We start from the raw sequence: 72,089 nt of genomic DNA, 5'->3' as shown, positions 1-72,089 counted from the left end.
GCTGGCTGTTAAGGGCCCTGGGAGGAAGAGGACCTGCAGCACCGTGATGGCCACTTCGGTGAGAAGTCAGAAAAAACCACAACCCCAAACCCAATCTTAATTCAACAAGTTATGCTTCTCTCATGTCATACGATGTTTCCTAGATGATGTGTTTGGTTTTTTTTTTTAACTTTGCCTGCACCTAGTCAAGATCCTGCTTTCGGAAACGGGCTTTCAATCCGGCTCTGACTTTCAAACCCAGCGTGGTTTATCTAATAAAGCATATCCCCCTCTGCATCCAGCCCGCAGAAAATCCAGCGCTCGTTCGAGTTTAAAATAAATCCCATTTATCCCAGCGCCCTCTGCTGCCCGCTGCTCGCCCGCACGGCAGGCCGGCTTGCTGGCACTTGGAACTGGAAAATTCAGTCTTTTTGGACGTTTGATACCGTTTCTTGTCAGCTACCTTTTTTTAAAATTTTTTTTTCTTTTTTTCCCTGACACTTTTCTTACATATGTTCTCACGTGTATTTCAGAATTCAGGATTTTTTTATTATGAAGCTTCTTTGCATTTTGATTCACAGGCGGAAAAACAAATCATCTAACATCACGGTTATCTCAAAATGTAGCTTAAAATTTGCTAAATAAATAAATAAATAAATTTATTCATGGTTCTACAAAAATCATTGCTTTCCTGTGCATTTTATACCTTTTCTTTCTGGATAGTAGCAAAACTCATTTCTTAAAATAAATCCAGCTTCCTATATTGTGTGCTGGAAAATCTAGTTTCCCTATTACATCTGCAGACATAACCAGGGTTTTTCATAGAATGGTTTGGGTTGGAAAGGACCTTTAAAGGTCACCTAGTCCAACCCCCCTGGCAATGAGCAGGGACATCTTCCAACAGATCTGGTTGCTTAGAGCCCCGTCCAACCTGACCTTGAATGTTCCCAGGGATGGGGCATCTCCCACCTCTCTGGGCAACCTGTGCCAGTTTCACCACCCTCATTATAAGAAGTTTCTTCCTTATATCTAGTCTGAATCTACCTTCTTTCAGTTTAAAACCATTCCCCCTTCTCCTATTGCTATAGGCCCTGTTAAAAAGTCTGTCCCTATCATTTCACATTTTCCCAAAACTACAAGTACTCATTCTTCATAAAGGGATGTCACCAAGCCCTCTCGCTGCTGCCTGCTCTCATAGATGCCAGGAGCAGTTTGTAGCAAGCCAGGAAAGCTCAACCATGTGCTGAGCCCCTATGGACAGGCCCAAACGGTTTGCCACATTTAATAACATTGTGGGGAAGAGTCTGCAGGCTTTCCTATCAGTCGTGACCTCCCTGGGACACCCTTTGCCACAGCCACTTTCAGGCTGTTCCCAAAGCCAGGATCAGGGTGCAGGAGTCACCTCTGGGCATCGGGACCCACTTCCCACTGCCCTGGGGCTGCTGACGTCCCAGCACCATGGCTTGCAGCCAGAGAGGACAGGGCAGAGACAGTAACTCCACCTGAAAAGCCTTCCCTAAGAAGGGCTCTGAAACATCCTAGTAACCATGCGTAGGAGCAAGCAGGCTAGAAAGGGCTGGCATGACCGTTTCAACCATCCGTACCACCCACCCATGAAAAGAAGAGGCAGAAATATCTTCCTGAAGTCAAGTGGAGTCTTCCCGGTGATTCCTGACCATTTCTATGAGAGGAAGAGAGTAAAAAAGCCCTGCAGCAGAGAGCCTCAGCAATGAACCACCAACCCAAGAGTCACCAAACAGAAATCCCACTAGCTGGCTTGTTGCCTCTGTCTCTCTCCCATTTTTAAGAGCATGTTTATAATGACGTCTGTTAAACTCAAGGAATGCTTTAGACGACTTTTTTCTAGGAAGACCTGGGTCCTGTTAGCAAGTAATTCTTAGTATGTTTGAAGATATTTAGGCTGTTTTCTGGAGGGTATTTCTGCTGTCTTTCCAGAAAACCTTTGGGTTTTCTCTTTGTCTTTCCCTTCTGCATCTGGGTCTCTTGGGATGGTGAGGAATTGCAAGGGATGAGTGACAACAAGGAATTTAGGACAATCAGGGACAACCCTATAGAAATTTCAGTCCTTACCACAAGGAGACACTGAAGTCACCCTTGGTAAATATTTCCAGCAGAGAGAGAGGACACTCTGCTGTTTACTTTTGGCCGCAACTGTAAAATCATCAAACGGCTGGAAAATTGCAGAGAGGAGAAAAATTAAAAGAAAAGAGTAGGTGGCTAGAGAAGAAATTTAAAAACAACATCTCAGCAATTTGGTATTTTTTTTTAGGATGAGAGTATTCTCAAATATGAAGAAGCAGATAGCTCCAAATCAAACAGCATGATACAAAACATCAAAGTTTGTTTTGAGTTAGTAATAACAAATATATGCACTCATAGCCAGCTGAGCCACACTGATACAGTCTGAAAGATAGTCATGTTGAGGAGAACCCTGTTCCCTGTTTGGTGAAACAATTAAAGTTTTGGATTTCATAGAATCATAGAATCATTTAGGCTGGAAAAGACCCTTAAGATCATCAAGTCCAACCATAAACCTAACAGTGCCAAGTCCATCACTAAACCATGTCCCTAAGCACCACATTTACACATCTTGTAAATACCTCTAGGGATGGTGAGTCCACCACCTCCCTGGGCAGCCTGTTCCAATGCTTGATAACCCTTTCAGTGAAGAAATATTTTCCTAATATCCAATCTAAACCTCTCCTGGCACAACCTGAGGCCGTTTCCTCTTGTTCTGTTACTTGTTACTTTGGGAAAAAAGACCAACACCCACCTCGCTACCACCTCCTTTCACAATCCCAGTTCCCTCAGCCGCTCCTCATCAGCCTTGTGCTCCAGACCCTTCACCAGCCTCATTGCCCTTCTCTGGACACACTGAAGCACCTCAATGTCTTTCTTGGAGTGAGGGGCCCAAAACTGAACACACTGATTCATCTAATCATGACAAAAAATAAGGTCAGTTGTCACTCATCTAGCTATGGTACTCACTCAGCCACCAGCCTTTGATAGCAGGAGTCCCAATTTATACAGCCCAGGATACGGTTGGCTCTCCAGGTTGTGACTGCACATTGCTGGCTCATGTCCAGTTTTTCCCAGTCTAGTTCTCCCAGACTAAGCCTTGCACAGCCTGTAGGCTATTTGGAAAAGGGGCCCTTGCCAAGTGTTGTCTGTATTATGATACTGAGGAGAACTCTGATATCCAAGTTTAATTATGTACCCTACTCATGTCTCGGAGTTTTATCCCTCTGTATTACCTGTTTTTTCACAAGAAACCTGGGTACACGATGTCAACAAGGACATGGGCCTTGAAATAATGTGGTGGGATGCCTCACCAAACACCTAGATGCAGCTTTGGCATCCCCTCTTCAGAACTGTTCTACATGCTCCAAACTCTTTAGAGCAGGAATGATGATCAGATCTCCAAGGATAGGAATGAAGAGCATTTCAGGCCTTTTTTATCATGCCACTATCTCTTAATTTTTGATTTGGTCTGAGGTAGGTGCTCAACTTAAGACAAGGGCAGTGAACTTTAATTAGGTGCTTGGCTTCCTAAGGCAGAGAGTGCAAAGGCTTGCTCATGTCTTACCATCCCTTCATATGAGCTTGGGTTACTCCACATTCCTGGCTTGTGTCTCCTTGTCTTAGGACCCAAAACTCCCTTTGCTTTTTAAACAGGAATCCTGAGTGCTAACTTCATGCCTTTCCATGATTGACAGGAAAAGCAGGACTTAGGTGATGCAACATTGAAGTCTTTAGGAGCGATCTGCCACTGGGTGATTTATCCTTCGTAACACGAAGGGGAGTCTGGGGAGTCCCGAGAATTTCTGTCACAGCTGCAGGGTTATCCTTCCTCTTCCATCCACCTTTTGAAAGTGAATTAGTGCTTTCTAAACCCACTTCCTCCTAGAAGCCAAACAAAACACACTGAAAGGTTGTTAAACTTGTGTCCTTAAAAATTTCAAACTAAATGTATAAGGATATCTTTCAGTTTCCTCAACTGCAATATTGATGCTTACATTTGGAACCAGCCTGTTCATGTGAATAAAGCATATACTTTTTATTTCTTTATTGTTCCTATTCCCAAACAAACCCCCCTGTATTTAACCAGAGTCACATAATCAAGGACAGGCAAACTGCAGCCGTTAAAGGGAGGTCTCCATTTTATGGAATGCTTAATACGACAGAAGGTTAGGAGATTCCATTTTTATTCATTTAATTTAATTCAGCTGTGTTTATGTGGATACAAATTGTTTGAATGTGATTTGGCTGAAAAATAATCTTTAAGTTGTATTTACACAAGGAAATGCACTCCTCAGGTTTTAAGTCACAGCCTGTAGAGCACATTATCTATGATCAAGATAGAGCATTTAAATTTTGTGGCAGGACAGAGTTAATCAGTTTTAAGGAAAGAGAAGAAGAATTAAAGATCTGGCATGTTATCTGATTTGAGAATATTTTTTTCCCTCCAGTATCACCCTCCCTCCCTTTCTTTTTAATTCCTCCACTCTCTTAATTTGCTTTCTGGCAGTAGGCACTCAGATAATACGACCATAGGCAATGCTTTAGGGAGTTAAAAGAATTCTGGGTGCATGAAAGGAGACACAGCGAATTGAGCAAACTGTATCTACAGGGGAAATGTATTTCAGGCTCCCCAAATTACTCATAACATATGCAGAGTCACACCATTCCCTGGATGCTTCCTTCAGTTTGCTCCTATACTGTGCTGTGGCCATCAGGGACTTCAGCCCAAGTAATAGTGGGGTCCAAAGTTACAATTCTCATTAATTGTGGTTTTAAGGGCTTAAGTCTTTCCCTTCCCTTCCCTTCCCTTCCCTTCCCTTCCCTTCCCTTCCCTTCCCTTCCCTTCCCTTCCCTTCCCTTCCCTTCCCTTCCCTTCCCTTCCCTTCCCTTCCCTTCCCTTCCCTTCCCTTCCCTTCCCTTCCCTTCCCTTCCCTTCCCTTCCCTTCCCTTCCCCCTAGGTTAATAAATAAAACAGTGACAAGGGACATTTCTGGATGCTCAGTTTCCCTATTGATACACAGTTCACAGCATCCTGGCATGGTTTTGGCCCATGTCAGCAAATTTGGGCAGCTTCCAGGCACAGTTTGGGAGCCGGCAAAGACCAGACACTATTCCCAGTAGGCAGACTGGATGTGACCATCCTGGCTTAGAGACGGGATTTAATAATATGGATACAAGCTATTCTGTGCCAGTTAGACTCATGGCACGTAGTTCAGGTACAGTCCAAAAAATTAGGCACAAACTTGTTTGAATTAGGTTAACTGCATCCTCACTGCTTTCCATGCGATGTTCATTCTGAAGACAGAATATTATATTAATATTAATATAAACATGCAATTTAGAGTTGTAAACCTAAGGTAATTGTATATCAATGCTTTCATTATTATAAATGCACAAACACAATAAAAATCAATGTTTCCTTCCTAAAGGGCATGGGAATGAGCAGGTGTAAATGAATCATTTTAATAGCTCTGAAATTAAACATTTTGTCCTCCAACATCAAAATAAGAAAGTTGAAAATTCAAATTTTAGCCTCTCTCCCACCTGGAGTTTTGAAATTAATGTCTAATCATTTGATTTGGCTACCAGAAGGGAACCTATGTTGCAAAAACTTTCAAGTACCCACACTTTGGTAATCAGATTTGTTTCAGAATACCTTCCCAAAAAGGTAATAATAGTGTTCCATAAAAAAAGGCTCACAGAATCACTGCTCCATTTTGCCAACCCTGGTCTTCATTACTGAAGTTCCACATGGTAATTTTCACCTTCAACTATAAAATTAAAAGTTTCCACCTACTTTTGTTTCAGGGGCTGAGTTTTATCACCTGATGAAATCAGAAGAGCAGTTTCACCATTCCCTGAATGACCAACCTTGTTTCAACATGTTTTAAGACATATATATCAATGTATATATTTAAATCTGATAACTAGGGTTGTTTCTAAGTTTATGATGAATCTGTTAGACTTCAATGAAAACATAACCCAGAAATATCCTTTAAAACACATGGGATGTAAAAGAAGGGACCTTAATCCGTGTAGTGGAGAGGTGACTGGAATTCAGAATGGTTCCCTCTCCCAGCCCTCCTTGTATTGCTCCCATGTGCATGACCTTGGGCCAGACCAGATTCTTTACCGCAGCTCTGTTCTGGCTTGCCTTGTTCTCTTTTAATCATCAGCCCTTATCACACAATTAATTAAAAGGAACCGGATCACATCCTAGAGGTGTGAACATCAGGAAGATGGTTGGCTGACAAAAAATAAAAGGATCAATGTTGCAGCAGCAAGAACAGCATTCAGCAAAGTTCCCTGGTGCATCAAAATCCCTCTGTAGGATCTCTTGTGCAGATGAATGGCGACGCCTGTTTGGTCAGCTTCTCTCATTCCCTAGGGGTTTCAATTTGTGCATTTTCTGAATATGGAATTAGTATAAAGTAGAGCAGCCAATCTGTCTTGTGTAAGTCATGAAAATACCCACAGATAGACCAGGAAGTGGGGGACAGTCACAGCTTCATGGAAACAAAAGCTGCAATTGCTCAGTTAATGTAACTAACTGCAGAGCACGGGCCAGAAAATCTCCGTGGATTAACTTGAATGAGCTGGAGTGTACCTTGTAGAAGAATTAATAATACTGCCTTGGTTTTACTTTTTAAAGCCATGGATGTAAAATCTTTGCCTAACTTAACTAATTGTTCCTTTCTTAATCACTATCTCTGATAAAGATACAAATCTGTTTTCCTGTTCTGGGTTTTCTTGAACTTGAATCTTAAACCAGTAAAATCTTCTGGCTGGGTGTATCTGTAAACCCTTTTCAGTTCTCTGCATCACCTTGTCATTAAGATGAATAAATTAAGCTTGTTGTGTCTTTTATTATATGATAGATTATTTTATACTTCAAAGAATCACAGAATCCAGGAATGGTTGAAATTGGAAGGGACTTTTGGAGGTCATCTCCTCATGCAGGGCCACTAAGACCCAGCTGCTCAGGACCATGTCCAGATGACTTCTGAATGTCGTCAGAGAGGGAAACTACACAACCTTCCCGGACAACCTGTGCCAGTGCTTGGCCACCCCCACAGAAAAAAAGTGTTTCCTGACATCCAGAGGGAACCTGCTGTGTGTGCCCATGGCCTCTGGTCCTGACACTGGGCACCACTGAAAAGAGCCTGGATCCATCCTCCTTGCACCCTCCCTTCAGGTATTTATATACATTGATATGATCCCCCTCAGAGACTTCTCTTCTCCAGGCTGAACTGTCACAACCCTTTCAGCATTTCCCCATGGGAGATACTCCAGACTCATCTCAGTGGCCCTTCATTGGACTCTCTCCAGTATGTTCATGTCTGTTTTGGACTGGGGAGCCCAGAACTGGACACAGCACTCCAGGTGTGATCTTACCCATGCTGAGTAGAAGGGAAGGATCATCTCCCACCTGCTTCCAACACTCCTCCTAAGGTGGCCCAGGATACCATTTTGCCACTTTTGTGGGAAGAGCACATTGTTGGCTGACCTCCAACTTGGTGTCTACCAGGAGCCCTAGGTCATTTTCTGCAAAGCTTCAGGCAATGCTTTGGCGTGACATCATTGATGTCACTTTGTCCAGTTTACCAACATCTTTCTTGAAAGGGACAGATCAGAAAGGAGCATGATGTTCCACCTGCCATCACTTCACATCTGTGGCAGATGCCACATGACCTTCATGAATAAGTACATTATATATCCTTTGGTTTATTTAGACACAAGACACTCTTGCCCTTCTACCCTCAAGTTCAAGCTCATACTTAGTGGATTGTCACCTATGACCAACAATTTTCTTTCAGAGTCACCACTTTCCAGAGCAGACTCCACCATCTCATAGGGAAAAGATACGTATTTTCTTCTTAGGTATACAAATTTGTTTTCCCTCTATTAATAAGCTGTTTGCTGACATCCAGCTTCTTGAACAATCCAGGTCATGGTACATTTTTCCTTTTCGATTTTCCCATGATCTTTCAGCCACTTACAGATGTTATCATCAGTGATGTTATACACTCTCATTGATGAGAATATAAACTAATGTCAGGGCAGGAACTGAAACTTGAAACTCTATTAGGCTACGTCCATTTCAGGTTCAAATAGATAACTTTAGATCCATTTAATGCATTTAGCATTTTGCCTAATTGTTGTAATTGTAATCAACATCCCTGTGGTTGCAAGTTAAATGTGTTCTAGAAGTCAATCAAATTTATAATCTCATTAAAAGGAAGAAAAACAAGTTCATTTGACAGCTACTAATCATATCGATTAGTATTAATTATATTATCCTCCTTTAATTTTTTTCATTAATTGAGTCCTCAGTCAGATAATCCATTAGGGGGAACAGAACTGATACCAGACTGTTAAGCATTTATTTATGTGGATTCTGTTAAGCATTTATTTATGTGGATTTTTCAGTTAATATTTTTAAAATTTTAGGACCGAATTAGCTTCTGTGTTTCAACAAATTATAAACAAAGAAAGACTTATTTTTCAGACAGCTGATCATTTCTTTGAAAACTTCTCAAATTGTCATATTCTAATATAATGAGCAACCACAGATGAAGTTATCCTCTTGTTCTTATTTTTAAGAAATTTTGAATGAAATTTTAAGAACTTTAAAATGAAAAATATCACACAACAAACAGGAGGGTTTTTTTCTTATTCTTCAAGTTTTGTGACCCTAAAAGTCAAATGCAAACATGGCTTTCCATGATTTCAAATGGAGTACTGAAAACAGGTGTTAGATGTAAGGAAAAAAAACATACCACCTGGAAGACTGTGGAACATTTCCATTCCTTGGCCCCTCAGCATGGATTTGAAATCAGAATAATCACTTATACTGATCTTACATATTGTCTGCAGAGCAAAAAGTGAAATACAGAAATAAGCCCTCATGAAAACTCTGCGTGGATAACACACATCTGAATGTACAAGTGCTACAAATGGAAATTGGTGGATCAGTAATTATATATGGATGATTGGGAAACACCGTATTCCTCCTGGAAGGAGGCTGAGTGCTGCTCAGTGTTGTGGTCATACAGTGTGGTTGTAGGACAGGTTTTTGGTGAGGTGGGAGATATTGAATCCACATGTGGGTTTCAGGGGCTGAAGAGAATCCAGTTTTGTGGTCATCACTTTTGAGAATGGGAATTTTGGGGAATCATGAAGGGCTATTAAGACAGTAAACAGCTTGAGCACTGCCTTGTAATCTCTTACAATGCCAGAACAGCTCATGGCAAAATTTTGGCTTGGGCTAAATAGAAGTCTCCCAAGCATGGGGGAAAATGGGGTTGCACATGTCAGAGACCTTTCCTATTGTGCAGTCTGGATGCAACCACCTCTTTTTGGAGGGAAAAAGTCAGGCTGTATGAGTCTGCATACTTCACATTTGTGGGGAGTACAAGAAGAAATCCTACAGAATAAGGGGTAAAAATATTGCTAATAAACAGAGGTGTCTGGAATTAATCCTGGCACTATTGAAGTCAACGTGGGTTTTGTTACTGACTCAAGTAAAGGCCGCACAGGGTCACTAAAATAGCCCCAAGGTACTGAGTACCAGAAGTCAAGGATGCAGTGTGATATTGGAAAATAAAAGGAATTATCTCTCTTTTGGTGTATTCTGTATCTAGGTGAAAGGAAGAAACTAGGAGGTTGTCTTTGAACTGGCATTTAAAGGAGGTAAAAGAAAGCCCATTGTCCCCCGTTGTAAATAATAGACACACATTATATTATTATCTTTAAATGTTATTTAGCAAATCAGACTTTTGTTTCTCATCCCTCATCATTAGAAGAAATCTTTTAGCATTTTTGTATATAAACACATTGGCCATAGTCTTCCTGGTATATTACTACTACTGCTGCTATTACTATTTTAATTTTTAGATTAGTCTTTTAACAGATCATCTTGCTTGACGATCATTGTCTCCACTTGAATAATATACACATTTAGTTTCTCTGTGAGGTGGGACCTTGATCTTAGGGTCAGCTCCAGTAGATGTGGCCTTCCACATGAACACCTTGGAGCCTGGGTATGTCTAGCTTATTGAGGTTTTCTCCAATCCTGGCAAGAAACCCTGAAATATGGAGCTGACAGATATGACATAGAACCTACAGGAGATCCATATCATAGTTCTGTAACACTTACTTTAGCATTATAAAATAGAACAGATGTGTAGTTTTCTTCAAAAGCTGATAAGTCATTGGTTTCTTCTGGCTTTGGCTTCATATTTTGCCCTCTTACCATTATCCTGGTTGACAGTGGCAGTAGCATGTTTGTCTGATCTAAATTATGTGCAGATATTTTATGGAAAGTTTTTAATAATCTTCCTCAGAACAGGCTGTCTTTTACTATACTTTGCACAAGGTTTTGAGATTATCTGTGCATCAGAAATAACTGATAGGAACATTTTATATAATGAAACGTAATCATATACTTTATAAAGTAGTAGGTAAGTGGCAAGAAGCTGCTTATGAAAGCTGAGTTCACAGACTTCTGAGAGAGGCTACCCAGTAGTTATTAACAACAGCTGAGACTGGATAGTAAAAAACCTTCTCCTACTGTCCTAAATTAATGAGTACTGAATAGAATCCAGCAAAAATTCTGACAGGCAGTTAATAAGATGATGTCTAAGCTGCAAACACGTACCAATAAATATAGGCTGAAATATATTCACTGCCCCAAATGTTGTTTTTGTTGCTTGAAATAGCTGAAAGAGCATCTAGATCATCTGGTCCTGCTGCCTGTGTGTCTGGCAGGAAACACCATATGGCAGTGAACCCAGCACTTCCTTGGTTACTTGGTGGAAACACCTTTCCAGCACAGGCTAGGGACCATTCGCTGTCTGGTTTGTGGCTAAAGTTGAATTGTACAGGTACGACCATGACAGTTTTCCTCAGAACTGGAGATCAGTCCAAGCAAAAAAACCCAACCAACCAACCAACCAACCAACCAAATGATTCAGAACTTTATCTGTGATTTCTTGGTTTCCCTCTGGTGTAGTTTTGCCAGGGGCTTGTTGGTTGTCATGAGGAACACTCTTCATGTGTAGAATCTTGCATGTGTCTCTGCAATGACCTTTTTTGAGGTGATTTGATTCTTAAGACAACAACCTTGAACCTAGCTAAGCAGGTTAATAACAGCTGAGAACCTGGAGCATAGGCTGTAATGCCAGCTGAGTAACCAATTGAAAATATTGTCCAGTCTGTTGGATGAATTGAACCTGTAAAACCGCAGGACAGGATGGACCACAGCTGTGATTGCTACAACTCTTTCTTCAAGGACACCAATTCAATTCTGAGCTGAACTAATGGTGATGAAAAGTTTCTCTAACTTTAACTGAAGGTGAGTTTAGTATTTTTTTCCTTTTTTTTTCTTCCTTTCTACTTAAAAGTTAGGCATTTAGTCAAACTAGTCTACCTTTACAGTCAATGGAGATGCTCTAAACAACCGGTCTAAATAGGTACCTGACCTCTATGTCTAATTTTAGAGACCTGTGCAAAGTCGTAGTTATGTTTAGGGGCTCAGTGAAAGGCAGATTAAAGGGAACTAAAAACTAATGCTGTGGTATTAATATAAAACAGGCAAAGGTCAGTCACATTTCTCTCCTCATTCTGCTCCAAAATGACAAGGCTGGATCCACAGAACCTTCTTTTGCTATCATGGTATACTGGGCTCATTAAGCAAGCATGGAGGATTTTTTGCTTACTCAAAACACTTGGTACCGCCAGAAACATTATATTCTTCTGATGCAGTTTACAAAAGTGGTTTTGTCATATGGCATTTCTACTTTCAGTTTTCATTGATAGTGGTAAAGGGTGAGAACCTTCATCCTAATCCCTTTCAATCTGAATCAAAATTGTTATTTTGCTTTTTAAGCTGTTTTCCTGATGCATTTTCCCCTAGTTCGTTGTGCAACATTATTTTTGCTGGTAAATAAAGGGTTGTTTGTTTGCCTTTCATTTTTATTTTCACATCACAAGCAACTTTCAAGGGAAATTTTCTCCACTTATTTCCCAGATCCAGATTTTCCAAGTAAGGAGATAGTATCTTGGCATATTTCCAGCAGTTTATTCACAGAGAGTCCAATTCCACTAATATGCTCTCTATTGACCATTTGTAATTTTCTGTGTAGTTTTATTACTGACTTCACACTGTATATCAATTGGCAAAAGCTCAGTGGTTCATTAACATTTGTGTTAAACGCATTAATTAACAACCTCCCCCCCGTGAAAACTAGATAGCTCTAGGTCATAACAGTAACAGGACTCATCCTCTTGCCATTACATGTCCAGTCCAAGGCTTTAGATGCAGAAGTTGAGTTTTATAAGGTGATAAAGTTTTTGTGTATGTGCCACCAATACATTGGCTTGTATTGGCCCAGATACCAAGATGTAACTAGATGCAAGGCAGCTGCTCTTTTCACAGTTTTATGTATTTATGGACTAGAGTATCTAAGGAATCAGAGTGAGACTGGAAAATGTAACACATCATCTCCACACAAGTGCATACAGGCTGGGCAGGATACCTTATTTATCTCAAAAGCTGTTAGGTCATGTGTGTGGTCAACTGGACTGAGCCCAAAGGGTTCACAGAATCACAGACTAGTTAACATTGGAAAGGGTGACTCAAGGTCATTCAGTCCATCTGCCCTACTGTCATCTTCAGCACGTTCCTCAGGGCCATGTCTTGTCAGCCTCTGAGTATCTTCAAGGATGGAGACTCCACAATCCATCTGCCCTACCTAAGAGTGTCATCTTGAGCACGTTCCTCAGGGCCATGTCTTGTCAGCCTCTGAGTATCTTCAAAGATGGAGACTCCACCAACCTCTCTGGGCCACTTAGTCCAGAGTTCAGATAAATTCACAGTAAAAATACTTTTCATATGTTTTGGTGGGGTTTCTTGTGTTCCAATTTGTGCCCATCACCTCTTGTGCTGTCACTGGACATTACTAGAGCAGAGTCTGGCTCTGTCTTGTTTACTTCCCCACCCCGCCTCCCATCAGGTATTTATATACATTGCTAAGATGGATCCACAAGGATCTGTGGGAAGCCCATTCTATTCTGAACTGGCAGATGGATACCAAGCAGAGTGTTCCTGGGCTGCTGAAATGGCAGCAGATGACTACGTGTGTAACTTCACAGATATAGTGAAGTTGTGAGACCTTGATCCTTCTGGAGAAGCAGTGGGAAGCCCGGCAGGATAGACGGGGCTGTCTAACATGTCACTTGATGTTTGTATGTGGGTGATTGATTCATGCCTCTGTTGTGTCTGTCGGTATGAAATGACAGCAAACTATGTCTTGATTGTCTTTGTGTGGGTCTGCCTGGTGTGCTAGATCCTAAATGAGCAGATCTCTGCCTCATGCTGTGGTGTAATCCTAGTAGTCCTTTCTCCAAAAGCTTGACATTTTGAGTTGCTTCGGGAACTCCATTTATAATTCAAATATATTTCCATTAAAAAAACACAACATGAACTTTGCCAAGAGCATAATGCCCTTTCTATTAAAGCTTGACGTTCTCAATAATCTCTTGTTCATGTCTTTTCCACAGGAAGGTGAACCTGAATAGCAGTTAGGAAGCCAAACATTTTGTTAGATTTGGCTTTTGGTGCCTACCTAGAAACTAAACTGTGTTTTCCAGCCAAATATAAGTGAACACTCAGCCTCTCTAATGTAAGTGGGAGTTCTGTTGTTGGACACATGGACAAATGTTACTACACATATTTCATCAATTCTGCTAATTCTGGGAGTTCAGGACACCCAGCATTTTACAGATTTGGTCCCTTTTTGGCCTGGTCACTTACTTTGAATGCAGATTTGCCCAAGCTCTCTCTATGCAGTTTGCATATAAAATCTGATCGAGATGGATTTTTTCCCCCTATTACTTCTTCTTTTTAATCATTTTATATGTTGCAGTGTCTACAAATTAGAGGCTACTTGTGCACATTGACATGTATTTTGACACTGTACTTCTGCAAATCTCAGCGGGTTTGTCTTCTTTTTGTTTTAATGGAGCAAGTGGGAAATTTACACACCAAAGTGAAGAGAGATAGGAGAGGCAACCTCTCATGTGACTGTATTTAAAATACTGATGAGTTTGTCACAGTTGTGTTTCCTCTGACTTTGGGGAAGAGCACATACAGAACTGATCAGAGGAATTCACTGTAGCACCTGGGAAATTGTATTTTCCAGAAGATTAGAGGGGTAATACTAATTGTTGAGAGTTCATTTGTTAGGGAACAGAGGTGGGGGTTGGGTAAACCAAGTTTAAGCATGTAGGAACTGCCTCCCAAACCATTGCCCTTTTCACCTGAAATCTTTCTGAAGTTTCTGCCATTGCAGCTTTGCCCTTGGTGTGTCATTGTCTAGAATTGCTCATAAAGTAATTTCTGAATGAAACAACATAGAATGAAGGGTTGACATCAGGTTCCCTAACAGTTTTGCAACTGAGTAAGTCCAGGAAATTGCTTTAAAAAATAATGTTGTTTTTTTTTTTTTTCAGTAAAAATTTTCAGATCCATTTGTTTTGGAAAGTTTGGCTAAACATCTAAGCTAGAGTGGCTGCAAGTCATACCTGAAAGAGGATGCTAAATACTTTTTTTTTTATTCTTGTTGTTTCTGCCTGGAAAGAGTCAAACCTTGTGCCACAACACTGGGATTAAAATCCAGTGTTGGCAATTAACCTTGGAAATGAACTACTGTAAGCTTTCAGGGAGAAGTTTAAAGAACTAGTTTGAGACTGCGGAGATGCAGACTTGATTGCTAGCATTGTCACAGCCCTTCTATGCAATCATGGGCAAGGCACTTCTGAGGGCATACACATCGATTTAATCTGGTCATCTAAATACTAATTATACAGGTTTTTAAAATTTTCTAGGTTGTGTCTGTTGTCAATGGATAGGGACTAGCATTCCTATCACTTTTGCCCCTGTGGTCAATTGAGAGAGACTAATCTATGTAAATAATCCCAACTAGCTTGGATTCCTGCTTTCGTACAGTACAAATTGCCTGGCATTATATCTTTCTCTTGACATAACAAGCATTAAATCTGGTTAGCAGATTTTAGATGAGATAACTATTTAATATAATTACAGTTAGATGAGATAAATCCTACCTTTAATCTCTGTATAAACTGATTTTCTCTCTGGAATATGGGAATAGTATTATTGTTGTTCCTCTGCTTTGTATGTCTTATCTATTGGGTGGAAGTTCTAAGTCCTATAATGTCATAGACAGGTTTGATTGTTTTTATTTATCCAGAGATGGAAATTATTTTCAAGCACCAGACAAATCAGGGTTAAATCAACATAGATTTTATTGCCGTGAAATGTTTGATCAAATGTGGTCATTATCTTCATAGACTCATGTAAAACAGGTAGCTTGTATACGAAATAGAAATATAAAAGATTATGTTTTTCACCACTGAATTATAAATTAAGTTAAATTAAGTGGAAGGAAAAAAACCCAACCAAACCAAACCAAACCCCTAAACCAATATATAGGACATTGTTTGTTGGTGACCAAGTGCGCACTCACATTTAAATACAATCACAACAGCTGCTGTACAGAACAGAATTAATTGTACAAAATAAAGGAAAGGAAAGAATAGCAAAAAAAAAGATCAGACTTCTCCAAATGACCTTCACCTGGCAAAGGAAAATGACTTTATCTTCCTCCCCCATTCCCCACACAGCTGTACTTGAAGTCTTGTGGAACCTGTAATGAGGGCAGAGGATATTTTTATACAGTTCCTGTATAGTTATGTTTATTAATTCTTCCTTGTATTGCAGGCTTGTGTCTTCTATTTATGCTGTTTTTTCTTGTCCTTAAAAATAAAGAATTAGAGCAGCAGAACTACCTCTCCAAAGGAAAAATGAAAGTAAAATTATCTTGGAATTCATCAGCAGCCCTTTTGGATACCTAAGACATCTAAGACCAAAACTGCTTGTTGGTATTAGAAAACAAACAAACAAACAAACAAACAAACAAAAAGTTAGAGAAATGGGCTCTTAGGACAGTAAACCAGCCCTTCTTGAGCCTTGCTGCAAAGTTGTGAGCCGCAGCTGTGCCACTGAGTCACGTTCAAAGGAAGAGATGAGCTGGGGAAATATTTACACAGAGGTCCAGGATTTGGAAGGACTATACATTGTGCCTGCTTTGTAGCAGATTCTTTTGTTTCTAGGATAAGGTAAAGAGAAGCTTCAAAGAGCAGATTCCTTGTTGATTTGGAGAGCTGAAGTCTTTTCCCAATGAATGTTGGAGTTTAGCTTTAAAAAGCAGTAAATTAAAGGTCCAAATTCACCCCTTGTGCCAGTTCTCCAAGGCAACAGAATGATACCTGGAAGGAGCTATAGGGCTTAAGATGGCAGCATGAAGGACAAAATTCTTGACAGTCTTCAGTTGTAGGTGGCAGGGTCATCACTGCTTGTCTGTGGTTCACTCCCCTTTACAGGCCATTTGAATGCTGTTCCAGTTCTCATCATCTGCATAAAACTCTCCCTTTGCTACACATCTCTGCCACGTAATGGTACTAATGGAGGGCTATATAAACAGATATCCAAATCTTAGGGCAGAGGTTGGAGGTGAGAATGTCACTCCTGGCTCTGCTAGAGACTTACCTTCTAAGCTTAGTCAACACATGAGCTGTTTGTACTCACAATGAGTAACACCTTGCTCTAGAAAGAAAGGCATGTGGTTAGTCAGTGTGTTTACTTTATGAGTAATTTGCTAATAAACCCAAGTATCAACAGCTGATCTTTGTGAGTCAAATGTGTCAGGGCTTAATACAAGAAATAAGTTCAGAGACCTTCTGCAAGTGTTTTGAGATTTGTGGTGGGAAAGGTGTAGTGCATACAAAGCTGAGCAGTGGGCTGAAGTACAAATAGGATCCAAACACTCAGACAGCACTTGAGCTATGAATCTGTTTTTGGGGGTTTCAAAAGTAATGGGAATTCATTGCCCTTCCCACAAAAGTTTGGACACTTTTCTGTACCCCTTTGATGTTTTTGACCTGAATGCAATAAACAATTCCATGATAGATCAAAGAAAGAACTTTTTTTTTTTTTTTCCCCACATTAGGTTATTTTTAAAGTCAAAAAGGTACAGATTTACTAGAATTTGTTACCAAAGAGCACCCACTAACTTCAAACCATGCCCTTCCTTCAGGCTGATCTAATTCATGAATGTGTTTTTAGATGGCAACATTTCCATAGAGATGAGGAGTAATAAAATGATTAAAAAAAAAAGACAATATGGGAACATTGTGCAGATATAAGCGGATGAGAACTTAGGCTGAGATTTTAATAGGAACAACAGTGAATTCATTGCTTAAAACCCCACTGAAAGTTCCAATTTGAAAAAACAAAGGCATTTTGACACCGAACGGCTCTGATAACTAGTTCAGCAGAAAAGGCAGTAATAATTACTTTTTCCTTTCAATAAAATTATTGAGTACAATTACAAATAAAACCCAGAGAGCCTGTGAATGTCAGCAAACTTGCAGCTACCTTTTAAAAATAATTTTGCTCTTGATACGTGTTAAAAGAAAACCCAGAATGTTTGGGATGTAAATGCAGGTAGCCTCTTAATGGTAAGAAAATAGAGCAGTCAATCAGGTTGAATCAGATCTGGATTGAACTTGACTTTGATAGGTATATGTAGGGGTCATTAAGTCAAAACCTGGAAGTTTTGGGGCTTCAAGAGTGCTCAGGTTTATTAATATTAATAGATTAAAGGGCAATCCAAGTCAAAACTTTGTTTTCTGCAGAACAGAGGCTTATAGTGATTATGTAACAATGAAAGATGCAAGTCCTTAAATAAACTATTGGGACCTTGGACCATATCCTGAATAGGAAAATGTTTCAAATAATGCTGTATACATATTATTTCCAATATCAGACATTTGAATTTGATTGTGATAAAATGCAGCTTTCTCAACAGTTTCACAGAATAATCTACCCAGCCAGTCATTCCTCCTTCTGCAGAAGGTTGATAATTTAGCGAAGAAAATTGAAAAGGATTTTAAACATTTTTTTTCTGCTCTTTTTTCCCCTCCATCAAAATCTAATTTAAATTTATCCACATCTTGGAGCAGAAGACCACAATCAAATTGCTTTACAGTACATTTTCACATGGTAAATCTGTGTATCTGACACAGCCAGACATATAATCTGTCCCCCTCCTCCTTTTCTCTCTCTCAATTTGGGCAATAGAAGCAGCAGAAAAAGTTTCCTTTTCAGTTGTAATCATGGTTACTACTTTCACATTGAAGTATTTAGTGTTCTAGAACAGTTCCACAATGTTTCTGTTGAAGACATCTCTGAGGATCATTCATTTGATTTTGGCACTTCTCCAGAGATGCTGGAGTGAAAAATTCATTGAGCAGAGTTTAAGTTCTGTTAGGCACTTAGCTGATCTTAGTATGTTAAGGAGGTGGAGTCCCATGGAGATACACCTGTTTCCCTCAATGCATAGAGGGTGCATAGATAGCATTAAAGTAGGTATCTTAAGTTATATACCTACCACAAGCAAAGACAAATCTGGGCAAAATCATAGGATTCCCCCCCCCCCCCCAGATTTTTTTATGCAAACAAATAGGGACTCATTAGTTCCTAGTGTATTTTTCTCACCATGTTGGCAATTGCCTTACTGACCTCAAGAGGAACAGCATCATGCCATATTCACTCTGTTTTCTTCCTTACATTTGAAAGGCGAGGCTGATCTTGTCAATTCAGTTTGACTCCTTACATCATGGCTGCAAATGCCCTTGGATATATGTCATAGTCCCTAGGTTTATCCTAGAGCTGGTCATCCGAGATGTAATACATGCTAACCAGTTCTAGAAAGCTACTATGTAGACACGTGTATGAACGCTTTTATCCTTGGCTTCCTTTATACCTAGCTGAGAAAAGCACACACTTCCAGGGCATGATTCATTGTTACTTTGAGGTGAGATAAACTGCATACTGTGAGTGCCTTTTTCTCTCTCCTGATTATAGGGAGAGGAGGGTGATTAAGCCAGTTGTAGTCACGTGCAATGCAAAAACGCCACCATTATGTTCCAACTATTATCTGTGAAGAATGACAGGCACTTCCAGATGATCCCTTGCACCCATCCTAGACACTTGGTGTGCAAGTCAAGTGGCCACTCATAGGTCTCTATTGCTGTCTTCTGGGATCCTCCAGGTGAGTCTAGTTCTCTTCTAGGTTTCATGTCCTATCTGCCAAAACTCTGCGTCTGTCTTAGATACCCTGAAACATCTCAAATGGCTCTAAACACTTACACGTAGACAACTATATTATTTCCTACCTTAGAAAGACATGAATTGTCCCTTGGAAGAAAAGGTCTGGTTCTGCTGATCTTAAAAGGAAGTTTAGATGGCCAACATAACCCCACCCTGTAATTCCAATCCTTCCTAAGTTTCTCAGTAAATTGATGTCAGAGAAACAAGAAAGGGAATGTAATAAAAGTCTTGAAGAAGAAGTTAGAACATGGCTGGAAGAAGACTCTTGACTCAAAGAGGCTTGAGCTCAAACTATGCTTCCAATGTTTTCTGTGTGAGGATGTGTGGCAGATGGTAAAATGTTTCAAAAGTACATTAGCAAGGTTATTACCACTTAAATGCTGTGGACTACGCCAATCTGTCTTATTTGTCATTTGTTTTTCTTTTCTTTTCTTTTTGGTAAGTGAGTGGATTCTGTTAGACCTCTGCACCTCAGCTGGATTTCTAAAGACAATAAAGCTGCAGAAACAAGCTGTTGAAGAAAAGAAAGCATCATAAAATCAACACAACACAAAAGGTGACTCCAATTGCCTGCATTGATCCTGTTGAACAGAGACCCAGGTACAGCAGACTGCAGTGCTGTGGGACCAGGGGCTGAGAAGATAGAGGATAGAAGCCTGTGCTGTCAGTTAATCTGAAGTTCACAGAGGGATCAGGGCTCTTATTGAAACTATCAAGGTTTTTTTCATTTTAGTTTGCCATGCTCTTTCACAAGACACCATGGCTGCTGCTTGAATGGTCAGGACAGATTCCCAACAGGTTCTGGCCTCATTCCAGTGCAGCTTTATTGTACATTCCCATATGGGGATGAGCAGCCCCCAACACTGAATGGTTCATTTGTCCCACGACCCAAGAATTCCTCTTTTGCCAGTTTTCCATATAGTTTTCCCAATGGTGAGTAGATCAGGCATTTCCGATGGATCCGAGGAAGCCCTTCTTTAAATCTATCCAGCATGCAAGCAAAGTCAGGATGCTGGAACTGCGTGTCCGGCAACCGACAGACTGGCCCTAACTCTGCTGCTGGAGAAGAAAGTGCTTCAGATTTCATGTGCCACCTCAGCCAAGTCCAGAAGTGCTTATAAAAAACAGTGTTAGTGTATCATTCAGAACAATCAAATACTACGTGCACGAAAAAGTAGTTTAGAGCAACATAAATTTAAAAAAAGTGACAATTTCATCACACAATTACTGTACACTGCTGTTCTTAAGGTTGAATACTTTCCTCTCTCACGCTGCCTCTTTCTCTCTCAATCTTTGTCTTTTTTATTTTCTTTTTCTGATTTTTTCTTTTTTTTTTCTTTCTTTTTTTCCCCCTTTTTTTGGATTTGGTCCACTGGAGATAAATTGCCCTCAATGATATATATATTTAAAAAAAATATCAGCAGCAAGACTCTTGAAATAGATTCTGTTTGATGTAGCTAGTCTGTCTTTTCTGTTTTGCCCTCTTTCACAGCAGCCTCTGAAGTTTTCCGCAGGGGGGCTTTCTCCGCGTTGGCGTGTCCTTGGCCGGATTCCGCCGCTCCTCCGTTTTTGTGCGATGTGTGCTTTTCCAAGTAGTTCAGCATTTCACTGAGAACAGTTTGGAAAGTGCTTAGGGCAGCACATATTGCAGGAGTTCCAAAACCATGAGTGATCAAACTACAAATGGGAAGGAGACAGAAAAAGAAAAAGAAATACACACACACACATAAATATAAATGCACTCTCATACATCGAAGAGTTTACAGTATACTCATTTTTCTATAGTGAAATTCAAGATTTGCTCCCTAAACTATTTATTACCTATGGGAGAAACAGAAAAGAAAAGAGTAGAGCCGAAGAGCAGACTCCATAGAGCTTCAAAGGCTGGCTTTGTAGGAGTCTCAGTTCTGAAACACTGTGGGACAGATCCTTGGTTGATGCAGATTGACACACTGTTGTTGACTTCAGAGATGCCCAGAGAGGATCTGTGCCCTAGGCTCTCCAGCACTGCTACTTTTTCCAGTCCCAGAAGATTTGGTTCCCCCCTTCTCAGGTAAATAAAACCAGTTCTCTGTGGTTTGTTCACTCTTCTAGATCAGACTCTTGAACAAGACCTGGTTATTCTACGTGGGTATATGACTGCATCTGTACTAGGAAATTAAGCAATGCCAAGGGTGCAATCTCTGAACCTTAGCACAATTGGCATGGTTTGGCCATATCTGTGCTGCTAAGCTCCCTCAGCATCCAACAAGGTGAAATCGGAACTGCCTGTTGGGAATAGTCCCGGGCCACTGCTAACGCCCAGACAATGTTTCAGATAAGGCTAGTTAGCCAGGCTAAATTCACAGACCATACTAACCAAATAACAGTAAAAACAACCAAGTTCCAACCACGTTACCCTGGTGGTGTTGTATTTGCTCGTATAGATTCACCCTATTGCACCTTTCACCCAAATCAGGTGTTTTTTTAAGATTAATTTTTCTTACTGTTTTTCTGCACTGTAAAGTAGTTGAATTTCAGTGGTGCTCCCCACTTAACAGCTGCTGAAACGATGTATTGATGCAGTTGCCTGTCAGAGCTATAGTGGGTTAATTTCATCTCACTTTAGAGTAGCATTTCAGTGCACACATACATATCTAGCCATTTGAGATGTTTTGGGTATCCAGCCTGGGTTCCACCTGCAGATCCAGAAGTGTGCAGGATTCCTACAGGTCCCACCTCTTAGATACTGTCTCTGTAAGGATGTCTCAGCTACCTTAGGGTATTAGAAATGGCACTAGGGACCAGTTTTTAGGCAATCGACTTCAGCCTTATTTGTCTACATATGTGAACAGCGTAAGATGTTCATGTGAGGGCCAGGGAAACTCAAGTCGTACTAGACATCTTAGTATGGGCAACCAAGTTATTCTCGTCATTATAATGGCTCATTTTGAGAAGTGGTAAGTGAAAAAAAGCAACATCCAAATCCTCCAGATTTTTACTTTTCATTTAGAAACATAGATGAAAAATTATTACAAAGGTTGAAATGTCATTGCAGTTTTTAAAAGACTGGTTTCAGTTATCTCAATCCTGCTCAGGGCAGAAAGAAGACAAGAGGAACAGAAGCTGATTTGCGGTTGTGGACATATCTGAGAAATCAGTATCTTATTTTGGTTTGGGTGAGGGGGAAAAAAACCCCACCAAACCACATTACAGTGATTCTGACAAAAAAAAAAATAATATTTCCATCCCATGACCTATAAGATCTTGTTCCTGTGGTAACTCTCTGGGTGTCTTAGGCACCACATCAGTAAACCCTGATCTAATGCAGACCCACACATAGGTTAGAAATGGGAACATTTCACTTCTGCAAGAACCCCTCTCCTCTGCTCTTTGGCTTCTCAGTCTTTCCAGCTATTTTAGAAAAAAAATGAAAAAGTAAGAACCAAGGGAAAAGAGGTTATACAGGACATGGACAATTGCTAGGGTGCTGGAAGTATGTATATACAAAAAAACAGTATAGAAATGGCTCCGAGATACCTTTTAGGGTGATCTTTCTGTCTGCTGGGCATGGGAGCCCTGTTTGCTAGGAAAGCTGGTGTCCTAGGGAAGACACCAAATGTACAGGAGTCCTAACCAATACGAGAGCTAAGTTTGGAAATATCTCCCCATTTGAGACTGGGAGTGGCCCAGTCTTTTATAAAAGGTCTCCCAAAGGCTATTAACAAATAACTGGCTTTTAGAATGTTTATCCACCAGTCTCCAGGCACTTTTCAAAGCAGGAATTTATGTTTAGCTCCAGTCAGTAATGAGAGGAAAATGATAATTAAATATTTACAAGGACTATTTTGCAGACATCAATTAATAATAGCACATGACTTAAATTTGGACTCTTGAAGTTTGGACTTGTAGTAATATCTGCATCTTTTTCATTTGGCATTAAAAAGAAGTAAACTTACCTTGCTTTATTCATTTTTTTCCTAAATGCCTAGCATACTAGGAAAATAAAGATCAACATCTTAAGTAATTTTTTAATAGTAAAATAGTAAAAACAAGATCAGCAATAGCATATAGGTAAGAGTATTTTTAGCCTTTTCAAGTCCTTTTAGGAGTCAGGTGATTCTGAGATTTTGTGTTGCATTTTATGATAATTTCTAGTCTTCATAACTCCAGAGAAATGAAAATGTGATGGAGCTTACAATAACAGAAAGCAAAAAAAGGAAAATTCAAATGTATCATTACTAATTATAATATCTTATGATTTTTACACTGCTTGTGTGGTCTTCTGGGTCTCAATTTGGGGAACAGACTATACCGAGACATATATTTATGATCTTGCATGCAGAAGAAACTACTTTATCTATTTTAAAAGTTGGCAACATCTAGAATCATTCATTTCAAGTAGATGTAAATAGTAAGTTTAACAGAGGATTGAACAGAAAATCAATCTTCCAGCCTGCTCTCTTTGAACCTTCCGACTCCTGAGCAGAAGGAATAGTACTGTGTCCATTTGATAGCTCAGTGCACCCCGAAGAGGAAAGTGGGAATACTACAGTGAACACTTACAGAGATCACCTCAGAAATGATCTGTAGGACTAGAAACAAGGGTAGAAAACTTTAGTGTTCTAAAATGCTGAGCAAGACTGTAGAAAATACCAAATGGGGCAAAATCTGATATTAAGGTACATAAACATAGATAAGAGCTTGAAGGTGTGTACATCAAAGGTGCCTAAGCTCCCATTACCATCAAAAGGGACTTCAGGCACTTTCTTACCTGTAAGGGTCTACAGTGATTTGAGATGTCCTATGACATCTGAAACATCTGCACAGATTTGCTAGTTACAATATAGGACTGAAGTCCACCTTGCTTCCAGGTATTTTGATGCCAGGCATGTTACCCTTGAGTATCTCACATATCCCTAGATGTCGATGTTTAGGCAACTGAATGGAGCCCTGGGGCTTTGTTCAGTGTGGTCAGAGAAGTCTGGACAACGATTTATACACAAAGTGGATGTGTCTCCTTTATGGTAAGCTGCACCATTCTTCTGGTTACGCTGTGGGGTCCCGCAAGGGGAATAAAAATGTTTCTGGTGCTGTTTCAGATGTCTTATAGTAAGATATCTGTGTCAGGTGAGCAGGTAACACAGAGGGTTTACAGGGGAACAGCAGCCTTTTAAAGCAGCAATGGACTGATGGTATACATCATAGCATCTAAGAAGATGTTGCATGCTACTGTTTACTCAGCTATATCTTCTCCTAGATCTCCCTTGACTACATGAGAAGCTTGGACATCGATCTTATATTGAAACATACTATATTGAAACAAACATATTGAAAAAGAAAAAAAAGTATTTTATCCTGAGCAGAATCTTAAACTTCTAGTCTGAAAACTAGTATTCATAGGAAAAGGATTTTGTGGGGTGGATTAGGGGTCTATCACCTTTACAGTTTAGCCTCTTATGTTCCACTAATCATAAAATATGGCAGTTTTTTTGAAGATAACATATTTCTTATAAAAAAGGCAACTCTTTTTCATTGAAATGATGCTGCAGAGTCTCATGGCAACTCTCAGTTCCTGATGAATATATTCTTTTCCACAGATGGGTATATGCAGAGCCTATTAATTTTCTCAAGAAACTTATTAAGAGAAACCATTTTATGGAAAATTTCTGACCAGGCCTCCTTGCTGTGCTCCTGTGAGGGCGTATTTTTTTAGCCTAGCTTTATGTAATGAGCATAAAAAGGCCAAGAGATGTTATCTTCTACTTTATGTTATGTTTTTATCAGGTAATTCCCCTTTGCCCTAATTTTGGTGGACTTTATTTCTCTACACGTTGAAGTCTTTGAAAAATCTAAGCAAGTTGGGTAATTTCCCTTTGCTGATGAAAGTAAGTTTCAAGTTGGGGAGAAAATCTGATTTTACATTTAAATCAGACATGACAGACAGAAGATTAATGGCAAAATATTCAAATGTGTTTCCTGAAACAAATTTAGTTGCCTGATTTTTCAGGCTGACTGAGCTCCCACTGAAATTGGTTCATTTTCGGTACGCTCCACACCTATGAAACAACTTGCTTTCATTATATTTTCATTTGGGTTTAAAAGTGTGCAATTCAACAACGGTTTCATAATGGAGTCTTCTGAGTATTCTCAGCCTTGTAGTGTACCTTATTGCAACTCCTAGAAACAAACTTTATTGTTCTGAAAAGTGAGGCTAAAATTTCCGGGTTTGGTACTGTGCATGGAGAGCTGCAGAAAGAAGGTGACGAATATCAGGCCAACATATTATAAATCTGTATGCTTAAGGACGTTCAGACCTGCCTGCGATTCTGCCCAGCACTACGATGCAGTTATGGCTGCTCATGTTTTAATGATGGCCTTACTTAAAAGTGAAAAGATCCAAGTGTGCCTGAAGGCTTGGACTCTCGTTTGGCAGCTACCTCAAGGACTCCTCCATACCCCAGGCTGGTGAAACTAAGACATGCAGCAAAAGAGACAGATTCCCTCTCAGCAGGTGGGTGGGTGGGGGGTGGGGGGGAAGAGGCCATCTGCACTGAATGTTTACACCCTCATTTAAAATAAATAAATGCTTCAAAAGAATAATAATGAAGGAAAAACAAGCTTGAACTTATTGGTCAGGCTTTCTCAGAACTCTGAATGTGAAAACCACTTAATGATTACCCAAATCTAACAACACATGACAGATGACAAATAACAAGGTGTGATAAGACTTTTGATGGCTGTAAAGGGAACAGAAAAAGATTTGAACCTTTTCACTGATCCATGTAACATCCTAAGTTAAAGGTGCCCATACTGAGTTAGAGGTGCTTCTGTTGATTTCAAGGTCTGTCCTGTGAAGGTTGCCTAGAGAATTAAATTGTGATAACTTTGCTTTGGAAGGTCAGTAGGTCTAACCACGACACAAGTTAGACTGATAGTCAAGGTAAGCACATGGCCAGTATGTGTTACAGGGATAAGAAGCCTACAGGATCAGGATCAGAGTGACAAACAGCACAGACGAAAGTTGTCTTGCAAAGCAGGCCCTCATGCTTGTCTTCTGTTCATAATCAGACAAGTGTATGAAGGACATGTTCTCCTAAGCAGATGGACCTCCTTTTACCATGTGTGAAAGCAATGGAGAAAGTAAGAAGATAGAGCTGATACCCCATACTTCTAAAATATTCCATTTCAGCTCTGTTTATTTTTGACTTTGAGACTGATTTTCCACACTAGGAGAATTACCCAGGCAACATACCTGAAACATCCAAGACTTTGACTATGGAATATTTCTGACCTATAGACCAAAGATGAAGCCACGGCACTGTGGCGCACAGGGCACTCACAGAATCCCTCAGATATTTGCCAAAAAATGTTTCCAGCATAGCACACTATGTTCTCCAAATAAACCACTGGATAACACTGTGACTTGCTGGTTTTGAAAGGGGAAAAGATGTACAAGCTGTTGGCTAACTGTGGATGAAAAGTGGCCTCACTGCTCATTACTACCCGTGGAGCCAAACACACCAGCGAGACCACAGATCCAAGATGACTAGACAGTTTTAAAAAAGAATGAGCACATCACTCACACAGGCTTCAGCTCCTTCAGTTTATCCTTTCATTTAGTTAATGCTCACATTTCTGGTCTATGGGAAAGTGGAGAAATTAATGAGATTCAACCAACTTGCCACCATGCACAGACTTTCTCCAGCGAGGTAGCCAATGCAGCTGAGAAGCCCCATTGCCCTCCTCAAATGAAAAAGACCATGAAGTAGACATTGTAAACATGCTGATGACAAGGGACAATGCAACTTTGTAATCCAGTAATTTGGAAGTGAGGGGATGGCATTCCTTTTTTTGGGAAACATGAATGTTCCTTAAATGTTATAAGAAATTTTAAGTGCTGGATTAAAATAAAGTCAAACTCTCCAAACTTTTTTCCATTTTTAATAAATGTATATTTTCTTTTTCCTTGGTAATCGTGGAACTTATTTGTTAATAAAGAGGATAAAGAAAAGAGATATTTATCTGTTCTCTTGACTCTATAAATTGTGACTTCAGAGAATTTCACACCCTTTCAAAAGGATTTTGTTCCTCAGCAGAGCAGGAGAAGGTGGTTGAACCCTTGCTACGGAAAGATCAAAGAGATAAACCCTGGGACAGTGAGGGGGAAATCCTGGAGGAATGAACTCTAATACCTTTAGTAAATGAAGAGCCAAGGAAAGGAAAGGGGGAAGAAAAAGAAAAAAAAAAAAGGAAAATGAAAGGAACAATTTGTTGATTACTAGTACCCCAGCACTATAGGAACCAGTGCTGTCCCTCAGCTAGCTGCATCTAAAGCCAGACTGGAAGAGATTATGGAAATCAGGGAACTCTAGAGGGCACCAGTGGTGCTCCACCACAAACTTCATTGCGCACCAGGCTTCTTCCAGTTCGTGCATCCAAACAGAGGGCTTCTGCTGCTAATCAAGATGACTGGAATTATGACAGCAGTCACTCTACCTCCTGATAAGCGAAGAAGCGTAAAAAAGAGAGAACAATATATAAGGGGGTAAGCACATCTGTAAAGGCAAGCCAGAAGTAAGCCTTTGGGCTTGTCTCTTTGCTACAATTTAAAAAACATGTTGAGCTTCAAAACTCATTTCATTGCTCCCTTTTACCCTTCAGGAAGGGGGTTGTTACTTTCTCACTGCTCCCAAAGTCTGAGTCTTTTTTTTTTTTTGTTCTCTGTCATTTTTCTGTGTCACCTTGTCAGTGTGATGCCAGGCACTTGCAGGAGACTAACAGCTCCAGGCTCAGAGATTACCTAAACAGCGAACCTTTTGTCTCTAACAGTTTCATAGGAAAGGTGTTTCATATCAGCTGGACAGCTAGGCAAAACACAGAATATTTTGTGAGGATGCTGATGGCTTTCATTATCTAGTTTTGTTATTCTGAGTCTATTATTTTTGTCTGGTTTTATAAGGTTTCTGCACTGAAGGAAGTGTCACTTTTAAAAAAGTAGTTTTGCCTTTGCTGTGTTGCTGTCTTTATATTTTATATATAAAATAGATGATCTGGGTGTGATTTTGCATCTTGATGAAATATAACCTTGAAGGTAAAGGATCAAAGCCAACTTCCGTACTCAGTGAGTATTCGCCTTTCCTTATACGATGGATGATATTAGTAGGGTAGCCGAACTTTCCAAACATTACAGATTCTTATAGACACAGAGTGTCCCAAAAGCAGACATAGAAGATATGTCTATACCCAATTCTACACATGAAGAAAGTGAGATTAAGAGGCTGACTAATGAGGTCAGGGAGTCTGTACATGTAAGCCAAGAAACAGACACAGATCTCTTGAGTATAATCTCAGCAAATCTTCTCTTTTCAAGTCTTTTTTTGTGATGATTTTTGGCTTCCTGGCACAGAATGTGGGTCATTTGTTTTCTGGTAACTCTAGTTTTCATGAGATTTTGGGGAACTAAAAAAGACTTCTGCCAAAAATTAGGAATAAAAAGAATAAAAATCAAAGCTGTTCTGATGCAAGGGCAGGTTATGAAGGCAAAGACAAGACAACACATGTGAGTGTGACTTTCAGGTTGCCTGCTGAATCTGCAGGAAGCTCAGTTACAACATTTGAATGGAAGTGAGAAGCAGATACATGCTCTATCCACTCAACAAGAGAGAGTTAGGGTCTAAAATCAAGAAAAATACTAATGTAGTGTTTTGGACATTTGGTCCAGCTGGAGGCATATCCTAAACTCTGCTCCTTAGACTGAAGGCTGGTTTAACACTTCATCAACAGACTTAAGTGTGAAGTGAAGAAAGCATGATCTCAGATCCAGAACTCTAGCTCTGGTTTAATGCAGAAGCTACTACATTAAACAACAATGCTCATGGTCTTTCATTCTCAGCCCAGCCTTAAATTTTCCTCCGCAAAAGGGAACAGCTTCAAGAGGAGCAATGGAAAGTGAACATGCAGGTTCATGGAACTTTTAGAGTACCTGTAAGGCTGGTAGATATGATGGCTTACTCACAAAAGACCCTTGCACTGAGGGAAGGACAGATGAATGTGAGACAGAATATCTCATCTAAAACAACCCTAGATCCCTAGCTTCACCAGACAGGTGAATCACTCTGAGGTTCCTAAACCGAAGCTAGGGAATGCCTTTAGTCACTTGTGCCTGCATTAGCAAAGTGAAGAGCAGCCAGGCTCCTCCTCTGATCATGCGTGGTCTAGTGTAGCCTGGCTTCATCTCCATTATTCAAACACTTTAACCTACCAAGTAATAGCCATGTCTAAGCTTCCATCTGAGAACATCCTCTTGACTGAGATAAGGCTGACTGGTGCCTGGGAATTGTTTGGGACAGGAAGAGGTACTCTAGGCCAAATCCATAACCAGGAACCACAGCAGCAATCAGACATTAACAGACAATTATGTTCCAGTGTCCAGGACCATACCCACACAATTTACTGGATTAGCTTTCATGTATCTTTTTTTTGTGTATCTTAATTTCTACATGTCTCCATTCCTTCTCTGAAATGTGACAGAAACATTTCCCTTCTTCACAGCAGGGAACTGTACAACTGAAAATGTTTCATTCATCTGGTCTGGTTCTCTACTCTGAAGAGGGTTGGATGCACTGTATGTCTGGGAAGTGCAAAAATAGTAGATGAGTGATACACAAGTTAATCCCAACCATGTCCCATACTGACATGCTTCAGATCTATCTGTGTGCCATTAACAAGAAAAGGATGGAGCTTGCTGATTGTGCTGGTCAACATTGTTCCAGATCCAGCAGAAGAACCTGTTAGCCTGCAATGTCACCATTCAGAGTGGCAGGATTATGGGTGTTGGGGGTTATCCAAGGCTTCACCATCTCCCATCACAACTGCCTGCACCGTATATTCTCTGAATGTGTGTCTCAGAGCTCTTGTGTCTCTAGACAGGCTTGTCTTCATCTGCTGTAGGACATGAATGCCCTGGTTCACCATTTCCAGGCATTTTTAAAGTGAATTATACTCAAAGCCTTATATATGTGTTTTGTTTACATGCATCTTTTTGCTTCCTCTAAATATTCCAAGCCCCTTTTTCCCTCCCATCACCCTGGATAATTGAGAGCTGTCTCTTGGTTTCACTGAGCATGAAACCAGGCATCTTTGCCTGATCTGAATCCAAAACCAACCAGCTTACAATGATAGATTTGTATAATATTTCTGTCCTGAAAAAAATAAAGAAAGATGAAATCTCAGCTTTACTGCTATCAGGAGGATTTGAAAATAGTTTAAGTTTCAGGAGAAATTAAAACCTTAGCTTTTCCCTTTTGCAAACACAGATACACACACATATATGCAAAAGTCTCACATGATTTTGTGTGGTTTTGGAGAGAAGACTACTGAATTATAAGTAATAGAAGGCATTTAAAAAGAAACTAAGGTCCATGTAATTTTTTTTCCCCTTTCTTCTTTCCTTCTTTCTTTCTTTCTCACTTTCACTCTCCTTTTCCTGATGCTCACTCTATTTTGAAAGCAAAGGGTGAGGGAAATATGTTCCTCTAATTAAAGCGGTAGAAACTTTTGGGTTCTTTTCTGGTACTGGTGTGCTGACTTTGCTCTCTACTGTAGTAGACTCCTAAATGCATTTACACAGATCAGCCTTTAGAGGACAACAAAGAGACACAAGTATCAGGACAAAAAGTCTCAGCACTTAGTAATGGAAATAGATTTTCCCAGGGTTTTCTTGTTTGCCCTGTGGCTTAATGCTGATTCTGTCTTCAGAAACTTGGCACAGGGTAGCTCAAGTCTTGCCTTTCAGGTCAGATACACTGCACAGGATTATTCTACTTGCTCCTCTGCCTTTATCATGAAGGAAACAAAGAAGAGCTGAAGGACAGCTTGGGTAGCCCTGCAACATACCACCACTTCTTGAACCTACACTTACATATATGCTTAGAAATCTGAGTTGCCTCCAACACCTAGCCCGTGAGGTCAGTGGCTTATATGACCCAGCCCTGACAAGGCTGGATTTCTCTAAGTCTTAGTATATTATTTATAGCAAAGGTAAAGCACCTGACTGGGTTGTAATAAAGGCTGGTGGTTCCCTGAATTCTCAAGCTACATATATATTAGTGATACGTATGCATCACTGCACCCAGGAAGAGTTTGGAACACTGCTAGTTAGACCAGGCAACAAAACCACAGGAATTCCTCAAAAAAAGAAGCACAAGCAGGCAATACATGCCTGTGTCCCTGGCACTACTTCTATTTTCTAATAAAAATATAATTTCTCTGCAACGTTACCTCAAAATCTGCTGAAAAGGGAGAAATCTTCAATAAAGCATGTGTACTACTGCCCTGGCTTGGGTAGTGTACAACAGCTGCTGCTGTGAAGGTAAAGATCCATGGAATTGCCTGTTCACAGTCAAACAAGACTGGGAAATCGTTCTTCATGCACACTAGTTTTCTGTATTCAGGTCAGATGGACATCTCAGAGAGCAGCTGCACAAACGTGGCTGTATCAGGGGTGTAGGAAAGCCTCTGTTTTCCACGTATCTGGTAAAGCTGTGCAAAACTCAGCAGTTTTCAGGCTCACTGGCAGCTCCTTTGAAGATTTCCCCTGTTTTATGCTTTGTATGAACTTTGAGTTTGGAGTTTGAGCAAACCCAGCAATTCTGATCCCTTCATGGGAACTATTCTGTACTTCAGGTTGGACACATGTTTACAGATCCTGATGAATTGGGACTTAGTGAAAAAAACTTCAGAGAAAAGTGTGAGCTTGAAGATTTAAAATAGAGGAAATGGGAAACACTGTTTCGATCTGACCTGTGCCAGCCTGTGAACCCTGGTCTTAATTTGATAACACTGAGCAAGTAACATCATGAGCAAGTGGAGCACATGACTCTGCATTTAACAGCTGTAGGGTAATTTATTCCTAAAACCCCCTCCTTTTTACCCCAAGGTGGTAGAGGCTGGATTCTGCTGTAGGTGTCAGATATTATAGCTCTTCAAAAAGACTTTCATTATCTTAGAGTTTATTCTAATAATAGAGATTTGTGTGATTCCTGTGAATTTTTCTGGTCATTAAAAATTCTTTGACTTTCTGACATCTTATAACATAAGCATACACATATATGTATAAAATACCCACTTTTAATCTTGTGGTTTCTTTGCTGCCTTGATTATGGTTTACAAGGCAGAATTTCTGAACCTCTTCTTGTTACATTAAATCTGTATGAAACTATATGAGATTCCCCCAAATAAAAAATCATCTCATATTGGGTAATGGTTGAAAAACATGCTATATTTATGCTAAAAACATTCACAAAACCTTGTCAGAGATTCCAGTGAAAGACTATGGTTTGTCCTTGCCAAATGCACTATTTTGGCTCCATCCCAATCTAGAGATTTATATAGCATGGAGACAGAGAATTTATTGTGAGAAAGCCTACAGTTCTGGAATACAGATAGAAATGAAGATGAAAAATTCACTATTGAAAAAGGATGTTATAGAAATTGTGATGACTGTATGGCGTCACTACTTCAGATTTATGTTTCCTCTGCAAGACCTATTTGTAGAACACCAACAGCTCTTGGGCATTTCAGTCATAAATAACATTAATTTAATGTGCGTAATCAGTTCCAGCCACTTATTAAGACAGTCTAATTTTAGACTCTGACTATTGTAGATGTCATCAGAGTATTTGATGACTATAGTATGGAGGTCAAATCCTTCTCCAGCATACAGCTGCAAAGCTCATTATCTATAGATACATGATAATTGTGTTCATTTCATTGTATATAAATAAGGACAACCTGCTCTTTTGGAAATCTAATCTCAAGTGGGACCTGTGATCAGGGATGTGGGGGCCCAGGTACTTTGAGTATTTGAATTCTTGGTGTTAGGCATCTGCTTTTTTAGGCAGACGCTTTCAACACCTTCTTATGAAAAGATTCCTGACTGATGTATAATGGCAAGCAGCTATTTATGCTTGTGACCAGTAGGAAGCTATGCTGTGCCTCAGACAGCAGTGAGCTTGTTGTTCCTTGGTTACAAGGTGTGTGTTGGGGTACCAAGAATTTCTTCCTCTTCTCCCATCCCAAACTGATCAGAAGAAAATTTCCTGTGACAGAGGTTGGTTCGGTCTGAGGCTCATCTCTCAAAGACAGAGAAACCAAACGATCAGCCAGGAGCAGTCTGTGTTGAAAACTTGCCTCAGAAAATAGTTAATGCTCCTGGAAAATATGGTGAATTGCATTCTCACATCTTCCCTGGCACCTGAGACAGGCTTAAGTGCCTCCTGTGATATTTAACCTCAAGAAGCAAGTAGTGGTAGGAGTTCAAATGACCTAGCTGTGAAGGCTGCCAGATACAGGGGATGGGAATAACAATATTTTTTTTGCCTACACTAGATTTATCTTTACAATGTAAGTGTCTAGTGTGTACTGATTGGCTAAGCTCCCATTCATCTGGAGATCTAGACTAGACTGTTCAGTCAAGGGAGTTTATAGAGACTGCTTAATTGTAATGCAGATTTCATGGGTTCTACAGACAAGATCCCTAGAGACGACAGCAGGAGTTACACACCTGGCTGACATGGAAGCACCTTCATGTAGATGAGTAGAGTTAGAAGTCGGGGTCAGAAGCTCAGTCTGACCTCAGCTTCTCTACAGTAGGTGGAAAAGGAACATGGCGTCAGCTCCGCCTGTGGGTCTGGCAGTACTCATCGTTCCTGAAGCATAAGCAGAGAAGGCTGTCTGATTGAAGCCCACGGAAGTATCTGTGTAGGATCAAGACCTGTGCTCTACTAGGTGCCCATCTTCAGTCCAAAACTTATTGCCTACAGCAGGCATGAAAGTGCTGAATGATCCAGGAGCTGCCTACAGAAGCTTTGTACTCCAACCTACTGAAGTGTGGCAGAGAAAGAAGGATGGGAGCTGTACCAGCTGACAGCTTTTGTAGCTGAAGCCTTCAGCATGTTATCCTGACTGCTATTTCTTCTTTAAACACAGGAATCCTTGGGGACTAGCTACCTTGTATCACATTTACTTTGTGTGCATGTGATGGGGAATTATCTATTTTTCCACAAGGCTAGGTAGCCCATTAAAATCCCTCTATGAGGATCCTGTATAAACATCTCTTTTGCTGTGCAAGTGTAGTTAGGTATTTTGGGGTGCATGTGTATAAGGGAAAGGGTACATAGATGTAAGTGGTATGTGTATGTGTGTGCACATCACTGCATGAGAATGGAAGTGGGGGTGTCTAGGTATGTTTGTATACAGACCGAATCCACACAGGTATGTGTATGTATAAATAGGAATGTGTGCATTTGTGGACCACGCGTTATCCTTGCCTTTCCTTAGCCCCCAACAAATAGATGGAAATTGTGGGATGGTGGGTATTTTGGATTCCATTCAAAGTCTGAGGGACTAACCATCACACCTGACTGCTGGGTGCCTCATGCTCTATCAGAAACTTAATAACTAAATGATGCTGGGATGTTGGAGTATAAAAATTGCCTGTCCAGCCAATGAGTGAAGAATGGCTCATCTGGCTGTGCTGAAGAACCATGCAACATCATCCTAAGGCTTGGTGTTACAGTCTGTAAAATCTCTCTGGAAAGGTTATATACATGTTGATTTTTTCAGATATCAGCTAATGGCTAGGAAAAAAATAATCTGTAGCCTCAGCTAGTCATGTATTCCCCTCTGTGGTCTGAGCAAAGACAGGAGCACCTCTAGGATGTTTCATCAAATTTATCTTTGATAAATATCTGAGATGACCCTACTATTTCAAAGTGACCCTCTGGAAGTTCCCATATCACTCTTGAATGTATCTATCACATAGCCTAAAGCAAATACGTGAAACTGTATGTCAACTCCTGGGCTAACAAACGCTTCTGCTCCCGAACCATCTATACACTTTTATCCATAACCTGGATAAAATTCTGATGAAGTTTAGACTTGGTCTGTATGTACCATGGGTCCTTGTCTTCATAATAGCTTCTTAGGCTGTCTACACCAGTAAATTAAATACCACTAGGGCACAGGCCCAGGAACTGAGTCTAAATATATTAGCAGTCTCTGGCTTCTTAGTCTGAACCAGCTCACATTCTCACAGACCTTTCCAGTGTTGTTCAGGAATTAGTGCAGTAGGACTTAGCAGGTAGTGTACTTTGAGGCTAGTCTGCTTTGGAGGCCAAGGAGTTAATGGTATGGTCACGGTAAGGTGATGTCAAATGGTCTCAGTAGCATGAAGGTGGCTCTGGAACTATTTAGTTAATTGGTAAGGATGCAGCCTAACTGCTCTTCCTTTCATTGCTGCTTCGATTCATGCATATTGTTGTTGTTTTGGCCCTGAACTTGAATTTCTACATTTCTGGACCATCCACTTCATTGGTGGGCTTGTGATTTGGCTCATATCTAGGCCAAGACAGCTTTCTGGCCAGATGGGGAGATTTGGCCAGCAGATGTAGAAAATTACTTACTCAAATTCAGACTGTGGTCCTAGAAGCAGGATGGATGCAAGTAACCTGAACTACATTGCTGGGCAGCCATGTGCTTTTAATAGGCACAGACAACAAAGGGATTATAGACATTATAGTCTTCTATGTAAGGGAACAAATACCATTATGATATCATATGTAGTCTTTACCCAAAATATGGATTTTAGTTAATTGTTCCTCTTTCAAAATCATACCTGAAATGTGTTAAATGTCTCTGGATGTCGAGGTCTAATATTGGAGTCGGTCTGGAGGATCCGAGGGGTGATCTGTCTTGACTTAGAAGGTCTTGGAATTCTTTACATATTTGTCTAAAAGGAAAGTTGAAAACCTTAAATAAGACAGGTGTAATCCACTCCATAAAGCTGATTCCCATAACATGGTCACCTTATCCTGAGTGATCTCATTCATAACAGAAATGTTTGGCAGAGGCATTGTCAAAGAAATTAAAGGCAAAGAAATCCCCCTCTTGCTTCCCTGCCCAAAATTCTCAGAGCCAGCAACATACAGAATCTCTTGAACAGGAATAGTTCCCCTCTGGACCTGTATTAACACTGACATTTTAGAATGTGATTTCTCTCCCAAATTGGGCTCAGTTTGGCAGTGTTAAGTCTGTTAGCTCACCTACATTAGAAGCAAGGGTTATGGCTCAAAGAAAATTATGAACTGGCATTAGAACATGCCTGAAGCCTTTGTGTAAATAACCCACTACTTGTACGTTTGCTTGTGTGCACTGGTTTATCTGCAAATAGAAGTCCTGGTCATTTTGGCTTTGCCTTCTTGATCCCTGACTCTTAAGACAAATGGAACACTAAGAGTTATGAAGGAAAATGCTACCTTTGCTCTCCTAGCTTCCATTTGTGTTCATTCTCTGCTTTCTTGAAAAGTCTGGGACAGAAGAACTGCTAGATCCTCAACTGAGACCTCTCCTACAGGTCTGCCCAGAGTGAGAATTCATTCTTGCAGCAAGATTTAAATATCTTACTGAAACATTCATGAAAGTTGCTTTACATTTCTACCATGTATCAGGCAACTTAAGGTGTCTACAGCAGTCCAGAGAATGTGTTTCCTAACAGTGCTTCCTTCTTACTGGTGACTGTAGGAAGAGCTCAGTGACTCACTCAGCTGTCAGTGCCTACACAACAGACAGGCAAGTGAGGCAAATCCCATGATCTCCACTTCTTCTCGGTGGTGGTTTCCTGGGCAATATATACTTTCAGTAGGTAGGATGCGAGACCCCAGTTCAGCACCCTGTAACGGGAACTCAGGCTTTGTCTTGCCTGGTCTCCCGCCAGCGTAGTAGCCCAACTTCTTTGAAAGGATGCATGGTCTTGCTGTCCTCCCTCTCCCTCTCAAGTCTTCCCTTATGTTTCTCAGGATGCCTCAGCACCTGGGTTAAAAACATCCCCCGGCACGCCTCTATATAGAGCCTAACACTAGGAGAGACCTGAAAATAAGGCCTTTTCATTCTTGTGATATTGTTGGATTGGGTCAGTTCATAAATTAGTCTAGGAATATTCTAACAACGTACTTTTTTAAAAAAGAAACCAAATGAGCTCCACTTAGTGCACATCCTTAGAAGAGTGCTATCTGGACCATGGGTGAACAGCAACACCACTTACTTTCAATGGGTTTATGATACAGTTAATCAAAAAAAGGAGAGGTGTCTGGATAACTCTATCAGGACTTCTCTAAAGGAGGATATCACTCTCCACTGACTGTATTGGAAATAAAGGCACATAATGTGGGGTCAGGAGGGCATGATGCCTAGCAGATGATCAGGACACTCACTTGAAATACCTGATACGAGCCTGACACTCAGCTGGATTGACTTAATGCTGGTCACAACCACTACACGTAACCTAGCAAACAGTGCCACCTAGTAGAGTATACAGTGCCAGGGCTCATTCTCATGCCCTCATGCAAATTGTCACCATCTGATGAGGTCCATATAGTCATGCTCCTCTAGCCTCCTAAACAGGGTGGCTTCCTAAGAATGGATCCTGGTGTGTGCTATCTCCCAGAACATGCTCAGAAGGTGTTTGGAAGAGTTCAAGGAGCCATTCTAACATTTTAATAATACAGACAATTGCAATCTGATGACTCAGTGTGTATGTGATTTACTTTGTCAGCATAGTTGCAACCACTGTACCTGGGGCCAATTTCTAATACTGAAGAGTATCTCTGTGGTCTGTGACTTCTGTTAGAAGACTCTTTGCACATATGGTCCTAGATAAAGTTTGAGTTCTTCGTTATCATCTTTTAACTCTTGTCCCTTGGAACAGGGGCATAATGGAAAATAAGTGGGTAAACTCAGCTTCTTGGTCTTTACAAGGTCCTCCGTTGCCAAGTTACAAGCAAGGAAACTGTATTAACCTGGTTGTACCCTTCATTATATCACCATTCTGTGACCTGTGGACATAGACTTTGGACACCATAGCTTTCTCTCAGCTGAGAGGAGAAGAGGTGCAGAAAACTCTTTCCTGCTGTGCTGCTGGACTTCATCCAAGTCTTATTTCTGTAAATGCTTGTCATCTGCATGGACCTAGACACTGACTGCTTGAAAAGACAGCATCATCTTAGCCTTTCAGGCAAAGAGAGGTATTCAGCAGAAATGTATGTAAATGCAGCATACAGTTTTAATGAATAAGGTCCTTAGAGGAAAAACAGTTCCTTTCAACAACTGAAAACAGTCAGTCATTTTGGCTTCTAAACAATCTGCTATCCCCAGTTGGCCCTGTCAGCACTGCTCTTCTCTCCTTGCTCCAACCTCTACTTTCTACCTGTTGAAAAAGTTCATCTTAAAAATTCTTATATTTTGACAAAGGAAAGTGTCAGAACCAAGTATGCAATTAAGTTCCCTTCCATCTCCACATGTCAAAAGTCTTTACTGAATGATGGCAGATTGAAAGAAAAGAAAAAAACTTTTTTATTATACATGAAAACCTGTAAAAAGCAATAACCTACTTTTTTCAAGGGGATTTCTAGGCAAAGTGGTATCTCAGAGCCTCCACTACCAATAAAACATCACCTGGGGTAGTGTCAGGGGGAGGGGCTGGCAGTTGTTTGCCGAGTTGGACTGTGACTTTGAAAAAGCAAAGAAAGATGGTTATGCTGTCTTAGGGGCCACAGGTTAATAAAAGAAGTCCTGGTCATTCCTACAAGGGAGGCACCTAGTGATTTGTGATAGATGGTTAGATGTTCCAGTATATGACCACGAAAAGATAAAACACTCTGTACTGGATCAGAGCAAGAGCTCATCTAGTCATGACCCTATCCCTAGCAGTGGCCAAAGCAAATGCCTCATGATGAGTACGAGAGTGGGACAAATTTGTGCCCATGGGTCTGATATATTCAAAGTGAGGTGGAGCTGCCAGATATTCAAAGACCAGATATCAGAGAGATGCTCAGCAGGTCCTGTGCATCCAGTCTCAGAGCTCCTTTTTCAGAAAACTAGCAAATGAGTCCAGAGTCATGAGCCACATGTTGATTATTGTGGACTGGCTGTAAGCAATGCCACAATAAAATTGTTGTTCACACTATTCTGTTTTGGTCCACATAAATGTGTGGATATCTGTCACATGTAGAAGGCCTTGTGCTGTGAAACTCTTGTGATTTTTCCCAAAGGACAGTGTGCCTCTCCATCAAGTGGAATTATTGATATGGCCTTCAGCAGTTCTGCATCTGTCCTAGCTGCAACATGATCAGGTTCCATCCCCTGTTGTAAAGTCACTCAGAGTCTCCCACTCCTCTGCAAGGTGAACTAATACATGCTTAAAGACCCTCTAAAACCAAGTGCCAGCTTTTTCTTTTTAATTTAATTTTATTTTTTTCTGTGTGGATTGCACAGACATGTCCTGAAGCCTTTCTAAAGAGTCTAGGGTTAACAGGCCAGTACCAACACCCTTTGGCCAGAACTATGACAATTCAGACCCTTTTTTTGAAGCATCTTCCTCTGGAGTGCCCAGATAATCATCTAAGTCGAAGGAGGTAAGTGGAGAGAAAGAGAATCATAGGAGACCTTCTTCTCCCGTTGTTTACCCCTTTCTTATTCTTTCAGCTCTTAACCAAAACTTGCTTCACTCCCATCCTGCCCTTGCTATCACTTGTGTGCAGTGCTGTATACTGGCTACACAGCCCAATCATCTCTTCTTCCCATGATAATTACGAGGCAAGTCTGATTCTTCATTGTTTAGACCATCGTATTGTTGGAATAACTTGTTGCACCAACTTATACTGTCCTAGGCAGGTTCTGAGTTAGAGAATGTGAGAGAGCATTTCCAAGAGGTTTTGGTAGGTCATGTAGTTTGACACTATTAATGTGGTTTGTTCCATGATAGTAAATGATCCTGATTTCATTCACTGTTAATACCAACACATCCTCAGATGAAGTAGGGCAATGAAGACAGTGTCATCTGAAACTCAGTGACCTCTCTGTGTTAAAGAGGGCTACTGGCATCTGAAGTAGCAGTCTTTAGCCTTCACTAGCCCATGGACCACTGTTCTGTGCATGGCAGCTGAACTACTTCCACTCAGGGTGGGTGGATTGCTTGATCACAAGCTATAGATGCCATTGATAACACTGGGAGCTCCTACTGGACGCTAGACACTGCTGCACTGCAGACAGTAAAGGCTCTGTTCGGTTACCCACACATAGTTATGTAGTACCCAACTCATCCATAACAACACAGTAACACAAAGAGACCTGTGTGCTTCTGGAGCAGCAGCTGGTAACCAAACCGGATAACCCAGTTCATCCCAAATGGCAGTAGGTGCCTATGTCTGGGCAACTGAATCAAGCCACTGAAGCTGGATGTCTGACTCCAGAATGGAATTTCACCTGTATCCTGGGAATCTTGGAAATAATTTTGTTCTTTTCCCTAGTTTTTCCTCAAGACCCCACGTGTGGAAGATCTCCTCAGTTCTGCCAAAGGCACACTTTCTCAGGGCTTCTGGCTCTGTCCCACAGTGGACAGTGGCAACACACAGAGGCAATGGCACTCCGGTTCTTTCCGTAGGCAAAGCTTGCCAGGAGTTATTTTACCATCCTGGAATCTCACTGTTGTTTTTGGTGGCAGCATAACAACGCACCACTTTTTCTGGTGCCATAACTCACAAGCACATGAGACAGGGCAATGGTGACATTACTAAATTGACAAACCTAGAGCTTACATATGCCTAGTGAATAATTGAAACTCCTGGCAAATGCCTAGAGTACTTACTATCAGACACATGGAAACATGTCTGGGAAATACCATGCTAACGTTAGCTATGTCCTGGACCCATGTCTCCTGTAGTACCTGGACAGGACTGGTCGGTGAGTCACTGTTCTCCTTCCAGGCAGGAGAGGGCAGTAGCAGCACACACATTGACCCATCTGTCCCACTCAACAAGCACTTGGACTGCAGTAGAGTACGGCCTGCCTTTGTGTTAGCGACAGACCTCTCTGCTCAGTTTGCTGGTGCTTTGAAGTGATGGAAGGGGGAAGAAAAGTAATTTTGTTCCTTGCAAGTGCAGGATAGCAGGCTACAAGCCCAGAGTTCATGGGGGTTTGGAGTAATGCTTGCCCACAACTCCCTATCTCAGTCGGTGGTGGTGAAAAAGTAGGTATGGAGTGGTGAGAAAGGGTAGTGAGACCCTTGTGTGTCCCTCAGTGGGACAACCTTTGGAGGCTAGAGCCAGAAAAGAAGGGGGAAGTTCTGTATCTTTATCATTGAGTAAGATTTTATCGATGGGACAAATTCTCCAGCTGGGGCAACCTGCAGCCTTAACTCTTGCTTAGGTTGTGCTGCCCAGCAGGACCATCAGCTCTTACAGAGTCAGGGGGGCAGATTGTTAATGGGCTATGCAGTGATGGGGAGACACAGCTTGCAGCCAGGAGATGCTTCTTGCCAGCTGGTTTATTCTCATGTTTCTGAAAGCCTTTAGGCCCTTAAAACAAATGTGGATACAGGTAACAATAAAACCATATTCCACTTATAGTATTCCTTTTAATCTACAAGGGACTTAAGACCATGATGTGTGAGGTCTTTCGTCACCTTCATTACCAGCAAATGCCCCCTGAGCCACATGGTGCTCTGCCTATCACCCCAAAGAAGGATCACAGGCTGTATTCACAGGATTCCTAAGCCTGAGATGTTTCAATACGTGTCATCTCTCGGTCACCTGCAGGCCAAAGAGCTCTAGATACAAAAGGGACACCAAGGCCAGGGATCCTGGCAAAGCAGAAGGACGCTGGGATACAAAGGGCAATCCTGTTGCTGGTCAACCTTCTGCCCTACTACAGGCTCATTCCTCTCTGTTGGGTATTTCCCAGACTGGATGATTTCCAGACATTTCCAGCACTGGGATGGTGGTTTGGCAGCTCAGGTTTCTGGCCTCAGCTCTCCTGCAGCCTCACTGTGTAACACTGCAGTAATCACAGGAAGAGTATGAACAAGTTCAAGGTTACCCCATGCAGGCATATCACACACCTAGTGTAGGTTTACATTGTTCCATGCAGACTATTTATTCCTGTTTCCCATAGCTCATGAAGGCTAATTCCTCCCTCATCAAGGCTAATTAACCTAGATGAAACGTTATCCTAACACAATGTTACTGCTCCAGGGTGGTGAGTGGCTCGTTTAGAGCAGTCGGGTGTCTGTGTGTCTTTAATGGCTTTAGCAAAGCTCCCCTGCTGGTCTGCATTGTTCCAGTGTCTTTGACTTCAGGGAAACTCTTGCAATTTCCATCCAGAGTGGATCTGTCCCTCTGCAAACCAGCTCTCCCTCAGCAGACTAATGATAATTATCCCACAGTAACTAGCACTTCAGTAGAAGCTTAGATCTGTTGCTCACAAACAGGAGGCAAAGCCAGTCTCTGTCCTATAGATCTTACCAGGTAATATCCCCTCCTCTCACCTAAACCAAAGCACCTGAGGAGATATATGTGCCCCCTTAGCCACAGGCAATGAGAACATAGCTACAAAAATCTCGTTGTAGTCAATAAGGTTCTTACAGCATCTCTAAAGAAGCTTGCTCTCGCTTGCTGTCAGTGAGTACTGTTGTGATAGCAGTCACCGCAGTCTCAGCTCCATACTCCCACTCCTCCCTCCCCCAGCCCCCCGATCCAAAATGGAGAAGTGACAGACAGATTTCTTTTTTAGTTTCCCCTCCCTTCTTACTTTGTCGCTAGGATCATCTTTTTCCTCGCTGTCTGCTCTTTCTGTTCCATGTGCTGTCTGGCAATGTGCTCTCCTACTGCCTTGGCAGGGAACTCTGTTTCACAGGTGTAGCCGAAATCTCTGGCCAAATGTAACGCTTCCCCTGCGGTCAAACAAAATGGGTCAGTCAGTTTTTAGGGTGGTGGTGGTGGTTGTCGTTGTTATTGTTATTATTATTATTATTGTTGTTATTGTTATGCTTACAGAATTTCTTCCGCTCTTAAAGAAACCCCAAACAATAGCAAATCACTTTTGTAGACATTTATTCCCAAGCTCAGTTACAGTTCTCAGCCCCGTTGGGCTCATGCTTAGTCATCAGATGGTGCCAGCTAGAAGCAAGGAAGGGTATTTCTCTCATGAGAAAATACTGGTGAAGACACTCGGGTTTAGCTCCCTCCCTTGCCACCCGTGAGTACTGGGAAGTTGCTCAAGTTTTGTAAGCCTGCTTCATCATTGATATTTAAGGCACAAAAATTAACAGAAGGTAGGAATATATAACTCTGAAGAGCTGAGATTCAGACTTTGGTGTTTCACTTCTCTATCTCTAAATGAAGAATAGCCTTCTACCCCAGGAGGGAGCTGTAGGGGTAACACACATTTCAGCATATTTGCTTAAGGGTTAAGCCAGCAGGCACAATACAAGTGCCCCATGCTAAAGATGAGTAGACCCCAAAGTAGGGCATGAGAAACAATCCTGTGTCCAAAAATATCGCTACCAAAATTGACCAGACGAAATGAAAAGGGATGACAATGAAGATCACAATTGATGTTTTATAGGTGGTGAAAACAAGGCAAAGGGAATACGTTGCTTGACTAGCCTTTGTGAGAAGACTGTGACAGAGGCAGGCACTGAGTATCTCCCTACCGCACCATGGAGACTGGACACTATAACCCAACTCCATGCTGGTGCCAAATGCCTCTGGAAGAACCTGCCCCCCTCCACTAGCTTAGAGAACCCAGAATTTCGTTTTAGGGTTTACTGAACACTCTGGCCTGCGTGCTGTGACTCTGACAACCTTGGTGTGGGATTTATCTGATCAAACACAGCTGCCTGGGGTGTGAACATCTGTGCCTAAGTTAGTTTTTCCCTGGTGAGAAATAGGCACTTCCAGATGACACTTGCTCTCCTCTCACTGTAGAAAGTAGAAATAGGTCAGCTACCAGAAGTGTATGTTGAAGCACATCTGCATGAGGCACTAACAGAGATGTCTCCAGAACAGTTTTGGGGTTAAGATACTGTGGGGTTTTTATTTTATTTTTCTTTTTTTCAGTTGTGTATTTGCTTGTCGCTACGAGAAGTGGCATTGGACCCTGGCTCTTTGGAGACTAGGCTGATGCTCCAGGTGAACAATTAGGAAGGATGCAGGTACTGTCACACTTCCCTTTGAGACATGTGCAAGTGGAATTAATCTCATTAAATGTCAGTATTGATGTCTGACCTAATACTTTCAAGTCAGTGGAGACAAATTAGCACTTGAAGCATGTGTCATCCTATACTAAAGTAGAAGGCAAAAGCTGATCAGAGGAATTACAGAAAAGTACGGGTTAGAAGTGAGCTCAGGAGATCACCTGCTGCTGAAAGCATGGCCTTAGATTAGGTTATTCATGGCCTTTGCGAGCCTAGTCTTTAACATTTCCGACCTTGGAGATTCCACAGCTTTTCTGAGCAACATAATCAAATTTTTAATTATTAATTTAATTTAATTTAATCGTTAATCACCCAGAAGTGCTGATTTCTCCCTATTGACTACAATGTGACATGAGAGGACAGACACAACTGTGATAGAGATGGTGTGACAAATCCCGTCCCCAGCAGGACTGGGTCTGCTCTGCACAGACCTGGCCAAGCCAAGGAAGATGGAAACTTCCACGGGAGTAGTGGTCCTGTGCCAGGGGCAATGTGAGGCACAAAGAACAGCATGCACCGACCTCTATTCCAGACTCTATTCTCCACTTTTTCAGTTTATTGTCTCCCCTTCTATCATTGGAGTTTTTAGCAGAAAAATACCTTTTGTTTCCACGAGCCAGTACTTTGTTTTGTGTTCATCTGAACTAGTCGGATTCAAGTACTACTAAAATACATGCACTGCTCCCAAAGAATTTGTTTGCTGACGCCAATCAACAACAACTTTCGCAGCTGTAACCAATTTTACAGAAAAAAAATAAAGATTATACTCAAAAACATTTGGATTTATTTGGATTTTTTAAACATGATTTCCCATATGCCTAAAACCAGTAAGAAGTTAACAAGTAACCACTATCTCTGAGTTGAAAGGAGAAATGGTTTCCACTTAGTTTACAGCTTCCAGAAAAGTAAAAGAATTTTTTGGTGAAATTAAAATGGATTTCAGTGGTATTTTAACAGTGAGGCAGAATGAACAGTCATATAGCTGACTGCCAGTTTTGTATTTAAAACATCTATCTCAGACTTCCTCATGGATGAGAAAGAGTACAAATTTAAGCCATAGCTTCTAAATTTTCTGTAGAGCCGCTTCAAAATTTCTACTTCAGCTACACCTTTACTTTTCCTTAAATAAAGACTTAAAGAGTAAATCAATTGTAGAAGAGCACCAGGGTTTGCTTTTCAACAAAACTCCATTAAAACACTTGATAGGTTTGTTTTCATGCCAGCATGGAAAGAAGATGAAGCTGTCATCAGGTGGAACTACCATTGTCCATACAGCTCTGTCCTGCTTCCAGTCAGACCCAAGTAGCAATATAAGGCCTATAATCACCAAATAATTTAAACATTTAGCCATTGGAAAAGCAAAACTTTATGTGATGAAATGTAGGCATTTATTTAACATGGTCAACAACAAACTGACCGGAATTTGTGTTCACTCAATGTAAAAGAAAAAAAGGGAATGAAAAGATGAATTGTCATTCAAACTTATCTCTACAAAGATGGTGTATATTATTTACTAGAGTTGAAGAAATTACACTAAAATGTTTTGATGATCTGAGAAAATTATATAAAAATATAAAACATGCCCACTTTACCTGGAGCTAGGATTATTATTGTGATTGAATGTTAATGGGATATGAAGAGGTAAAATCATGAGCAAAAAGAAACAAAATTACTTATCTGCTTGTGGCTATAGATAGCTAAAAATGTAGATAGAAATGTACCTACTGTGTTTTGTGAGATAATAAATAAAAAATGTTTAAAATATATTTTTAAAACATATTTTTACTGGAAATGGAAAGCTGATGTACGCTACGAATGCACATTAGCACTATGCGTATTTATTCACATAAGCACACACTTCCATATGACATACAGAGTAGGAATTCTAAATTATAACATCAAGTTCTGAATAAAAATACAAACCTGGACATGAAAACACTCTGCAGAACATGATTTGTGATATCTCATTGTTGAGCTAAGATAGAATATTTAAGCCAGACCAAATGATGATTTGGTGTTTAGGAGTGGATTGTGATACACTTCTGTACATATTATTTTTTGTTAAACTCTGTGAATAGAGGTCCCTCATATTGCTGTACATAGGAAGTAAGTCTGCTTGGTGGGGAAAGTAGTTTGCACAAAATGTTGTAAAAGATGGTCTTTCTTTTTCTACATCATAATTTGGACAAACATTAATTTTAAGGGAGAATGTGGAAACGTGGGAAATGTGAACGAACCGACCTCTTTTACCTTAGATTTTCTGCCTTCTGCCCAGTTATTATTTACATCGGGGGGATTCATAGTAAAGTAAGAAATGCCTAAAATCCCTGGCTTTTATAACCGATTGCCTTGTTTCAATCTAAATCGAATATCTCTATGTGCAATATCCCCAGCTCTTTCCTTCCGCAGAGACAAAGTATGCGTCTTGATCCTTTCTCCTCAAACCCAGCACATGGCTTTGCAGCTATAGGCAGTGCTGCCTTTCCTATATAATTTGACAATTGACCAGAAAGCTTTGCCTGATGGAAAAGGACAGTTGCTGAAACTGAATTGGCAGTGACAACTCTGGAAAGCCTCAGCGGAGAGACCAGCCGCGTACCTTGACAGGTTTCTGTGGGCAGGTGCATGGAGCAGCATGTATGTCTCCTGGGTCTAGCAAGAGTGAGAGATGCTCCTATCAGAGTGAAGGCAGAAGTTGCATCCCAGGAGAGGGACACTCAGCATCTGAATCTCCTACTCTCTCCTCCTCCGGATGCTCTACCCAGCAGAAATGCTACCCAGGGGGAGGAGGGACAGGCTGGAGGTGGAGGGAAAGTTTTTTCTATTTGTAGGGTGAGAAGGGAGGAGGAACAAATGGAAAGACATTTAAACAAAGGTTGGTGGGGGAGAAGTGTGACAGTTGATAGCACGGTGAAAAAAGTAACAGCTGACCTATTTTTCTCAAGAGTTTTGGTCCCCAAATGATGAATGCCATCAATTCTGTGTCCTGGAAATTTAGTGTCTTAATTAGGTTTGACAGAAAAACAAACTCCAGACTTTTTTATAAGTGCTTTTTATGGTTGGATTTGGGGTTTTTTTTTGTAAAAAAGTTTGGTGGTTTTAAAATAATTCATGCATTGATTTTACCTGCATCTGCAATTACATTCATGCTATATCTCTACCTTATAAGTGACCTGTCCAAACAGAAGTGGACATCTCTCCCCAAATCATTTCTCGCTCCCACTTGTGAAGCTTTTGACTCCTTTGAGCCAGCAGTAAGGCTTAGCCTTGGCAATGCTAGCATTTAATGGAGGAGCCTTTATTGTATCAGCTAAAATATAGGAATTTTCCTTTTAGAACTGGTAAGAAAAATGACCTTTCCCTTCATCTAATCTAGGCACTAGAGGGCATCCCTCACCTACGGGTTTGCGCGAAGATCTGTCCCGTACCGCTGGGGAGAGTCCTGCCACGCCGAGTTCATTCTCCCAGTCTGTCTTTCCACCCATTGTGCCGATTTATGTGGATGGCAACGCAAAGAGAGATGAGCTGTTCAAAGAATCCCTACTTCGGGTCCTAGAAGTCCCTACCTAGACACTAAAGATGCAACCTGACCAAAACAAGAATAATAGTAAACACTCAGCAGCCACGCTGAACCCCACATTAAGTAAGTTTGTAGAAAACAAGGGGCAACAGAATAATTTTCATGAAGTCTGGAAGTTTACATGTCCATGCAGCCTAGAAATTCATTGCAGTTCCTCTGCTGGACTTAGCAGTACTCCCCCAAACTCAATTATTTTAGTCTGTTTTAGAGAAAGAGAAGTATTAGTCATGCCAGAGACTTTTGAGATGGCTTTGGTCAATATACCTAATCATGGTACAACTAATTTTGTCTTTTTGTAGCTTAAACAGATATTCCAGAGGTTGAGCATATTCCTGCCTTACAGAGATTAATTAAAGGCCTCGATACATTGAAGACTGTGAACATTTTCAGTAATAATAAACTTAGAACCATTTGAAGTAATCAAAAATGACACAATCCTGGCTCCTTATGAGAAGTCCACACAGTGCACCTGATATTTAGGGATTTAATAAGACCAAAAAATCATGATGCCAATTTCTGTATTGATGTCACACAGAAAAAGCCGATATTATTTTCTTCATGTCCTCTAAAACCCAGAATAAACCTGTGTCTTTGTATTCTGCTTCTTAAAGCAGCAGGAGCCAATGAAGGATGGGGTTCCTTGGGGAAACCGTGCTATGAGTTAGTACCACCTGGGAGTATTATCTGCATGTCCAAAGGGAGGAAGCTTATACCACAAAGAGTTCAAGGAGCACTGCCAAGTTTGGCCAAGGATTTGTCACACAGACAGAAAATGAGCTTCATTTTGTTTTCCGTTGGAACGTTAACGCACATGGTGGTGAATTTCCCAGAAATTCCAGTGGAAAAAAATTCATCGTTAGCATGTCTAGGCAAATAGGTCTCTGTCAAAGTGAGCTCAGTCTCAGTATATGTCTTTAGGACTCAAAGTAAGGCGGTCTAAGAACAAAAGCAATACCATGGGCTTGATAATAGGTTTGATATTGGCTTTGAATAAAGGGCAGGGAGGCAAGAACAGCTCCATCCCTGGGAACGAGGAATCTAATTCTGACTTACAGTAGAGGTACTTTACCATCAGTACCAGGCTAGCAGTTGAAAGAGGGCTTCCTCACTCTCAGTCTCTCGTGACGAATGAGTAACTGGCCATATAGCTCTGTTTATTCTTCCCTGCTAAGCCCTGAGATGTATGAAGGACTGTGAAGGTAGGAACAGTCTTTGCGCCATAAACTGGTATTTTTTCCAAGACTGTAACTCCATTACAGCTTTCTCTTTATTACAAGCAGGTGTGATAAGGACACACCTGTATTTCAGAGCAGCCCCACTGTAGTTCTGTGTGTTCGGTGGCCCCTGAGAACCTTTGCCCCTCCTCCTAGATGCTGAAAAACCTCTGTTGTTGTGGATTCAGCACTCCATTGCCTTGTGGAGTCTCCATCCATTGAGACAATAGAAACCTCAGTAGACAAGGCCCTGAGCAACCTCTCCTAATTGACCCTGCTTTGAGCAGGAGGATTGAACTAGAGGATGGCCAGAGGTCCCTTCCAGCCTCAACCTTTCCATAATTCTGTGATTCTGTGGTAATATGTGCTGAGAACTCAGCCTACTTGGCTAGATCTGTATGGACCTTTCAGGTTATGATCCTAGAAGTGTTGACCTTTAGGATGAGCTGAGTGCTCTCAACATCAAGGAGGAGGGATCTGAAATTCCCAGAGCTGCTACTTGCAGCTAGACAACAAACTGAGTACTTAGTGGATTCACCCAGAATAGAAGAGATTCAGGTAGAGTTTCTTCCCTTTGCCTGAGGGGTTTGAACCTGCATCTCCCTGCTGAAGGTTTGAAGAGCCTCGCAGTATTTGGTGAATGATATTTAAACAACAAATAAAGGCCAAGAAAGTATCTCCTGGGCCTCTCTAGAGTTTATCTGAAAACAGATTTCATTCATTTATGTGTGGGGGGAAAAGGCTTGTCTAAATATTATGCCTTCTTATGGGAGAAAAAAAATAAATCACATTTTTGGATCAGCTCCAGGAAATTCACAAGTTTTTTAAAAAAGGAGGATAAACAAACCTACTTGTAGAGTTGGTATAAGACATTCATCTCACTCACAAGAACACTTGGATCATCGATTTGTAAGTCAGATCCCAGCACAAAAAAACACAGATCAATGCTGAGGAAACTTCAGGACCAAATCACTTGCTGGGAGCCAAGACGTCTCAGAGTGAACTTCCATTTTGCCACTCATTCTGTCTGTGGCTTTAGGCACACCAGTTCTCCTCTTTGTACAAAATACAGGTTATGATATTTAACACTGGCCAAAAAGTGTTGCATACAAGGAAACATTTTAATTATGTTTATATTATATTGCAATATTATAAACCCTACCTTCTACCAAAGAAGTCAAGAGTGTGACATTTGCTGCTTTTCTTCTTCCTGCAGGCAAATTCAGTCCCAGTCTGTCTAATTTTTCTCGCAAGCAGCGTCCTCCATTCTTGGATTTTGCTCTATTGTGAGAGAACAGTAGGAGAGAGAAACTTGTCTTTATTCTGCACTTTTTCCCCATGTTAATCGATGCCTAGAAATTGTATACAGGTTAGTGACAAATGTGTGGGGTAATGCCTGCACTAATGTCAACAATGGAAAATCTTGCAGAGCTGTACTCTGAACATCCTGCTCGCCTTGTACAAGTCTTTCGTGTTGGTCCTTTGACAATGTTAGACATTACAATGCCTTCACAGGGGCATCAGATCCTCAGACAGCTTTCCACCTAGTGGAACCTGTGGTCCTGAATTGGGCACAGAGCCTGGGATTGCAATGACTGAATATAAATACTAACAGTGCAGTCGCTTATATCTGATTTAACCACCCCAAGCTCCAAAGACAATCAAGAGAGAAACATGCACTTCTAGCACAATTAAACAGATATCTAGAAAGAAAGGGCTTTAGCCATCTATCCCACCTGGCTATAGGAGGAAGCCCGGTAGCTACTCAAATGTAGATGTCTACATGGAACTCAGCTCTAGCGATCCCTCTATGATTTATGTGGAGACCTGGGTACTTAGAAATGTAGGCTACGAAGCCCAGTACTTGCAAGGAAGAAGGATAAGGCAATAGGAAATGCTGAAGCCAAAATCCCAGCCATTGCTGGTTACCCACGCCCCTATCCCAAATGCCTACATTACTTTGCTCTCAGAAAATGGTTCCTGGTGCATCCCACACCTGCTTTTCTGCAGTGTCTCAGCGTTTGAAATATCTGAGACATGCCCACTTACACAGAAGATGCAGGTTCAATTTCTTCCTCAGCCTGAGGGAATTTTAACCTGTGTCCTTTAGGCACATGCAGCAGCCAGCTGGCAGGGAATTACTGGTGTTAAAATGCTTAAACATCAAACAGTGACTGCAACCCAGATCTCTCCCATCTCAAATGAATGACCTGGTCATTAAGTGATAAAGCCATCACTACAATTACACATTTGCTTTTGTTCAACAAATATTTAATTAACCCCAATGGAGGTTGAGGAGCTCTCATCTTAGAATTATTAAGCTATTATGACTATTAAGCATGCTTAACTGGGTGTTCTGAGGTGCAGGTTCAAGTTCCTTCAGGCCGAGGAAGGAATCAAACTTGGAATACCACCATTTGGATAACCGGTTTTACACAGTGAGAGATACCACAACTTTGGCCATGTTGTACATCAGGAAATGGCTTCTGAGAACACTTTATTCTGAAGAAAAGCTAGTTGGGAAAACACCTAGACAGTGACTGCTGACAGGGTGCAAAACCACCCTGCCAGGGCTCTGGCAAACCGTGAATGGGATTTAGTTTTGCTACATCTCTGCTGGTCAACTACAGAACATTTGAGTCTTTTCTCTAGTTGCCACACCAACAGGTATAGCCTGACCAAATCTATTCATTTACACTCTCTGCTTTGTAAAGCAGAATTAGCGTAGCCAGGCTGCTGGCTGGGACCAGTCCCTGGCTTTTGCTAACTCCTGAACCGTGCCCAGGGTTGATTTGAAAGAGTGATACTTGGTCTGGGCCAAAAATCGATGGGGATTATTCTAGCATTTTAACAGAAGAAAGAAATTGGCCTCCGTGATCGGGCTGATGCCCTTGCATTCTTCATAGCTTGCACTAGTGTTGAAGTCTGTGGTATAAGTATTTAAAGCATATATTCCTCTGACTATTAGCTGAAGGCCTCTGCAGGGTGAAGCAATAATGGAAGAAAATTTGGGGGGATGTAGATTTTGGATGTCAGTGCCTATAGAGGTAGTTAAATGGGGCTCATGCCCCTGAAACAATTTTAAGATTTGATGATCTGTAGTCAGTACTCTGCAAGATGGCTTGAGACAGCTCTTGGAGTACTACATAACTTAGAATATCGCAAGCTGGTTAAAACGACTTTCAGTATAAGCAGGAGGATCAGTGTGGCCTTCAGTGACAGCAATGCAATAGCCCATGACTTTCCAGCTAGTTTTGATCAAAGGGCATTCAAGTAGCTTGTGCCATCTAAGCTGATGCCTCAGGGACATTGCGACTTACATATGCCTGGCTGAATTACAGCCGCCTCCTTGTTCTCCACTTGCAAGGTGGGACACAGACTGCCTCTTCCCTCCTTTCTGCTGTGGCTCTCTGGAGGTGGCTGCTCTGGTCTGTGAAGGGTCAGAGGCAAAACTGTACCTAATTACTTCCCTCCAGTATCTCATAGGATAAGGAGAGCAATAAAATCAGCATATTCTGTCTTTTCTGTACTCAAAAGGCATGCGGAGGAGAAAGGAAGAAAAAGGCATCCCTGCGCTCCATGGTTTAGTTTTCTATTGAGCGAGGGCTGTAAATACATTCGGTAAAACAATTTACTTTTAAATAGTTTCTCAAGAAGAAGTAAGATTTGTAGCTCTGGTGAAATTTTCTGCACATTAAGGGCTTTTCCTGTTTTGGTTGGGTTTTTGTTTGTTTTTTTTTTAAAAAAAAAAATACATTCAAAACAAAGCAAAGCAACACTTATCAGTCTCCGATGAATAAATGAACTGAGAGGGTAAAAAAAATGAATGAGTTCACTGAAAAATGCAAACCTTCTGTGAAAAACATCAACACAGTCTTCATTTTTTGTATTTATTGAAAATTTCCCTAGAAATAGTTTTCACCCCCAGTCCATCTCCTGTTTTCCCACATGGTGACCACCTATCCAAGTAAGGAAAGGGAACAAAACCTATTTGTAGAAAACCCAATTACAGAAATTACAGCACTTTCTAGGACTTGTTATTCTCACCTTCAACTTACCTTCTCAAAATACCTCCTAAGAGGGAAGCATTGAGGCATTCTGGTGGTGAAAGGCGCCTCTTCACCTCTGCAATGGTCACTTTGTACTTGGAAGTGGAGCTGAGTAGGGATAAGCGGCCAGGAACAGAGCAGAACAGGTCGGTGGGGTTAACAACACAGGTGCCACCTACAAAACAACAGATGATTTAGGCTGGGGAAAACCTCTTGTTTTGACAAGCTCAGTCATGAAGAAAAATTCTGTTGTTCACTTGGGGCTGGTTTTGTTATTGTTTTTGTTAGGGTTTGGGGCTTTTTTAGGGGTGTGTTGTTTGTTGTTTTTTTTTTTTTTTTTACATTGTATCACATTGTTGCTTTGAGAAGATGAATGCATCAAAATTTCAGCCTGGGAAAAGTGAGTTATTAGATCTCATAAGCTTTATAGTCAAATTAGATCATTATGGCTCTTTGATATAATTTGATTTTATGCTCAGCAGAAATTACATAATATCATTGCAAGACTCTTGTACTGAGTATGATTAACAACATAAGATTGAATCGGATTCAGGTATCATTCACAATTTTAAAAATGCAGTTGGGGAAAAATGTAGGATGTTGGCCCTGCCAAGAAATGTTCATTTTAACTCTCATAGCAGTGTTTAGGATTACAAAGATGCACCGGCACTATAGGTTTGCAGAGATTTGCAGCTAGAACGGCTTTCCACACCTTTGAACCCTCGTATACTCCTTCTAAAGTTAGGTCAAATCCTCAGCTGATATGAATGATTGAAATCTATTGAGCTACATCAGTTTATCTCAGGTTAGTTCTAGAATTATTTATTGAAAATGGCGATTACTTGGCCTGGGTCTAAAACTGCTGAATGATGACCAAATCTTTCAATGAAGCCTGTGATCAATACCTCCTCAGGCAAAATCGAGCTTTTAACTTAAAGTTAATATGAGAGAGAGCAAGAGAGAAAACTTTCTCTGCAACTGATCCAAGAGGATAGAACAAACTCCCAGGGCAAAAAAACAGCCAACCAAACATCCTGAGGACTAACACATATTTAATCACCAAGTGCAAAACACTTTTCCTTGACCTGCCTTCTCCAACCTGACTACAATAAAAATCTCTGTGGAAGAAATAAATCTTACCACTGCATGCACAATTCTTCCCTGAGGGATATATGAGAAAAAAGAATGAGCTGCATATGACAGTGATATAAATATCATAGAATTCAATGCACTACTACTAGAAGGAGTTCAGATGATTTATGTGAGGATGATGATACAAAGACCTTCTTAGAGCAGAATGAAACTGTGCTCATCATTCAAGCTTAAAAGAAAGATACTGTATTTTTTAGGCTACCAGAATTTCTTCTTTCCTGCAAACACCTTATTTTTTTGCACAAAACCCCATCTTTTTTGCACTGCAAGAGCTCACTTCATTATGCTTAAAAATTTTAGTTTGCAATCTAAATTCTGTAGTGTGAATAGAATAGAATGGAATGGAATGGAACAGAATAGAATGGAATAGAAAACAATAGTTCACTTTAGGCAAGATCTTAACACCTTTATTTTCTTCCACATGTAAACCTTCTTAAAATTAAGGTGACTATGTGTGTTCCAGTTTTAGCAGAGACAGAGGAATATAACTGAAGGACGAAACTTAAAGGCAGACTATTGCTTGCTTGCATAAGGCAAACAGAATTTCTTTCCAAATATTTCAGCTCTTGAAGGTATATTTAAACATTTGTGCTGACAGCAACACCAGAAAATAACATCTCTTGGTATAAATCCCAGATGGGTGAGATCCTGACTCAGTACAGCAGGGTATTTTATTCCTTTTCTAATTATGTTACAGGATAGTTATTAGTGTCCACATCTCAGACAGAATATAGAGGCAAACCGTGCATCGCCAAACGTATATACACATCAAGGGCACTTATGCACATTTTTGCACAACTCAAAGCTACAGTTCATGAGCTCATATGCTCAAATGCAGAAGTCTGGTGCCACATGCCTAAAATGTTCTTGGTTTTTTGTTGTTTTGGTGTTTGGGTTTGTTGTTTGTTTGGTGGTGGGGTTTTTTTTCTTCATATCTGAGGCAAGGCTGTGAAGAAACCTATAAATATTTTCAATCAACATTTTCAAACTTCTGGTCTGTCAGGTACATTTGTGAAGAGTGTTAGCACTGAGTAGATTTGTTTGTTTGGCATCTTCTGCCACGCAGTACATATGCACACGTGTACATACACACGTCTCGAGAAAACAGTAGCAATGTGTACATATTTATTTACTTCAATAAGTCTGTAAATTTTATAATGAGCGAGACTGTACAGAAATCAGTGTCATATTAAAGTGTATCTTCTTGCCAGGTTAAGCCAGTATGTGCACCATTTATGCCAGATAAATAATTGTTCCTTTAATCCAAAAACCTGTTACCCTGCAGCTGCTCCTACCCTAACCAGAATTTACTGGAACACTTCTCATTACTATCAAATAGAAGACTGTTTACCCTCTACAATATTTTAAAACATCACGCCTATGCAACCTGATCTTAAAGAAAGCAATTCTAGGTAAACCAGGTATGGGTTAAAAGTAAAAGAAAACAACAAGCCTAAGTAATTTGCTTTCCAGAATCATGGAGAACAAGTTGCAAATTACAAGAAGGTAAAATCTGTTGCATATAATTACTTCACCATATTAATTATTCATTGACACAGCAACAGAGAGCGGTGTGGTGCTTTCTAGATGAAGCTATGTCTTTGTCACAAACTGTGTGCAGTTTTGAAGGCACGGCTCTCTTACCATAAACACCACCTCGAAGAAGAGATGGATGAAGTCCTGACCTTTACACCAGGTGGTAAACAGAAAAAGGCATGACAGTAAGCAAAGGGAGGGCTGCTGGGAAGAGAAAGGAAAGGGTAAATGCAACCACACTGGAAGATGAAGGGTTAGGTTTCTTGCCAAACACACACTTTTTAGTGTGTTCCTTCCCCAGTGTTCTGATCATGCGTTGGAGCAGACAAATGATTTGTGAAGAAGTGCATCTCAATGGGGAGAGGGCAAGGTATGTTTTAAGTTGCGCTAAACAACAGTGGCAACAATGATCTTTTCTTTCCTGTCCACCCAACACCACTGTAGGTGCTGTTGGAAATGCCAGTCCTTGCTCAATTGCCAAGCCAGCCTTGTCGAAACAGGGTGTTTGAGAGGTGGGATGCTAACAGATACCAGCTGAACAAGCAGGACAAAATACCCTCAAAAATAGAATGGAAATAATGCCTTTCATGAGTCTAGCAGTCCAGCCTGGAGATCTCTACTCCTCTTAGCAGCTTTTACTTGTTTTAGCGATCTTTACAGACTAGCTTCTGGTACATAAGACCCCATCAGCTCATCAGATGAAGAGCCACACACATAGCCACTGCAAAGTAATGTGCCCACCAGTGCACATAAAGATGGAAAAACTGTGGCCATTGCTCCCTGGCTGGTTACCCACACCACTGGTCCTACTGCAAGGCTAGGAGAAAGAAAAGGAGAGCAGGCAGAAGGGGAGATAGCTGGCTGGATCATCCAGCAGATTGCCTCAGCAATTTTGTGCTTCGAGTACCACATGAAATGGGCCTGTGAATATTAAAAAGACTGTTTTTAGGACAACTGTTTATACCCACAGGGAAGTGATTACGTGGTCTGGCCTGACATCATCTGTTGCCATAAGGTACTGTGTTAGAGATGACTGTAAATGGTGATTGTTGCACTCTTACAGCCACAGAGGTCTAAAGACACAAGCAAGCAAGATTTAGACAAAGGCGAAAAATCTTTTATAGTGCAACTGATAGATTAGGGGAAAAAAAAAAAAAGGGAAAGAAAGAAGGGAAGATTTGAGGCACACAAACCCTTCTTCAGGGCTTCTCTTTCATTCAACTCTATTCAATTGCTTCTTTCTTCATGACAGAGTCCTACCCTCTGATCTGTTACCTTCATGTTGGTTTCAACAAATATGATTGTTCAAAAGGAAAAAGATGGGTGAGGAAGAGATATACTTTGTGCAGCAGACCACACTTGGGCGAAAGACCCAGGACCCAATGCTGCTGTATACTGTATTGCCCCAGCCACCAAGTCACCTCAGGAGGTTATATATAACCTCATCTAGCTGAAGGTGTCCCTGCTCATTGCAGGGGGTTGGACCAGATGACCTTTAAAGGTCCCTTCCAACCCAAACTATTCTATCAACCTTTTCTATTCTATGATTATTGTCAAGTGGTCTGAAGGAGAGGTATAATGAAAGACTATTTTCATTTTTGCTAGCTTACTTTTGGGACCCAATCCTTTTCCCTCTGACTGCTTCATGCTCATCACAACATACTCCTTTGTGTGAACTGTGCTTTTGCTTTGTTTCCCAAGCCTAGAATGAACAAAAGTTAGGCCATGTGATACTGAGAAAGGTAGTTACAGCAAACATGGAGAGAGTGTTTCCTCTTCCTTATTTCTGTCTCCCCATCAAATAGCACAAGTCAGTACAAAATGCCAACACAAGCTGATGATGGGTTGTGTAGATGACAGCAGCAAGAACAACAGAGCCATACTCTAACTCAACAGTCTTGTCAACACAATGAAAATCCCAATAACACATGATGTGAAAAAAGCTTGGTCTGTTTTGATTGTAGGTTTCTCTTTGTATAGATGAAGAGGACAATAGGGTGGCTGGAGTGCAATGATTTATTCTGATTTAGTTATGTGCTTGGGCACCTGCTGAAATGTAAGTCTCTCTGATGCACTCAGAGTTAAATATTTGTGCATCTTTTCATTGACAAAATCCGTATTCTTACATATTTTATGCTTCTCATAAGTAATGTTATTGCTTCATTAGGCATGAGAAAGACAAATATCTGTTGACATCAATGAATGATTTTTACACTTTAAGTACAAACATTTTTTTTAATGCAGGTCTCTAATTTTGTATAGATACACACACCCTTACACTCTGCATGGTCATTTCTTATTTGTTAATCATAACAGCTGCAATATGATGGGTATTTTACGTTCATTCAAGATAAGGTAATCCCTTTCAAGATATTCATCCATAAATATAATGCACTTATGGAAAGAAACATCATAATAAACTGGTGACAACAGTGCAGAAATACTGTGACAACAGTGCAGAAGTACTGTTTATTTTGTTTTTCAGGATTTACATGTTTGTGTGCTTGTGTACATTATTAAGTATAAGCACGCCTGAGTGCCTACAGATTAATCTTACATAAAATATTAATAACATGCTATGCTTTTTATTAGTCTATTATTTATATCTACAGGTGTTGTTAGTGGGAGTCTTCAGCTTATAGTATATTTTCTGTTCTGTTCTGAAATTCTGGCAAGTTTACAGTACATTACAAAATTAAAAAATGAAAATCTGCTTCTCCTTAGCTTTTTTTCCCCCTAGTAAGTAGCAAATCTAAGCAAGCAGTGAACTGTATAGAGTTTATTTAGTACTATTTAATCCTGTGTTCTGTTCCAAAAAGTCAATAAGCAATTTAAAATATTCTCCAAATTATTCTCACTTGACCCATTCATCAGTCTCTGGAGCTAAATGTTCAAAATTCTAAAACTCATCAATATTTGTCAGGAAAAATGTAAGTGCTGCTTTGTTTATCACTTATTGTTACGGTTTTTCTTAAGTTAAAAAACTTAGCATCATGTATGTAGTCTTGTAAACCAGCTCGTTCCATGAATGTAATTCTGAGATAATATCCCTCACTACAACATTCATGCTAAGAAAACAAAATCATGCCTGCATGCACAAAACATGTTTGTTTGTTTGTTTGCTTATAATATTAACCAGAAAATTCAACAGGACTGAGGGGATGGTTAGCTGTTTTTAAGACCAGTCTCTTACCTACATGACGTTTATAAGGCTAGTAAGAGTGTTAAGGGTTTTAAGCGTAAGCAGTGTTAAAAAAATAACTGGGGAGAAGCCAGGTATTATGGTGGGAAACAGAATAGCATAAACAAGGGGGGTTGTTACAGGAATTCAGCTTTAAAGTCTATATGAACTTGCAAAAGGATGTTAAATCTCAGGCACCCAGGACCAGCCCTCTGTGACTGAGACGGTACCGACAGAAGCACAGGAGCACTTGTACAGTTCCTGGGGTGAAGGATAGGACCCAAAACAGAGCCAAAAGAAAATAAACCTACTGCTTTTCTCTTTCCTATGCACAAGCCATAAGAACTCATCACTTTTGAATCCCTTTACTGGGCCCTCCCTGAGCCAGCGTTTGGAAAAATTACTGTGTGGTGTAGGTGAACTTGTGGGGCTGCAGGACGAAGGCTTGAGCAGGCTGTGCATGGTGTGGGTTGTGTGTGCAAAGGAGGGATGAGGGGCTGAGGCTCTGCCCCTGGTGTCCCACGAGTGGGGTCTGCATGGGGCCGAGGAAATGGTGTTGAGCGTGGGGGAGCTGTGCTCGTCGCAGGAGGCACTGGCAGGTTGCGTGTGGTGTGTGCGTGTCAGGTGCCCACTTGTGTTGTGCTTCCACACACTTTGCTCCCTGCGTGCGTGCCTGAGTTTGCGGGGTGCCAGGAACTGCTCGGTGTGGTGTGCATGGCTCTGAAATCGACACTGAGGCAGGCCAAGCTGGGACTGTGTGGGTCACGACAACCCACAGCTCGGAACGGAGCAAAGAAAAACACAGCGTACACAACCTCTACCCCAGCAGGAGAGGGGAGCAGCACAGACCCCCAAAGTGGGTGAGATCCCCACCCAGGAGCTTTCCATCGCCTCTCTATGCCCAAGCCTGGAACATCCCTTTGCAGCTCAACAAGGCAAAACAACCAACCAACCCAAAACCCATTAAAAAAAAAAAACAACAAAACCAAACTAAAAGCAGCCTAACCCTCAATCTCACGTCTCTTCCCCAAACTTCTCCCAAAGGTCTGGCTGGTGCAGGACCCGGGGGGCGGCTCCGCTCCGCGCCCCCCCCCCCCCGGCCCGGCGGCGCGCTCGGTGCCCGGCAGAGCCCGCTCTGGGCGGCTGCTCAGCCCCCTCCGGCCCCTTCCCCAGCACCAACTCCGGCCCCCTGAAAGTCGCCGACCGATTTGGCTTTAGTCGGCTGGAGATTATCTCAGCTGGAACCGCGAGAGCCATTAATTAAGCCAGCTATTTAGGGTTTTAATGCGATTTAAATTGGCCCTTGGAATAGAAAAGAAAAAAGACAACAGTGCTAATGACAGTGCATTAGGATCGGAACACAATGACGGGCTATTACAAGAGTCCCGAGGCTCTTGTAAGGTTCAGAAGAGCCGGGCGAAGGAAGGGAAGAGGACAACAAAGGGAAGACGAGGAGGGGAGCTGCCCTGCTCTCGGTGGGCTCCCGGCCGGGCACGGGGAGATGGCTGGAGCGCGGGGACCCCCGGCCACCGCCCCGGGACCGCCCGGCGCTGCCCAGCGGGAAGGAGAGCTGCCCTGCCCCTCCCCTCCCCCGCGGCAGGGGGCAGGGCCGGAGGGCGTCGGGGGAGGCCAGGGGGTCCTCAGTCACCCTGCGAGGTCACTCTGGCAGGTAACTCCAGTCAGGCCAGGTAACTGGCCAGGTAACTCCAGTCAGTTTGGCAGAGCAGGGGATAGCAAGGTGAAGGGGATGGCCCCTCTGCCCGTTCCTGCATCCCGGGATGCCTGGAGGAGCCCGCGGTGGTGGTGGGGTGGGGTGACACGCCAGCACCCTAATTTTTTCCCTTTCATCTACACACAAAGTAACAGGGGAGAAGATTCGCCTGGGGAGAGGCGCAAAGCCCTCAGCCCCTGCCCTCACCCGCCTTCTCCAATCTCTGCCCAAAGTCTCGTCCTTAATGACTGAGTCATTAGGCGGTAGTTTGGAGTGTCCAAAAGTAAAATTAGAATGGGGGAGAGGATCAAGGCTCAGCGAGTGCCTTTCAAATAAGAGGTGATACCACCACTAAGTACATAAAAGGCACGGGCGAAAAAGGGGAGCGCCTTTCCCCGGATTTTATTGGTAGACTTTATGGTGACTGATGGTTGAGCTTTTAAGAAGAGGGTGTTTTTTACTTTCTTTCTTTTTTTTTTCCTTCTTATTTTTCTTTCTTTTTATTTTTTTTTTTTAATCAAATAAGATCTGAGGGTTGTTCCTAGCTAGGCACTAATGCATTCGGATGTCAGTCACCTCTAAGCGATTTGACAAACTCAAGATCTCTTAAAACGTGCAGAGTTCAGATCATATTAATTCCCCAAAAATGTTTTGATTCAAAGTAGTTTGTATTTTATGTTGCCAAGGGCAATCGAAAAAGAGCTATTGCCGATAGGTTGGCCCTTCTCTCTTCATGGCCCAGAGGCGATAGCAGTATTTAAGCTTCTGAAATTAGCCTGGGGCAGGAACGATGGATGATCACAAAGCGAAACAAGGGCTTTTTTTGGAGTTTGCCATCTCGATTTCATAAAACGACGCAGGCCAAATGTCACCGTGTTGTCTTTTTAATCCAAATATGTGGAGGTGAGGACACCAAGCCTGCATACACTTCATGTCCGAGGGATGGAGAAGGGATGGGTGTGGAAGGGGGCTTGGAGGGCATTTTAAAAAGAAGGACATTCCCGGCCCCTCCCCCACCCCCACCCCACCCCCACCCCCCCAAAAAAAAAGAAAAGAAAAAAGAAAAAGGTTATTTTAAAAAGAGAGAGAGAAGGTAAAAGAGAGACAGGAAAATCAAACAGGAATCAGGTTATTCTGCTTTTAAAATGGCAACCTAGAGAGGAATTAAAAGGGAATGGGTATGTAATAAAAGCCTGAGACGATTAATAGGAAAATATAAGAGGGGAGGGATTTTTTTAATGATTAAAAACCATAGACGACTCCTGTAAATAGAAGCTTCATTTCTTCAAGTGATTTCTTTTGAAACGAGCGATCTGAATATTCAACTTTAAGGCAAAGCTCCACTCTGTATGTACAACATTAATATGATCTCTGCAGAATTTGGTACTCAGAAATATTAACATATCAAAGCCGGTGCCTGAGGCTAGAGAAGCTATCGATACAGGAGCAGTAGGAAAAGTAAAGATTATTGGTTCTGATGGTTAGAGCAGGGAAGCTCCGGGCTAAATCCTGCACACCATTAACTGAAAGTGATAGCATGGGGATCTCTGCCCTGGACTCGGTGGCAAATATTTTCTCTAGCTAGTAATTAGCTCTCCAGCACCTAAGCCTTGCAAAAATCTTTTACTTTCCGAGCCTCATTAAAAGCAAACACCAAATCACTGCACTAAACAATCTAGAAGGCAGCTGATATGTGCAATGGCAGCCAGAGATGGAAGCAGTTTGTGATGTTTGTCAGTCTTATCAGTACTAATACCAGGACTGCAAACCATGGCACTTTCTTTAGAGATTGCTTTTTTTGAGAGAGGACTAGGGAACGCTGTATTCCTCTGGGAAAGTATATGGGAAGTTTTCTTTTCCCTTCCTTCCTTCCTTCCTTCCTTCCTTCCTTCCTTCCTTCCTTCCTTCCTTCCTTCCTTCCTTCCTTTCTTCCTTCCTTCCTTCCTTCCCTTCCTTCCTTCCTTCCCTCCTTCCCTTCCTTCCTTCCCTTCCTTTCCCTTCTTTCTTTCTCTTTCTTTCCCTTCTTTCTTTCTTTCTTTCTCTTTCCTTCCTTCCTTTTTTTTTCTTTCTTTTCCTTTCTCCCTTTCTCCCTTCTTTCCTTCCCTCCCTCCCTCCCTTCCTTCTTTCCTTCCTTTGCCCCTTTTCTTCCTGCTGCTGCATCTAAAGCACTCAAAACCAACCTTTAAAAAAGTGTATATATTAGTGACAAAAATAAAATAAAAAATCTGACACGAGATGTTTAAAATATTAGGGAAGCCGCTCTCGAGTTAATATATTCTTATTGATGTATTACTAGAAAAGAAGTGTGATTTATTTATATGGGATACTGTATAGCGCTTAGGCGCAGGATGTTTTGATTACTGCTAACACCTATCGCTTTTTTTGAAGTCGGACAAAATATTTATTATGTATTTTTAATATACATTTGAAACTTATCCTCTCGCCTTTGATATCTTCCCTGAATATGCCAGGAGATAGATAGCAGTGCAGTAGTAGTTCAACACTTAAATCAGGGTAGAGAAACCCTCACATTTTCATGCTGGATTTCCTTTACTATCAATCTTTAAATCCTTGAATAATTTGATCGCTTTAAAAAGAGAGAAGGGGAGAGAGAGGAAGAGAGTCTTGACTGCAATCATCTGCACAGGTAATTGGAATCTGCTTAGCAGGAGCTGGAGAGCTGAATAAACCGGAGTTGAGCTGAGCTGAGGTTTGAGCCGCCCGTCAGCTGGGAAATGAGAGCCGCAGCCAGACTCCACAGGCACAGACCCCAGCTGATGGGGACTCGGTCCTCCTCTCCCTCAGCTAACGATCTCCTCGGAGGTCAGCTCTGGGATCAAACCCGAAAGAATTACCCCTTCTTCCTCGGGATAACTAGAGCCCACCGAAACCCCAGAGACGAGCCCCTGGGCAGGCGCAGGCACCGACACCACGACTCGGGCAGGACTTGGCCAGCCCGGCGCGCTGCCAGCCCTCTCCGCAGCGTCCGCCCAGCGCTGCCCAGGGAGGGGCCCGGAGATGTGGACACCCCCGGCCCCGCCGCTCGCCTTCCCCGCACGCCCCCGGGGGGAGCGGCGCGGCGGGGCCGGGGCCGGGGCCGGGGCCGGGGCCGGGGCCGGGGCCGGGGCCGGGGCCGCGCGGCGCGGCGGGGCCGGGAGCTGTCCCTTCAGCACCACCGCGCCTCCGCCCGCCCCGCCGCTCCTGCCGCCCGCCCTGCCGAGCCGAGCCGAGCTGAGCTGAGCTGAGCTAAGCTGGACCCCCTGGTCTGCAGCAGGTGCGGGGAGAGGGCACCCCCAAACCTCCCCTCCCGTACATGTCACCGCCTGTGCGCCCAGGTCAGCCCGCCACAGCTGCGTGTCACTGTTGTTTCGGTGTAAAGTTTGTTTAGGTTGAAATCAGCCCGCTGCTCCGGTAGGATCGCATCGCCTGAAACACCTCTTAAACATCTGCTTTTCAGGGCGATGGAATGACTAAAGAAAGGCAGTAACGGGTCAAGGAGCGCGAGTTCCAAGGGGCTGAGCCACCAAGTGTCCTCTCTCCGACTGCATTATTCGTTTTATATTGGAAAGGAAAGTATGTGTTTAAGCTTGTAAGAAGAATGTGTTCCTCAGGCCTTTAGACGACTTTTGTTTCTCTTTCAGGGTAAGTGACAGCAATAACAAACTCCCCGGAACGCTCAGGTTTCACAAACTCTGAAGAAATGCTTATTTAACAAGAGTTCCAAATCTTTCCTCTAACTTTGACGTTAGATATTTACATTGACAGATGGTTATCAAATGAAGTGACACTCAAAAGAGAGTTCCACACCGGTCTGTAGCGCTACTAAAAGCACATTTCCAAAAAAGCTCCTTCCTTTCCCCACACAAGATCAAACTGCCGATTTAACAGTCCTGCGCCAGGGAACACGTTTCTCAAACTATCAGGGACCAACTCGGTTAAACGGGGAATGATAAAAGGAGTCAAGGCGGCTCTGGATTCAGCGGGAGCATCCTAGAGCTACTGAGGAACAGGTCATTTGTAAAGTGCAAATGGACTCTGAAATGTGAAGTGCTCTAAGCTAGTTTGAAAGTGGTTCTGCCAAACGTCAATTTATCACTATTTCGGCAGTAATCCAAACTGCACTGAACAGTGAGGGAGAGAAAGAGAGAGAGAAATGGAGAGGGGTTTATGTTTACAAAAACTGATAGACGCAAGTATTTGTAACCTCTTACCTCTTCTTATCACACCTCCTTGCCCGTTCAGTACAAGTCCACACTGGGCCTCCACTGAGCTCTTAAGTAACGAGGGGAAAAAACAGGAAAGAAAGAAAATCAGACACAGAATCCCAGAGAGACCCCACAGACCTTTTGCTTTGTCACACGACTCACTCAGGAACAATAGTTAAGGTGAACTGGAAAACCAGTGACTCTCATCGAACTCCAGTACTCTGGCGAAATCCCACCGCCACCCTGCAGTCTGCCCCTGCTCCACCAAATGCACAATAATTATCAATTTCATTTCCATTTAAATAAGAGTTTCTCCTGAACTAGGGACTTTAGGTCGGCAGTTACATGACAGGGCAGAAGATAAACAAGTACTCTTGAGAGAGGTGTGTTCCCACTCTACCGTTGCACACACAAAGGTAAAAATACAGTTTTATGTAGTATTTTTGCATGTTTAGCTGCATATTTTATGTGTGTGTATATATATATATATATATATTTACACACACACGGAGCTAAATTCATGTATCTGTTTCCCGACACCTCTATACCGACTTACAAAGTATTCATGGAAGTAGACAAAGAGCACAAACACCAGACGACCTATTGGGCTTTGCCGGCTACACAGAGTCGTAAGGGTGTTGTAACAATGCGTGTGTCCGCACATAGGTGGGGATGAATATGCATCTTTGCGCACACACAAACAGAGGCACCCATGTGTGAGTGTGGGGTGAAGAACCATCCAAAAACCTGCCTGGGGCTTCTGGTGCACATCCGAAGAGATCTCATTTCTTTATTCTCCTGTTACAAGGCTGATTATTTGGGGATCTTCGCCCTCCTTAATAAATATTTTTATTGGAATGATAAAAGACTTGAAAGGGTTGGGTTTTCTTTGGGTTTTTCCTTATGTTGGGGTTAAAAAAACACAACAAACCAAACCTAAATCTTTGCCCAGTGGAAATGTGTTAAAGACGCATTTTCCTCTACAAACAAACGAGGTATTGGACATGAAAGAGGCCTTTAAGGGTGTTAACCTATTCAACAGCCCGTGAAGAGTTAAGTAAATGCGGAGAGAGTCGGTGCATAATAAAAACCCCACTTTACAAAACAATCTTTACAGTCCTGGCTCTCTCCCCCACTTTCACCATATTGGCGCTGGCCCTGTAAGACCTTCCTTTTCAAGGCTCTTTTTTATTTTAAGTGTTCTGCCTTAAAGTGATTATGAAATCAATATGAAAAAAACTTGGCGACTGAGCATAAATTAAAGCGGTGATGGGAAAAGGTGTGACAGTTTTCTTTGTTGCCCATGGAAAATCTTTTTAGGGCACTGAAAGATGCCACTCCAGCTCCAAGACTGTTTGCATCTGTTAGGCTGACTTAAACCGCCCTCGAAACTATTGGACATTCACTTAAAATTCTGTTCAGGGAAAAGTATATTTACATTTGTTGCATTTGAAATGAGGCATATGCTGATGAACGTTTTAAAAAGAAAGACTAAGGAGAAAGGGGAAGACTGGTTAGACCACAATTTTGGTTTAAAAGTATTTGTGTGCAGTCCTATTTCTGTTTGCCAGCAAAACGCTTCTTTCTAAGCCCAAGGTGATATTCGCAAGAGTCCAAGTTTGTTCTGAATCATCTAAATCGTAACGAGAAATATTAATATTTTCAAGTTGTCACCGCTCAGCCTTTTCGATACCTCAGTACACTCCCTCTTCTGTTCGGGAAAAGAAGGAGGAGGAAAAATAAAGAAAAGATTAGGTACAAAGGCGTTAAGTCTTTTACTTTCGAATGAAGTGTGATCGAAAAATTAATATTTTCCAAAGAAAAGCTGTTGATTTTTTCTTCTTTAAATAAATAAAAAAAGAATGTGCCTTTAGCAGCTTAACCAACCTCTTCTCCTTTTTTTTTTTTTTTTTTTTTTTTTTTTAAAGGGAAACATGTTGTTTGGTCGGATGACATTGCATAAATGACCAGTTGAATGGCACTAAGTCGAAAATTGGATAAACTATGGTGCTTTTTTGCCCGGGACTTAGGCATTGTCTGCTGTCTTGCAAACGTTCCTAATCCCCTCTTTTGAAAAATACAAGGCTTTGTGCCTGCCAAAGAAAAAAAATTTGTACAGATACAAAAAAATCAGCAGCAGACGTGGTTATAAAAAGGAGTAAATAGGTTTTAGTTGAGCTGAGCAGTGAATGGCAGACTTTTTTTTTTTTTTTGAGGGGGGTAACATAAGGAGATCCTTGTGAAAAATGTAAACAAAAAATGGCCAGAGAGGGTAAAATTATATAGTGAATTTTAATGCAGAAAGCTAGGTTTAAATAGTTGGGGTTTCCTTCTCAGAGATATAAAAGATAACATTCTTTCTTGTTGGGTTGTTGGATTCTTTTCTCCTTAAAAAAAAAAGGAAAAAGAAAAAAAAAGGGGGGGTGGGGGGGGGAAAGATTTCTTTTCTTCTCTACCAATAGAGGTTTGGGCGGGTTTTTTTTGTTGGTTTGTTTTGTTTTTAAAGGAAGAAAATAAACCTTCTTAGTTTTACAAACTTCGGTATATTTTTTTTCCCCGAGTCTTTGACCGCTACGTCTTTTTTAGAAAGACCAACATAGAAAGCTTTGTATGACTGGGAGCCAGATTTGGGGGAAAAGTAAGTACAGTAAATACGGTCCCATTTGTCTGTCCCCGCTGATCGGGAAGCCTTTAGTTCCTCACTCGTCGGGAGAAGGAAGGTTTGCTTTTGGTTGGAAGGGACTTTGCGAAATGGGTGTGAGATACAGGAGGGCGTTGTTTGTAATTTTGGAAAGAAATTTCAGTTCAGCCACCGGCTCGATTTACCGGAGGTGAAGTTTTAGTGCGGGGGAAAGTATTTTTGAGCGGATAAAGCTGATGGTTTGGATACATAGAAAAATAATTTTTTTTGGATGAGTCCAGATGCCGGTTAGGGGGGAATGGGTGAGTGATTAGACGCATAGATAGATGAATTCAGCGTTATCTGCTTGTATCTCTCTCCCTATTAACATCTAGATCGCATATTGCGAGGGATTTTTATCGGACTGAGTATTTCTGACGAACGTTTGCTCCCGTTTTTTCTTCCCTGCCTCATGCCACGGAGTTCAACGGAAGGTTTGCCTTTGTATGTGTGTCGGAAAGGAGATTTATCTCCTGTCCTGTCTTTTTTCTTTTTTCCTACTCCATCCCTTCCTAAACACACCTCCCTGCTCCGTCCGTTCGTTTAAACGGTTCCGTTCGCCGAAAGAAAGGAAAAGTTTAGAGAAAGCAAGAAGCTGGGTTTGGTTTGGTTTGATTTAGGGTCTGTGTGACATGGATAAGGGGCTGTGCAGGCACACGGGGACCCGCACGGGCACACACGCACCCCAAGATCTCCGGGTGGGTTCCACGGTCCTCAGCCATCACGGAGACACAACCCACGCGGGGAAGTCAGGCTCGAGTTTGGGGGGTTTTTTTTGTTTGTTTGGTTTTTTGTTTGTTTTTTTTTTTCTTTTTTCCAAGAAAGGCCACTTGCCTTTGCCCATTTTTTTTTTCCTCCCCACATTTTTTGTTGCTACTATTCTGGAGGAGACGGGCTCTGGATCGGATTTTGGATGAATCTTCCCACCTTTGTATGAGCTATTCTGAGCGGAGGAAAGTGGGGAGGGTGAGGGGGGAACCGGGGCAGGGGGAGGGGAGGAGAAGGTGTCTCGAAAGGAGATCGCATGCTATTTACCTGCAAATCGTCTGCTCCCGAGGCTGCAAGCCCGAGGCTTGGTCCTGGCAGGAGTCTTTGATCTGGATGCATCCCATATTGGGATCCATGGCTCATAAGAGACAGGTCGTGGCGGCGGTAAGCATCTAAGCACCCCAGCTCTCTCCTCTGCTCGTCCAAGCAAGAGGACTTGAGCGCCCGCGCATTGTGCAGGTTGATAAAATCAGTGGGTTCCCCATGGTGGATCTGCTGGTAGTATTGCTGGGAGTGATGGAGAGAGTTCAAGGAGTAAGCGTCGGGGTTGACTGCCGGGTGGCTGTGTTGGAACTCGTAGTGGAAGGACTGGTGGTGCAGTGGGGTGTACTGGTGGTTAGTGGAGAAGTACGGGGAGGCGAACTCGGTGCCCGTGGTAGAGTAAGTGAGAGGAGATGAGGAGGAATAGGCGACGGTCGAGTTGGCCACAGACTCCAGGCATCCAAGCTGCATCAAACGGTAACTGTTTGATCCGTCATGACGTATCTGAAAGGAAGAAGTGAAAAGAAGACCCCAAAACTGGAGGTTTGTCATTGAAAACCCCGGGTACGGTTCTTCCAAGCACGCTGTCCTGCATAGCTTCTCCCCCTGCAGAGGCGTCTAAGCCTGCAAGCGGCAACCCCAGCAACAAAAGATCCTTTCCTACCTTGGGCTGGTGCCATAAAGGTCTGTTCAAAAAATCATAAACAGCCCAGCCTGCCCTTATAACCGCCAAGCGAAAGGAATCCACGCGCTGAAATAAAAACTATCTATCTATCTGTCCATCCATTCATCTTTCCATCCACCTCCTAATCACAGCTGTAATATCTGGGGCTGACACACAAAAAGTCATCAAACAGAGGAAACTACCGAGAATACACACAAGTCCCGTCCCTATGTTACAGCGTTACACATTGAGAAAGCTTTGCCGCCTGCTCGCCTTCCTTTCTTCCTTCCTTCCCTTCTTTTTTTTTTTTTTTGAACCCCTATTTTTCTTTCTTTTTAAAATAACGAATCAGATCCAAAATTCCCCCCCTCTTTTTCCTGCGTTTCGAAAGAAAGGAGAGTCCTGCTTTTTAGTGAGAACTCCCCATTCCTGGCGAGCTGGTGGTGATTTTTCTCCCACTTCATTATATTATTAGGGGTATTATTCTGATTTTCGTTCTGGCAACGGTTTTAAACGTGGTAATGAGTTGCCCTTTCTGGCGACAGATGTCATAACGAATTTTCTCTCTATACTTCTTTAAGTTATCTCTGAAGCCGGATTATAATTAAATGTAACGGTCCAATATGGATTTTAAAAAAATGGAAACAACCACACAGGCACATACACACACACATATGCACACACAGGCACACACACATCCACACACACGCGCACAGACACACAGACACACACACACACACACACACACACTCACACACACAAAATACCTCTGCATCGTGGACGAGACCTGGAAAGGTAGTTGACATTTTTTGGTTCTCCGAAAAAAAAAAAAAAAAAAAAAGAGAAAAAAAAACCCCTCTGGATAAAATTCCCCTCTCCAAATTAAAAAAAAAAAAAAAGGAAAAATTTGAAAAATCCAAAGTTCATGTATTTCCCCAAATTTTTTTAGAAAAAATCTCTACAGACAGAGAGAATTTGCAATGTATCTGCATAGATCAGATCTCTCGCTTTTCCATGCACCTCCTTAAAAACCTGTAGGAACAAAATTTTCCCTCTGCACAAAAGCTGCTCCCTGGATCAGATTTTGTACTTGCTGGGTATTTCTTTGGCTGATGTCGTAGGTCCCTTGGTAATATAGAAGTTTTGAAAATTAAGCATCAGCACTGAGAACTGGGAGGACAATAGATAGAGGAGCTTCATCCCAGGAGACAAGGAATAAATATTGTATCTTCGCCTAATAAGGAACTGTAGGTTCTTTCAACATTTTTATACATTTTTTCCTCCACTCTTTAGAATGCTCTTTTCTTACCCAGGCTAATATGGGAGCGAATCTGATCGAAGGGGGTATTTTGTGTACATTTTATTGGGAAGACATAAAGCTAATATATATTAATATATATTATTAAACCATCCTTTTCAATAGGTAAGTGCTCCTTCCTGTTGATTATACTGCTTTTAAATACTGACCAGAATCTAACATTGCACATTTGTATGTGTCTGTTTAACTGTATTTTTTTTCTAAATGAAAACTATGTGATTTGTTTTGGTTTAGGTTTGGTTTTACTTTTTTTTCTTTTATTTTTTTTTTTTACCCTTGCATTTACATCGAATTTAAGTCCACCCCACACTCCAACATGCTTTTAAAGCTTCCTAATATGCTATCTTACAGGCTTCTTTAAATAGCATTTTCAACATAAAACTAGGGTGAGACCACAAAGTATCACTGCAGTGACATATGATATGGAATTATACATAAAATACATATAGATCTACGGGATTACACCTGTACTAGGAGAAAGAAAAAGAGGGAAGGTAACGTGTGAGCTGAAGACCACTGATGACTGTTTCGACATTTCTAAGTGCCGATGTATTTTAGTGATGGAAGTACAGGGAGGCTGCGTAGCCCTGGGTTGCAAAGCTGAGGGGGGTACGTTATTTATTTATTTAGGGACACCCGGTCCGAGGAGTTGTCACTCGGGGAGTGAGTCCCCTCTGCTTGCTCAGCTCCCCCCTGTCCCTCTGCCCCCAGGTAGGGGCTCTCCAGACCCCGAAGTGCTGCGGGCTCCTCCCGGAGACCGCCCGGGGGGGGGGCCGCCCGCTGCCGGGCCAGCTCGGGGCGAGGGGGGCGGGGGGAGGGGAGTCACACACCCTCCGAGAAGATGCCAGCCCAAATGGCATTTCCCGGCGGGGTGGCTCTGCTGATGGCTAGCTTCCACAAATGATAAGCCTGGAGATAGGAGAGGGAGTAACTTGCTTCTAATTGCCTTAAGCGTTTAAGCTGCGAAGGTGTCTTAATAATAAGCCGCAGGCAAATACGCATGTGGCTCTCTCCTTCTCGCTTCCCTCTTTTTTTTTTTTCCATTTTTTTTTTTTTTTGAAGGTCCAGGTTTTGGGAGGGTTTATTGGTATCTGTTCATGCAGGCTAACAGGAGCTGTCACTCAGCCCTCTTTGCTTTCTCCAAATGGACAAAGGCACACGACTGGAATGGGGATGCATTGTCTGGGATGGGGAAGGGGGATTACCCAGGCTGGCGGAGGGGCCGGCAGCAAACACCCTCGCACCTCCCGGCGCGCTGCTGGGGGGCTCGGCTGGGCTCCCCCCAGCCCCCGCCCCCCTTCCCCAGGGGCGAGGGAAAGCAGGAGGAAAGCGAGAAGGAAGGAAGGAAGGAAGGAAGGAAGGGAGGAAGGAAGGCAGGAAGGAAGGAAGGAAGGAAGGAAGGAAGGAAGGAAGGAAGGAAGGAAG

General features: G+C 41.7%; 1 protein-coding gene across 1 annotated transcript; it reads right to left on the bottom strand.

Annotated features, from left to right (window-relative positions):
• Nucleotides 1-19,723: 19,723 nt before the first annotated feature.
• On the bottom strand, nt 19,724-69,704 carry TFAP2D (transcription factor AP-2 delta). Its single transcript, XM_013300619.3, has 7 exons — nt 68,689-69,704; nt 64,980-65,040; nt 53,198-53,363; nt 50,302-50,420; nt 42,899-43,040; nt 35,934-36,047; nt 19,724-20,953 (listed from the first exon to the last, which is right to left on the bottom strand). The coding sequence occupies exons 1-7, from the start codon at nt 69,232-69,234 to the stop codon at nt 20,734-20,736; spliced, it is 1,368 nt and encodes a 455-aa protein (XP_013156073.1). The 5' UTR covers nt 69,235-69,704; the 3' UTR covers nt 19,724-20,733.
• Between the last annotated feature and the right edge of the window lie 2,385 nt (nt 69,705-72,089).

Source organism: Falco peregrinus, chromosome 7, assembly GCF_023634155.1.
Source record: "Falco peregrinus isolate bFalPer1 chromosome 7, bFalPer1.pri, whole genome shotgun sequence".
Classification (NCBI taxonomy): domain Eukaryota; kingdom Metazoa; phylum Chordata; class Aves; order Falconiformes; family Falconidae; genus Falco; species Falco peregrinus.
This window is presented reverse-complemented; position numbering and strand designations above follow the sequence as displayed.

Bases quoted from the DNA above. Each gene is read 5' to 3' on its own strand.
- TFAP2D (XM_013300619.3), bottom strand. From the start codon at position 69,234: ATGACAAACCTCCAGTTTTGGGGTCTTCTTTTCACTTCTTCCTTTCAG. The intron at 65,041-68,688 runs GTAAATAGCATG...TCGTTACTTAAG, and splicing joins CGGGAGCAGACGATTTGCAG to AGCTCAGTGGAGGCCCAGTG. The intron at 43,041-50,301 runs GTAGGGTTTATA...GTTTGACCGCAG, and splicing joins CTTGACTTCTTTGGTAGAAG to GGGAAGCGTTACATTTGGCC.